Source organism: Arachis ipaensis, chromosome B8 (genome assembly GCF_059453495.1).
Source record: "Arachis ipaensis isolate K30076 ecotype BB chromosome B8, ASM5945349v1, whole genome shotgun sequence".
NCBI lineage: Eukaryota > Viridiplantae > Streptophyta > Magnoliopsida > Fabales > Fabaceae > Arachis > Arachis ipaensis.
In genome coordinates this window covers 107798333-107870421 of record NC_142443.1, presented here as the reverse complement: position 1 = coordinate 107870421, position 72089 = coordinate 107798333, and the positions used below count along the sequence as shown (strand labels likewise).

The window sequence follows — 72089 nt, the reverse complement described above, 5'->3', positions numbered from 1 at the left end:
GAATAATGCACACAAGAATGAAAATAAGTGGTTATATGATGCAACCACACAATTAGGCTCAAATCTCACATGCTTGTGTTCTTAGCTCAAAACATGATCCACAAAGTGTATTAATCAAGCAAGTTCTAAAAAAAATTTTCAACCAATTGGAGTGGTGCTCTAGAAATGGAATTCTTGAAAATTTTTCATCATATTGACTAAGCTTATTCTAATGCAATGTTGTGATTTAGAAAATTTTAAAAATTTTCCCTAGTTTACCCCCTTTTCAATTAAAATATAATTCTTATACAAAAAGGGTCAACTAGGTTTTAACAATCCAAAATATTTTTCTAATCACAATCAAAAGCCAAAATGCAATATATACATATATAATAAAGGTGCGCAACAACCAAAATAAGGGTATCCACAATAGCAAATATGTACAATAATCCCAAAATGATCTCAAAGATAAAGTATAAAATAAAATAAAGTAGTAGAACTAGAAGATAAATGTCTGAAAGTTCACCACACAAATGCTATCCACCGGTCACGAACGGTGACCTCCCCACACTTTAGGATGAAGCATCGTCCTCGATGCTACTGCTGAAGCTCGAGATAAGGGTCGACAATCGCGCCGGGCTATGGCTCAGGCTCAGGCTGTGGTACTGGCTGTGAGTCTTCAGGAGGCTGTTGAACCTCTGTGGTGGCCTGTGTCTCTGGTGGTGCCTCCTGCTGAGTCGGTTCCTCAACATGCTCCACCTCCTGATCCTGCTCATCGGAGGTAGGAGAGTCTGGGAGAGGAGGTAGCTCAATACCCTGTAATACGAACACTTGGTCTATGCAATCGAGACGTCCCATGATACAATGCTCGCTGCGCTCCATGAAGTGAAACAGACGCTGCACTAACAGGTATGTTGGCTCAAGTACTGGCGGTGGTGGCAAGGGTGCTGCGGCTGCTGAAGCAGAGGAGGGTCCTGCTGCTGCTGCTGATGATGAAGGCTGAGCTGCCTCCACCACTACTCTGGCTCGAGAACGGCGTCTGTGTGGAGGCTTTTCGTGGACCCACCCACCCCATAGAATAGTAACCTCCTTGTCGTCGTCATCTGGGGGTGGTGGTGTCACGTCGTCGTCCTCCCACGGGACATCAGCTAGCTCAATCATGCTAGTGACCAATGTAGAAAATGGCAACAGGCCACGGATATGCACGCGCCACATGCTTTGCCTGATCAACCGGGGAAAGTCTACCTCATTCCCCTCCATGACAAAGCTAATAAGAACTAGCATATCCATCGGAATCTCTGAAAAGTGAGTGGTGGGTAAGACATAATGGGCAAATATATGCTGTCAACTCTTAGTCTCTCTCAACAGATAAGTGAATAGCATCCCCTTGGGCTTCTTGTTGCCAGAATCCATCACCCAAGGGGCGTTTGGTGTGGCAATCACGCGCTTCAGCGCCTCATAATCAAAGGTCATGCAGTGGATAGCTACCTCTGCTGCTGATAGGCGCATGGGTCATCAGTACGAGGTCGGAAAAGCAATGCCTCCCCAATAGCTACCTCAGTAATCAAGATCTCCCTACCCCTCAGGTGGACTGAATCAAGAGTGGCACGAAAGAAGTTGCAGTAGAACTCCCTCACCCACGAAGTGTTTATCCTCCCCAAATCCCTATCAACAAAGTCCAAGCTCAATTCCAGAATACGGGTGTTTATGGCACGTCTCACATCATTGGGAAGGACCAGTTTCTTCTCGATGTTCAGATTCGTCTTCCGATATTTAGAGAAGCGAAGCTCACAGTAGAGGTTGGAAAACTTGATTGGGTCAGTGGATGGGAGTAGCTGATTCTCTTTGTCCACGTCATTCAGGGGATTCTTAGCATAGTTTGCATAAGGTGAAGGGGTAGAGGCTTTAGAGCACTTCCTCTTCTTTGAGGTGGTAGCTATGGCTTTTCCTTTATCTGACATCCTGAAAACAGGTGTGATACGATATAAGCAACTAGCTAAGTAGATGTATAGCACTCAAGGTAAGACATACTCATGAATTGAGTGAAGAAAAGAGAATTCTTGGAATACAAGTAACAAAATTCAGAATTCAAACCAAGTCACAAACCAAGAATTCAAACCACAATTGCACAATACTTGTTCGTTAAGCCTAAGAAATGCCATATCCAAAAAGAATGATCAAAAGAGTTAAGTTGAAAACCAAAAGAGAAGTTAGTTAGTTAAACAAGTTAGGAGTTAGAGAACTGGTTCAAAAGTTAGTGATATGACAATTACTGGCTCAATTAAAAGAAGTGCACAAAGTATGGAAGGTAAGCATACTCATAATCATGAGGAACACATAGTCATTGATGATGAAATATGAAAATTTTTGCACAAAAGCATATATATGGGTAGCAAATCATCAATCAGTGTCATGGTCACAAGGGTTTTGCAATAGTTGGTACTGAAAAAGTGAAGTACGCACTAATGCAACCAAAAGCACTCGGAAACAGTTTTGAGTCAAAAATGGTTATACTAGTGAGATCCACCACTATTGCAATTAAATGAACCTTATTGAGGAAAATCACAAGTTAAAGTCAGATTATAAGTTTAGCATGAATCAAAAGGCAGTTGACTTAACTTGAAGGGTGAGGACATAAAAAGGTTCAAGTTGATGAGTTAGGTAAGGGATTGTTTGTCACAGAAATCTGACAAGCAACTCCTTGAACTAATCAATCCATTGCATATCGCGGGAAATACAAGTAAGCACGGAAATGCCAACCATAGTAGCCTAGGAATTGAACTTGTTGAAGTCAGGCAAAACTCACTTCGAAAAGTGCCAAGTTCAAGTCTTAAGTTGCAGGTTAAGAACAAAACAATTTTCCAGAAATTTAGGCAGCATTCCGGCAATAAAACGGATGTTCCCGGATAGCAACAACAGCAAAATTCATATACAAATCCAAGAATGCAACAAAACACAGTAAGAGCATGGATCACATATGATTAAGCAGCATTAATCTAAATCATGCAAGGAAACTCAGTAGGGTAGCATGTAAGAACCAGAAACTTAGCACAGCCTTAACCAAAATCCAAAAATAGCAGCAACAACCATCATTCAACCAATCATGCACAATTAAGCAAATAAACACAAACGGAGCACTTATCAGGGCTAGAATCCTCTAACTACATCCTAACTACCTAACCGTAATTATTTCTATCTATCCTAACATGCAGCATTATCCAACTAACTAATTAAAACTAATTAACAAAACTAACAAAAGACAGTAAAGAAAGTAGAACAGTGGTTCAGGCTATGAAACCTGGAAGCAGAGCAGAGTTCAACGGCACTAGAGGAAGAAAAAAGGTGGAGGAGCGTTGCTCAGGAGTGGTGGCCCCAACAAATTCACGGCGGTAGGTGGCGGTGATCAGAGGGAACAGAGAGGAGACAGATCAGGGGCGAAGTGAGAAGGAGAAGGTGAGGAAAGGAGGAAGAGCGATGGAAGAAGAAAGAGGGAAGTGTGTGGTCGCGGGATGCTCGCCGGCGACAATGGTTGTCGCGGCGGTTGTAGATGGGTGCAGCAGAGAGTGAGAAAGGATGAGAGAGAGAACAGGGAAGTGAGAACGGTGAGAGAGAAGATGGGATGAAGACGGCCGGCAGTGACGAGGTGTTCGCCGGATGGTGGCGGCTATGGGTGGTTGGTGGTTGAGGAGCTCGAGGGTTGGAAATGGAAGGAGAAGAAGAGGGAGAGACGTTGGGTGGAGGGAGAAGGGGTGCGCAACTGCGTTAGGGCTCTCACGTCCCTGGGGTAAGTGAAATTTTGAATCCACGCGCGCACGCACCCTGCGCGTTCGCGTGGGTAAGAGAATAAGGAACTGGCGCGGAAGCGTCATATGCGTTGTCGCATAGATGGGTTGTGTAGGCATGGGCACAGACGCATACATCGCACGTCCGCGTGGGTCGAGCTGGGCCTGAGGCACAAAAGTGGCCCAGAGTTGGCACAACTCTCGGGTCTTTGGCCTGGGTGATGCAAAACTGCATCTACGCACGTGCGCACTGTGCGCTTGCGCGTGGATGGGTTGATTGACAAGCGGGGAGCGGGGGCGCCAGGTGCGCCTACGCGTGGGTAGGGAAATGTAAAAGGACGCGGATGCGTCATGCACGCATCCGCGTGAGTTGAGGCGCAGAGTTGGCCCAAAAGTGGCACAACTCTCTGGTCCTTGGCCCAGAAAGCTCAAATGCACAGCCGACGTGCGCGCGCACAATGCACTTGCGTGTGGCTCTTCTCTTTTTTTTTTTGGAAATTTTCAAACAAATCGAGGAAACTTGCAATCCAAGCAAAAACTCAAATTCAAAGAATCATCCCTCATTAAGGCATAGAATTTATAAACACCTTAGCAAGCAAAGCAAAATATACTAAGAAGTAAAGAAACTATATACAATGGAACCCAATTCATTCATTCATTATATCTACAAGAGAATGGAAAGAGTTTACCATAGTGGGGTGTCTCCCACCAAGCACTTTTGGTTTAAGTCCTTAAGTTGGACATTTGGAAAATTTCTTGTCAAGGTGGTTTATGCTGGTATTCATCCTTGAAACTCCAAGAGTGCTTGTCTTTTAATTGGTTGTCAGAAGTTCCAACCATTTTCACCAAGCTTTGGTGAGATTCTCTCCAAGATATGAGCTCCCAAAATTGGTTTTCATGGTGTGATCTAGGATCCCATATCTTATCTTCGTACCCATCTTCTAGTTGATCGCCTTGATTCTGTCCGGGTGACAAGAAAGCTGAATTCTCGTGAAGGCACCAAACTACCCTCCTAGACCCATTTAATTGAGCACGACACCAATCCATGCTCTTCAATTTTGAGCTTCCAACCATAATGAGTCTATATTTGCAACGCCAACCACTAAACATCCTCCTCTTCCGCTTAATTTCACAAAGCACCCTAAGTTGGCCATCCGTCTCAAGCAAACCATACTCAAATGGGATAATATAGCTAAGAGTTAGAAGTTTTACCCACTCAAATGAAACATTGGATGATAACTGGTGCACGAAATTGTAAATCACACTTTTTACAACTCGTACCACTAACCAGCAAGTGCACTGGGTCGTCCAAGTAATACCTTACGTGAGTAAGGGTCGAATCTCACGGAGATTGTTGGCTTGAAGCAAGTTATGGTTATCTTGTAACTCTTAGTCAGGATATCAATTATGATTATCAGTTTGAATTGCGAAAAATAAAAGAGCATGAAATAAATACTTGTTATGCAGTGATGGAGAATATGTTGGAGTTTTGGAGATGCTTTGTCTTCTGAATCTCTGCTTTCCTACTGTCATCTTCTTCACGCACGCAAAGCTCCTTCCATGGCAAGCTGTATATTGGTGGATCACCGTTGTCAATGGCTACCATCTGTCCTCTCAGTGAAAAAGGTCCATGTACATGGCTAATCATCTGTCGGTTCTCACTTGTGATGGAATAGGATCCATTGATCCTTTTGCGTCTGTCACTACGCCCAGCACTCGCGAGTTTGAAGCTCGTTACAGTCATCCCTTCCCGGATCCTACTCAGAATACCACAGACAAGGTTTAGATTTTCCGGATCTCAAGGATACTGCCAATGGATTCTAGAGACTCTAGTCTCACGGATCTGAAAGTTCTGTTGTCAGGAGAGGCGATCAGACTCATGAGCCAGGAACCCAAGAGATACTCGTTCAATCTAAGGTAGAACGGAGGTGGTTGTCAGGCACGCGTTCATAGGTTGAGAATGGTGATGAGTGTCACGGATCATCACATTCATCATATTGAAGTGCGAATGAATATCTTAGATACAAACAAGCGTGTTTGAATAGAAAACAGAAATAATTGCATTAATTCATCGAGACACAGCAGAGCTCCTCACCCCCAACAATGGAGTTTAGAGAGTCATACTGTCAAAGATACAAAGTTCAGATCTAAAAATGTCATGAGATACATAGTAAGTCTCTAAAAGTTATTTTTATACTAAACTAGTAGCTAAGGTTACAGAAAATAAGTAACTAAGTGCAGATAGTGAAGAAATCCACTTCCGGGGCCCACTTGGTGTGTGCTTGGACTTAGCATTGAGCTTTACACATGTAGAAGCTTCTCTTGGAGTTAAACGCCAGGTTGTAGCCTGTTTCTGACGTTTAACTCTGGTTTGCAACTTGTTTCTGGCGTTTAACGCCAGAATAGGGTAAAGACTTGGCGTTAAACGCCAATTTGCATCATCAAAACTTGGGCAAAGTATGGACTATTATATATTTCTGGAAAGCCCTGGATGTCTACTTTCCAACGCAATTGAGAGCGTGCCAATTGGTTATCTGTAGCTCCAGAAAATCTATTTCGAGTGCAGGGAGGTCAGAATCCAACAGCATCTGCAATCCTTTTTCAGCCTCTGAATCAGATTTTTGCTCAGGTCCCTCAATTTCAGCCAGAAAATATCTGAAATCACAGAAAAACACACAAACTCGTAGTAAAGTCCATAAATGTGAATTTTGAATAAAAACTAATAAAAATATACTAAAAAGTAATTAAAACATGCTGAAAACTACTTAAAAACAATGCCAAAAAGCGTATAAATTATCCACTCATCAATAACCTAGGTGGAAGAGTTCCCAATGATCTTGACAAAGCACGCTCCACTCCCGTCCATCCTCTTCTAGAGGCTTCCACCACTTGGCAAGGTTTTCCAAGCTTTACCTCTCGCCAAGCTTCTTCAAGTTCACCTTCTTCTCCACTAATTTCTTCTATCCCTTCCCCATCACTCTCATCATAGATAGGAGGTCTAGTGAAGTCTACCTCATCATAAATTCCAAGCATAGTGGGGAAGGACTCTTCAAGCTTGAAAGGGTCATATGTTGATGTAGAATCATCATATATAGGGGTGCTTGTTGCTTGGGACACTTTTTCCAATTCTTCATTCACAATATGCCTTGGAGGTTGCACGTCCTCCTCAACATTGCTTTCTAATTCACTGGAAGAAGGCTCAACAAGATCATCAAGGGGATTGATCAATGTGGACAAAAAATCACTAATGATGGAATCCACTTCTTGATCAATTTCCTTCGACTCTCTATCCACTTCCTCAACATCACTCTCCTCTTTAACATCCCTTCCAAACTTCGTGGAAGAGGGCTCTTCAACTTGAGATTCCTTTATGTGCTCAACATATCCTAAACATCCAACCACTACTTTCTTTTTTTCACTAATTTCTACCTCCTCCTCTTGTTGTACTTCTTATTTTAACTCCTCCTCTTCCTCACCATGGAGCTTCAAGTTCACTCCCTCACCAAGCTCCTTGGTTGCTTCTCCACATTCAACAATGGGAGCACCTTGATCACATAGGCTTAGGCGGGATGAGACCATGTTACCAATGGCTTCTACCATGATAGCCATTTTTGCTCTTAACTCTGCAAACTTCTTTTCATCCTCCTCTTGTCGCCTTAAGATATGAGATTCAAGATCTCTCAATTCCAACATGGGGACTTCATTAGAATGTGATGGTGGAAGAGAAGGTTCATTATTTGAGGGAAGGTTGTTATAATTGGAAGGTGGTTCATACTGGTGAAATCCTTGAGGTGGTGTGTATGGACCTTGTGGTTTATGGGATTATTGGTGTTGGAAAGGTGGTGGTTCTAGATGTGGTTCATATGGTGGTTGGTATGGTGGGTATGGGTTGGGGTCATATGGAGGTAAATGGTGGTAGAAGGCTTGTGAGTAAGGTGGTTCAAAATTATGTTGCGGAGGTGGTTCATAGGCATATGGTGGTGGTTGTTGACAATCACAATAAGGGTCATCACATACATTAGATTGGTATGCATTAGGATTAGAATTATACCCATAAGAATTCGGAGGTTGTTGTTGCCAAGAAAGTTGACTAATTCCTTGAGGCTCCTCCCATCTTTGATTGTTCCATCCTTGATGCACATCCTCATTGTAACTCCCATTTCCTACAACATAATTTGAACCAAACTCATAACCAAAAGGATGAGAATTCATAGTGTCAAGAGAAAATAAAAACAAATACTAATAAGAAGCAAAAAGAGCAAAATCCGACAACTAGCAAAAACTAACAGACAAGCCAAAAATTAAGCTATTCACAATATATACAATAGCCAATAAGATAGCACCATTGCTATCCCCGGCAACGGCGCCATTTTTGATGTGTGAACTTTTGTTGATATAGAATTTCCTCAATTGAATGAATTCTCGTTGCAAGTATAGTTCTACACCAACAAAGAATCCTCACATGCAAAAATTTTGGTTGTCACAAAGAACAAACCCCAAATAAGAATTAACCGAAGTATTTAGACTCTGGGTCATCTCACGAGGATTGCAATGAAGTGGTCAATTATTGGCTATGAGAATGCAAGGGGGTTTGATTGATAAGAGGGCAAGAAATTAAATGAGCAAGAATTTAAATGACAAACCGCGTAAATCAAGCAAGTAATTAAGGAAGCAAGATAAAAGACTCTTGGCTAAGACTTAGGTAATTGAGATCACTATCCTTGTCAACAATTCAAACATTGATAATTATGCGAAACCAAGCGCATTAGGTCTACTCCTAGGCTTGGAGTACGTCAAATGGCTTGATCAACATCAATCCATAAGTCCCAACCTAGCTACTAATCAACTTAGTAGTAAGGTGGGGTCAATGGTATCAAATTGATCCCCAAGGGTTCTAGAATTACCAATTCAATGAAGCCCAAGGACTCAAGATCACTCAATCCCCTTAGCCTAGGCCAAGGGTCAAGAGAACTATTCAAAAACTATAGGAAGCATTATATCAAACACCTAATGTGCAATAAAAATAAACATCACAAAATGCTAAAATTAAGGAAACCCATAACTATCATAAGCGAGAAATCAATAATAGCAAGCAAGATCAACATAAAAGAAACATAGAAACATGAAATTTCATTAAAAGGAAATTAGATCTAACAATGTTCACCAACATACAAGAGAGCAAAATGAGAAATTAACATTACAACTAAGGAAATCAAGATGTAGAATTGAGAAATTGTAAAAGAAACAAGATGAAATCAAGTACTTAATTCAAGATCCAAGACAATTTAACCTAATCCTAACTTAATTCTAGAGAAAAGAGGGAGCTTCTCTCTCTAGAAAACTAACTAAAGGCTCAAGTTGACTAACTAATTGCTTCCCCTTTGCTTGGACTTCAATTCTGCATGAAATACACTCAGAAACAAGTTGGATTTGGGCCTGGGCAGCTCAGAAATCGCCCCCAGCATTTTGCCTTTAAGTGGGTCACGTGAGAGTATCGGCGCGTACGCGCCATGTGCGTGTGCGCGTCGATTGGCTGTTTCTTCATCCGTGCGGACACGTCTTGGATGTGTGCGCGTCTCTATGCGAAATCAATTCAGCGCGTGCGCCTAATGCGCGTGCACTCCCATCAATGCATTCTCAATTCTTATTTCTTCATGCATTCTCCACTTTGTATGCTTTTCTCCTCATTTCTTCCATCCAATACTTGCCTTTTGAACCTGAAATCACTCAACAAACACATCAAGGCATCGAATGGAATTAAAGTGAATTAAAACCACCAATTTAAGTGCCTAAAAAGCATGTTTTTACACTTAAGCACAATTTAAGGGAGAATTACAAAATCATGTTATTTCATTGAATAAATGTGGGAAAAGGTGATAAAATCCCCTAAAATAAGCACAAGATAAAACACGAAATCGGGGTTTATCAGCTTCCATAGGAACTCAGAATTCAGATAGTGTTATTGATTCTCCTAGTTCAGTATGTTGATTCTTGAACACAGCTACCTTATGAGTCTTGGCTGTGACCCTAAGCATTTTGTTTTCTAGTATTACCACCGGATACATAAATGCCACAGACACATAACTGGGTGAACCTTTTTAGATTGTGACTCAGCTTTGCTAGAGTCCCCAGTTAGAGGTGTCCAGAGCTCTTAAGCACACTCTTTTTGCTTTGGACCATGACTTTAACCGCTCAGTCTCAAGCTTTTCACTTGACACCTTCACGCCACAAGCACATGGTTAGGGACAGCTTGATTTAGCCGCTTAGGCCAAGATTTTAATCCTTTGGGCCCTCCTATCCATTAATGCTCAAAGTCTTGGATCCTTTTTACCCTTGCATTTTAGTTTAAGGGATTATTGGTTTTTTCTGCTTGCTTTTTCTTTTTCTTTATTTTTCTTTATTTTTTTCCATTTTTTTCGCAAGCTTTGTGTATTTCACTGCTTTTTCTTGCTTTAAGAATTAACTTTATGATTTTTCAGATTATCAATAACATTTCTCTTTTTTCATTATTCTTTCAAGAGCCAACAATTTTAACATTCATAAACTTCGCTATCAAAAATATGCAATGTTCAAACATTCATTCAGGAAACAAAAAGTATTGCCACCACATCAAAATAATTAAGCTAATTTCAAGATAACTTTCGAAACCATGCACTTCTTGTTCTTTTGCAATTAAAAACATTTTTTATTTAAAAAAGGTGAGGGATTCATGGAATCATTCATAGCTTTAAGACATAGACTCTAAACTTTAATGATCATGTAATAAGAATAAGATATAAAATAAACATAAAATCAGACAAATAATAGAAGAAAGGAAATTAAACACATAAAAATAAATGACTTTAATAATAATGCTTATGTAACTTTTAAAATAGGTTTCTAATAATAAAAGTTATCACAGAGTTAGGACTCAACAACCTTCATTTTGAGAGGTAAGTGCTCCTTCAATTTGTGGGACGTCTGGCTCTTCAAGGGACAGCTTCTGGCGCTTTAGCTCCTGTATCTCGCGCCCTTGTTTCTCTTGTTCTATGAGCAGTTTACAGAGCATGCTGTTTTGATTCTGCTGCTCTTCTTTGAGTTGATTCATAGCTTCTTGCAGCTTGGTGACAGATGCTTCTAAGTGAGCCCAATAGTCAAATTGAGGAATTTCTGGAAGGAGCTCATGCGCCCCCCTCTTGATGAGGTTATCTTTAATTTGAGATCCATCCATCACTTTTTTGGTGATTGAGCGTTCAACTGGGATATATTCATCCACACCCATATGTACCCCCCGCATCTTTATATAATAGACTAATCAAGCTTGGGTAGGCCAATTTGGCCTCAGTGGATTCCTTGTTTGCAAACATGTAAATTTTAACAGGGATCAGCTGATGAATCTCTACCTCCTTCCCCAGCATAATACAGTGAATCATCACTGTCCTCTTGACAATGACTTCAGATCGGTTGCTGGTTGGGAGTATAGAATGTCCAATGAAATCTAGCCAACCCCTAGCAACTGGTTTGAGATCTCTCTTCAGCTGGTTTGGGACACCTTTTGAATTAGTAATCCACTTGGTTCCAGGGAGGCATATGTCCTCTAGAACTTGATCTAGCCTTTTATCCTTGGCCATTCTCCTGCTAAAGGACTCTGAATTATCTTGTAATTGAGGAAGTTTAAGAACTTCTCTCACTATGTCAAAATGGAAGTAAATAATATTCCCTCTGACCATAGTCCGAAAGGAGTAGAAAGCAGTTCCCTCTAATCTTTGCTTTTCTGTCATCCACAGATTTGCATAAAATTCCTGGACCATGTTTCTTCCAACATGTATCTCAGGATTAGCCAGGACTTCCCAGCCCCTGTTTTGAATCTGCTCTTGGATCTCCGGGTATTCATCTTCTTTCAGATTGAAGCTAACTTCCGGGATCATTGATCTTCTGCACACAATTTTGAAATAATGGTTTGCATGTTCTTTGGTGCAGAAATTCTCATGCATCCAACGTGGTTTTGGATTGCTTTCTTTCTTGTCTCTTGAAGCAGTTTGTCTTCCTTTGGGTGCCATGAGATTAGTTTGTTTTAGCTCAGGGATCACGAAAATCACACCAAACTTAGAGATTTGCTTGCCCTCAAGGAAAATAAAAAGAAAGAAGATGAATAGATGGAGAGAAGGATTTGAATGATGGATGAAGAGGGGCTGGCCGAATGTGTATTTAAAAGGGAGGGAGGGAATGGGTTTCGAATTATTTTTAAAAAAGATAAGATAGAAAGATATGATTGATAAAAGATACAATTTGTAAAATATGAGAGATTTGAAAAAGATATGAGGAAGTTAAATCTGAATTTTTGTTTATGCATCTAAGAAATAAAGATAATATGAATGAATTAAAAAGATTTGAAAAGAAATTGGAAAGATAAATGAGTTTTCAAAAACCTTTTGGAAAAGAATTGAAAAGAATCGCAAAAAAATTTATAAGATTATATAAATTTTTGGGTATGGAAATTAAAAAATGAATGTTTGTAATATTTTGATGCAGAAAATTAGGAATTAAAACATGAAAATTCGAAAAAATTTGAATTGGAAATGAAATTACCTCTCCCTTAGCTGTTCTGGCGTTAAACGCCCAGAATGATAGTCATTCTGGCGTTTGACGCCCATCTGGTAGCCATTTTGGGCGTTTAACACCAGAAATCCTTCTTTACTTGGCATTTTTCTGAATGCCCAGAATGCTGCCATTTCTGACGTTAAACGCCCAGAATGCTGTCTATTCTGGCATTTAACGCCCAGAATGCTAGCCATTCTGGCGTTTAACGCCCAAATTGCCTCTTTACTGGCGTTTTAATGCCAGTGAGCTCTTTTTCTCTGTGATTCCTCTGCTTTATGTTCTGAACCTTCATTTCCTTGACTTGTTCACTGAAAAGCATTAACAAGCATAAATAACAAAATTAAATAAACTTATATAATTGTTACAAACATCTAATTTATTTACTAATGGCTGGGTTGCCTCCCAGAAACGCTTCTTTACTGTCTTTAGCTGGGCTTTACTGAGCTTTAATTTAGTATCAGCTTTGAGCATTCTTGCTCAACATTGCCTTCAAGATAATGTTTGACTCTCTGTCTATTAACAATGAACTTTTTGTCAGAGTCCATATCCTAAAGCTCTACATATCCATATGGTGATACACTTGAAATCACATATGGTCCTTTCCACCGGGATTTCAATTTCCCAGGGAACAATCTGTGCCTAGAGTTAAACAGTAGAACTTTCTGTCCTGTCTCAAAGACTCTAGATGATAGCTTTCTGTCATGCCACCTTTTTTCTTTCTCTTTGTAAATTTTAGCATTTTCGAAAGCATTGAGTCTGAACTCCTCCAGCTCATTCAACTGGAGTAATCTTTTCTCTCCAGCTACCTTAGCATCAAAGTTTAGGAATCTAGTTGCCCAATAAGCCTTGTGTTCCAGTTCCACTGGCAGATGATAGGCTTTCCCATACACAAGCTGGTATGGAGATGTCCCTATAGGAGTCTTGAATGCGGTTCTGTATGCCCACAGAGCATCATCCAGACTTCTTTCCCAATCCTTTCTACGGGTACTTACAGTCCATTCTAAGATTCGTTTTAGTTCTCTATTTGAGACTTCAGCCTGTCCATTTGTCTGTAGATGATATGGAGTTGCCACTTTGTGGTTAATTCCATATCGGACCAGAGCAGAGTCAAGCTATTTATTGCAGAAATGAGTGCCTTCATCACTGATCAGTATCCTAGGGACACCGAACCTGCTGAAGATATACTTCTGGAGGAACTTCATCACTGTCTTAGTATCGTTAGTGGGTGTTGCAATTGCCTCTACCCATTTAGATACATAGTCTACTGCCACCAGAATATAAGTGTTTGAATATGATGGTGGGAAAGACCCCATGAAGTCAATACCCCGTACATCAAACAACTCAATCTCTAGGATCCCTTGCTGAGGCATGGCATAACCGTGAGGCAGATTACCAGCTCTCTGGTAACTGTCACAGTTACGTACAAACTCTCAGGAATCTCTATAGAGAGTAGGCCAGTAGAAACCACATTGGAGAACCTTTGTGGCTGTTCGCTCACCTCCAAAGTATCCTCCATATTGTGATCCATCGCAATGCCATAGGATCTTCTATGCCTCTCCCTAGGCACGTATCTACGAACTATTTCGTCTGCACACCTTTTAAAGAGATATGGTTCATCCCACAAGTAGTACTTTGCATCAGAAATTAATTTTTTCGTTTGTTGCTTACTGTACTCCTTGGATATGAATCTCACAGGTTTATAGTTTGCAATGTCTGCAAACCATGGTACTTCCTGAATGGCAAAAAGTTACTCATCCGGAAAGGTTTCAAAGATCTCAGTAGGAGGGAGGGACGCTCCTGCTACTGGTTCTATCCGGGACAGGTGATCTGCAACTTGGTTCTCTGTCCCTTTTCTGTCTCTTATTTCTATATCAAACTCTTGCAGAAGCAACATCCATCTTATCAGTCTGGGTTTTGAATCTTGCTTTGTGAGGAGATATTTTAGAGCAGCATGGTCAGTGTACACAATCACTTTTGATCCTACTAAATAAGATCTGAACTTATCAATTACATAAACCACTGCAAGAAACTCCTTTTCTGTGGTTGTGTAATTCTTCTGTGCGTCATTCAGAACACGGCTAGCATAATAAATGACAAGCAAAAGCTTGTCATGCCTCTGTCCTAATACTGCACCAATGGCATGGTCACTGGCATCACACATTAGTTCGAATGGTAATGTCCAGTCTGGTACAGAAATGACTGGTGCTGTGACCAGCTTGGCTTTCAGAGTCTCAAATGCCAACAGACACTCTGTGTCAAAGATAAATGGCGTGTTAGCAGCTAGCAGATTGCTCAGAGGTTTTGCAATTTTTGAAAAATCCTTTATAAACCTCCTATAGAACCCTGCATGCCCCAGAAAGCTTCTGATTGCCTTAACATTGGCAAGTGGTGGTAATTTTTCAATTACCTCTACCTTATCTTGATCCACCTCTATTCCCTTGTTTGAAATTTTGTGTCCAAGGACAATTTCTTCAGTCACCATAAAGTGATATTTTTCCCTGTTTAAAACCAGGTTAGTCTCTTGGCACCTTTTCAGAACAAGTGCTAAATGGTCAAGACAGGAGGTGAATGAGTCTCCAAATACTGAGAAGTCATCCATGAAGACTTCCAGAAATTTCTCTACCATATCAGAAAAGATAGAGAAGATGCACCTCTGAAAGGTTGCAGGTGCATTGCATAGACCAAATGGCATCCTTTTGTAGGCAAATACTCCAGAAGGACATGTGAATGCTGTTTTCTCTTGGTCCTGAGGATCTACTGCAATTTGGTTGTAACTTGAATAGCCATCCAAAAAGCAGTAGTATTCATGACCTGCTAGTTTCTCTAGCATCTGGTCTATGAATGATAAAGGAAAATGATCCTTTCTGGTGGCTGACGTTATGATTTTTGCCAGCAAAGAATGTCATAAAAATAGTCGCATTGTAGATATAGTCTCTAAACCAACAAAAATCCCTTCGTACAAATGTTTTGGTTGTCACAAGTAACAAACCCCTTTTAAAATTGATAACCGAGTATTTAAGCTCGGGCCGTCTTCTCAAGGAATTGCAGGGAGGTATGTTCATATTATTGGTTATGAAGATTGTAAATTGGGGGGTTTTGAGAAATTTGGAGTTTGGGCAATGTGCACAGGTATATTTTCAAGCAATAAAAATTAATAAATAACTGTAAAATAAACTCTTGGCAAGGTATGAAGAACTGGAGGTCCTATTCTAGTTATCCTTATCAATTGTGATGAGAATTGGATTCTTCCCCCACCTTATTAACCTCTAACTATGAAGGTAAGTTAAGTGGACAAATTAATTCCAATTTTCAATCAACAATGAGTTTGATAACACAAGAGTTACCAATGTCTCAACCAAAGCCAAAAGAGAGAAATTCTACTTGAATGGAAATAATTTGGATAAACACAGGGCATTAATAAATTAAAGAGAGCAATCATGAGTCTGAAATACCTCGAATTATATTAAATAAAATGTTCAAATCATAACATGGGAATTCATAAATTAAATTGGAAAAAGAAAAATAAATAAAAATAAAGAACCTGGGATTGAGTGTCACTCCTAAAACTAAGAGAAGTCGTAAATCCTAATCCTAAGAGAGAGGAGAGAACCTCTCTCTCTAAAAGCTACATCTACTCCTAAAATTGTGAATGTGAAAGCCTCCTTATGAATGGATGCAGTCTCCCACTTTATAGCCTCTAATCTGTGTTTTCTGGGCCGCAAACTGGGTCAGAAACAGTCCAGAATTCGCTGGTTTCGAATTTTGCCACGCTGGATTTTCGTCACTGCGATGTGGCCGCATGGATCACGCGGTCGTGTCGCCTAGCGTCAGAGAAACTATAGCATATTATATATCAAATTGAAGCCCCGGACGTTAGCTTTCCAATGCAACTGGAACCGCATCGTTTGGACCTCTGTAGCTAAAGTTATAGCCGTTTGAGTGCAGAGAGGTCAGGCTGGACAGCTTAGCAATTTCTCCAACTTCTTGCATTCTTTCCATTTTTGCATGCTTCCTTTTCATCCTCCAACACATTCCTGCCTTATAATCTCTGAAAGCACTTAACACACATATCAAGGCATCTAATGGTAATAAGAGAGGATTAATAATAAGCAAATATAAGATCAAATAAGCATGTTTTCAATCAAAACACATAATTAGGAAGGCAAATGTAAAACCATGCAAATAGTATGAATAAGTGGGTAAAGAGTTGATAAAAACCACTCAATTGAGCATAAGATAAACCATAAAATATGGGTTTATCAACCTCCCCACACTTAAACATTAGCATGTCCTCATGCTAAGCTCAAGAGAAACTATAAAGATGAAGAGGAATGATAGAGAGTATGCAATGCAACCTATGAATGTAACTACATGCTAAGATGTTTCTACCTACTTGGTTAAAAATAAACAAATCTCTCAAGAAGAAATATGAACTGGATTTCACTAATTCAAATCATGAAAATAAAGTACAAACAGACTTGCAAGAAGAAAATAGCTCATGAAAGCAGGAAACAAGGAATTGAGCATCGAACCCTCACTGGTAGTGTATACACTCTAATCACTCAAGTGTTTAAGGTTCGATTCTCTCAATTCTCTACTAACCTTGCTTTCTAAGGCTTGCTCTTCATCTAACAATCAACATAAATTTAGTGCACAAATACACATATCAAGAGGTCTTTTTAAGGGTTGTAATGGGATTAGGGTCAAGGTAGGATTGTATTTGGCCAAGTGGACTAAAATCTGAATCCTTAATTAACTTAAACTTTTCACCTAACTTGAACAATCCATGTAATCACAGTACAAAATCTAACTATCCACCAACCATGTTTTCCACATATTCATGCATTCTAATTTCAAGTGCAATTCATATCCATTGCTTTCACTACTTACTTTGGGGAATTTTGTCCCCTTTTTGCTTAATTGCTCTTTTTCTTTTCTTTTTCTCTTTTATTTTTCTCAATGCATATGATTAAGATATTGAATGCATGAATCATGTTCTAAACATTTCTTTCACATAAAGATATATAATACCCAATTTTTAAACCAAATATTTCCAAACCCACTTTTCCCACACTTAAATCATAAGCACTCTCACTAGTCTAAGCTAACCAAGGATTCAAATTAAGGACATTATTATTTTTCGCTTAGAGTTAATGATGTGCTAAAGTAAAGAACAAAGGGGTAAAATAGGCTCAAATTAGTTTGCAAAGGATAATGAAAGGTAAGGCCATATGGGTATGTAAGCTTAGTGAAACAAAGGCCTCAATCATATAAGTGCATGCATACATCAAACCATGGAAATATAGAATTAAGCAAGACAAAGATCACAATTTTAGAGAGAATAACACACACCAAAAATAAAATATTGGTTGATAAAATGCAACCAATTCAAATAGGCTCAAAGATCTCACAGGTTTTGTGTTCAAGCTGAAACCATGTTCCAATATAATATTTCTTCAAACAAGTGTAACAAAAATTTATTCAAATTAGTGAAATACTATGAAAGGTTTCTTGAAAAAGAAAATATTACTTCAACCAAGTGATAAAATATGCAAAAATCAAACAAACATGCAAATGCAAGAACTAATCTACAAAGAAAATTTAAATATTGGTGTTTGAGACAAGAAAGTACTAACCCATGGAAATCGGTATCGACCTCCCCACACTTAAAGATTGCACCGTCCTCGGTGCATGCTGAGATGTGCAAGTGGATGGGTTGTTCCAACTGATGCTTTTCTTTAAGGATTGTGCAGATGGACTTGTTTGTCTCCCCATGTAAAATGTCTTCCGCTTCCCTTTCGGGTGGCCATCCTGAAAGAAAAAAGGAAGAAGAGTAACCCAGAAATAGAGATAAGAAAATAAAAGAAGTATGGGTGGGTTAATGCCAAATGATAAGGGTCTCATTTACATGGAAGCTTCAACATGTAAGTGAGAAAATAATAGAAGCCATGGCATACCAATGGTGCAAAATTTGCAACAATGGGGAAAAGAGTGGGGGGGAAGAGAGATAATATAAATTCATATCAATGCAAAAGTAATACAAATATAAAAGATTGGTATTGATTTAAATAATATTACTCAATCAGAATTAAACAAGTCACTAAGCATCAAGAAAATACCAGAAAAGATGTAACAGTTGAATAGGAATATTTGAACACCAATAATAATTTTAGAAAAATAAAAATATGCAAATAAATTAAATAAACTAGAATGGGAGTGAGAGAAAATAAGAAAGGAAGAAGAAAGAAATAAGAAAAGATAAGAAGAATAAGGATTCGGAGAAGAAAAGATAAGAAAATTGGCACTAATCTGGATAGGTTGTGCGATGCTGGCGACGCGGTCGCATGGGTGACACGGTCGCGTGGTGCGCGATAAGGTTGGGTGACGCGGACGCGTGGGGCACGCGATCGCGTGACTCGATTTGTGCTAGTGGCGTGAGTGCAGCCTCGCGGTCGCACAACTCTCTGTTCGAAACTTTGTATTGCCAAAATCCAGGGTGACGCGGTCGCGTGGTCGATGCGATCGCGTGAGTGGCCATCTTCTTAAAATGACGCGGCCGCGTGGGGCACGTGGTCGCGTGGTAGGGCTTGGGCTACCAGCACGAGTCCAGCCCAACTCCAGCTCAACTTTCGGCCATACACCCTTTTTACGCCGATTTCAAGTCACGCGGCCGCGTGGTTGACGCGGTCGCGTGGGAGGCCATTATTCCCATATGACGCGGTCGTGTGGGGTGATTTGTGCCATTGGCACGCCTCTAGCGCTGCTCCTGCGTAACCTTTTGTTCAATTTATTATTCTCTCATCTCCTTGCGACGCGGACGCGTCGCTGATGCGGTCGCGTTGCGTGCTCGCTTTTTTTTTTTTAGTCTGAAAAGAAAATACAGAATGAAGTGTTAATATGGATGTGATGCAAAACTCCAGGTTCAATAAAATAAAATAAAACTCAAAAACAAATAAAACTAAAAAATGAAAAAGGAACGATTATACCATGGTGGGTTGTCTCCCACCTAGCACTTTTAGTTAAAGTCCTTAAGTTGGACATTTGATGAGCTTCCTGTTATGGTGGCTTATGCTTGAACTCATCCAGGAATCTTCACCAGTGTTTGTGATTCCAGTAACCTTCGGGATCCCAAACTAGGCGCAGAAAGCCTTCAAGTAAGTTAAAGCAAGTGACCAGGCCCCAAGAGTGGTGATTGATAGAATGGATTCCGGGGTTTCAGACCTTGCCTTTGCACCCGTCTTTTGATTGAGCAATATTGTTCCCTCCGGGTGGCAAGCAGTCTGAATTCTCACGTAGGCGGCCAAACAACTTCCTAGACCCATTCAGTTGAGCCCTATACCAACCTTCACGTTTAAACTTAAAGCTTCCAACCATGATAAACCTTGCAGGACAATTCTTACCACTGGCCCTTTTCCTCTTACTCTTAATGCCACAAAGAGCTCTAAGTTGACCATCCGTCTCCAGTAGCCCATATTCAAGTGGAATTAGAAAGTTAAGGGATATGAATTTTACCCACTTGAATGTTGTGAAGGATGATGGCAACTTAGGGGGAGGTATTTTTAATGAAATTGCAAGCTCCACTCCCTTGTGCTCTTCTCTGACAACTTCCACCTCCTTGTAAGCTTCTTCAATTTCAGCCTCTTCCAAGTCTTCAACCAGGGTATGCCTTGGAGGTTGTACACCCTCCTCAACATCAAATGCAACCGTCTTGGAAGGAGGCTCTATGTCTTGACTTTCCCATGGAGGTTCAGCATCTCGCAAGTCTTCAACCACTTTTTCCTCTTTAATAATTACTGCTATGTCTAGTAGTTTTAATATAAAATCGTACTCATCCTTGATGATTTGCTTTCCATGACAACTCCTTTCAATTGTTCTTTCATCTTCAAGGGTATTTACTACCTTCACCTTTAGGGCCTCCTCTAGCTCCTTATGAAATATGGATTCGCGAAGATGATTCCTTCTTTCCTATTCCATATCAATAGCATAATTGGGATCATCTTGCTCTTGGATTGATGGATGTGGGTGCTCTTCCATGGATGGTGGTGATGGGATGGAGAGATTATTCTGTGGTTGACAAGGAAGTGCACTAGAGCTTGAGGGTTGATTGTTGAAGGTATTCGGTGGTCTGATTTGGGTGAAGAGAGCTTGTATAGTAGAGTTTAGATCGGCAAGTGCTTTCTCCATGGAGGTTTGGGGTGGATCTATGTATGGTTCATTTGGTTCATAAGGTGGTTGGTATGGTGGATGTGGGTTAGGGTCATATGGAGGTGAACGGTGGAAAGGGGCTTGTGAGTATGGCGGTCCAAAGTCATGTTGAGGAAAGGGTTCATAGGCATATGGTGGTGGTTGTTGATAGTCCACTGGAGGTGGTTGTTGCCATGAGGGTTGATCAAATCCTTGTGGCTCCTCTCATCTTTGATTGCTCCAACCTTGATGCCTGTTCTCATTGTAATTTCTTATTCCTACAACATAATTGTAACCAGACTCATAACCAAAGGGGTGAGAGTTCATAGTAGTAAATAAAAAAAATAAAAACAAATTGAAATTAAAAGGTTATTTAAATTTTGAATTTAAAAATTAAATTTTGAAATTTGAAAATTTTGAAATTTTGAAATTTGAATTTTAAATTTTTGAAATTTGAATTTTTGAAATTTGAAATTTGAATTTTTGAAAATTTTTAAATTTGAATTTTTGAAATTTGATTTTTGAAATAAGATAAGATAAGATAAAAATTTTAAAAATAAAAATCTGAAATTTTTTTTCGAAAAAATTAATTAAAAATATATTTTAATTTAATGAAAAAAGAGAAAAACAATAAATTGACACCGAATTTCAAATTTTTAGATCAAAACGAAGAAAACAACTAAGACCAGCTTGAAGGTCAAGATGAACGTGAAGAACAGCTTGAAGATCAAGATGAACACTAAGAACAAATTTTTGAAAAAAAAATTTTAATAACTAAATAAAAACAAATAACCTCTTAATTTATGGAAAAGCAAAAATAAAAACAAAAATAAAAACAAATAAACAAGCAAAAAATAAAAATAGAAAAAAATATTTACAATAACCAATAATAAGGCATACGTTTGCAATTCCCCGGCAACGGCGCCATTTTTGACGTTAGGATTTTTGCCAGTAAAGAATGTCATAAAAACAGTCGCGTTGTAGATATAGTCTCTAAACCAACAAAAATCCCTTCGTACAAATGTTTTGGTTGTCACAAGTAACAAACCCCTTTTAAAATTGATAACCGAGTATTTAACCTCGGGTCGTCTTCTCAAGGAATTGCAGGGAGGTATGTTCTTATTATTGGTTATGAAGATTGTAAATTGGGGGGTTTTGAGAAATTTGGAGTTTGGGCAATGTGCACAGGTATATTTTCAAGCAATAAAAATTAATAAATAACTGTAAAATAAACTCTTGGCAAGGTATGAAGAACTGGAGGTCCTATCCTAGTTATCTTTATCAATTGTGATGAGTTTTGGATTCTTCTCCCACCTTATTAACCTCTAACTATGAAGGTAAGTTAAGTGGACAAATTAATTCCAATTTTCAATCAACAATGAGTTTGATAACTCAAGAGTTACCAATGTCTCAACCAAAGCCAAAAGAGAGAAATTCTACTTGAATGGAAATAATTTGGATAAACACAGGGCATTAATAAATTAAAGAGAGCAATCATGAGTCTGAAATACCTCGAATTATATTAAATAAAATGTTCAAATCATAACATGGGAATTGATAAATTAAATTGGAAAAAGAAAAATAAATAAAAATAAAGAACCTGGGATTGAGTGTCACTCCTAAAACTAAGAGAAGTCGTAAATCCTAATCCTAAGAGAGAGGAGAGAACCTCTCTCTCTAAAAGCTACATCTACTCCTAAAATTGTGAATGTGAAAGCCTCCTTATGAATGGATGCAGTCCCCCACTTTATAGCCTCTAATCTGTGTTTTCTTGGTCACAAACTGGGTCAGAAACAGTCCAGAATTCGCTGGTTTCGATTTTTGCCACGTTGGATTTTCGTCACTGCGACGCGGCCGCATGGATCACGTGGTCGCGTCGCTTAGCGTCAGGGAAACTATAGCATATTATATATCAAATCGAAGCCCCAGACGTTAGCTTTCCAACGCAACTGGAATCGCATCATTTGGACCTCTGCAGCTAAAGTTATAGCCGTTTGAGTGTAGAGAGGTCAGGCTGGACAGCTTAGCAATTTCTCCAACTTCTTGCATTCCTTCCATTTTTGCATGCTTCCTTTCCATCCTCCAACACATTCCTGCCTTATAATCTCTGAAAGCACTTAACACACATATCAAGGCATCTAATGGTAATAAGAGAGGATTAATAATAAGCAAATATAAGATCAAATAAGCATGTTTTCAATCAAAACACATAATTAGGAAGGCAAATGTAAAACCATGCAAATAGTATGAATAAGTGGGTAAAGAGTTGATAAAAACCACTCAATTGAGCATAAGATAAACCATAAAATATGGGTTTATCAACCTCCCCACACTTAAACATTAGCATGTCCTCATGCTAAGCTCAAGAGAAACTATAAAGATGAAGAGGAATGATAGAGAGTATGCAATGCAACCTATGAATGTAACTACATGCTAAGATGTTTCTACCTACTTGGTTAAAAATAAACAAATCTCTCAAGAATAAATATGAACTGGATTTCACTAATTCAAATCATGAAAATGAAGTACAAACAGACTTACAAGAAGAAAATAGCTCATGAAAGCAGGGAACAAGGAATTGAGCATCGAACCCTCACTGGTAGTGTAAACACTCTAATCACTCAAGTGTTTAAGGTTCGATTCTCTCAATTCTCTACTAACCTTGCTTTCTAAGGCTTGCTCTTCATCTAACAATCAACATAAATTTAGTGCACAAATACACATATCAAGAGGTCTTTTTAAGGGTTGTAATGGGGTTAGGGTCAAGGTAGGATTGTATTTGGCCAAGTGGACTAAAATCTGAATCCTTAATTAACTTAAACTTTCCACCTAACTTGAACAATCCATGTAATCACAGTACAAAATCTAACTATCCACCAACCATATTTTCCACATATTCATGCATTCTAATTTCAAGTACAATTCATATGCATTGCTTTCACTACTTACTTTGGGGAATTTTGTCCCCTTTTTGCTTAATTGCTCTTTTTCTTTTCTTTTTCTCCTTTATTTTTCTTTTTCTTTTATATATATATATATATATATATATATATATATATATTTTTTTTTTTTTCTCAATGCATATGATTAAGATATTGAATGCATGAATCATGTTCTAAACATTTCTTTCACATAAAGATATATAATACCCAATTCTTAAACCAAATATTTCCAAACCCACTTTTCCCACACTTAAATCATAAGCACTCTCACTAGTCTAAACTAGCCAAGGATTCAATTTAAGGACATTATTGTTTTTCGCTTAGAGTTAATGATGTGCTAAAGTAAAGAACAAAGGGGTAAAATAGGCTCAAATTAGTTTGCAAAGGATAATGAAAGGTAAGGCCATATAGGTATGTAAGCTTAGTGAAACAAAAGCCTCAATCATATAAGTGCATGCATACATCAAACCATGGAAATATAGAATTAAGCAAGACAAAGATTACAATTTTAGAGAGAATAACACACACCAATTCAAATAGGCTCAAAGATCTCACAGGTTTTGTGTGTTCAAGCTCTAAACGATGTTCCAATATAATATTTCTTCAAACAAGTGTAACAAAAATTTTATTCAAATTAGTGAAATACTATGAAAGGTTTCTTGAAAAAGAAAATATTACTTTAACCAAGTGGTAAAATATGCAAAAATCAAACAAACATGCAAATGCAACAACTAATCTACAAAGAAAATTTAAACATTGGTGTTTGAGACAAGAAAGTACTAACCCATGGAGATCGGTATCGACCTCCCCACACTTAAAGATTGCACCGTCCTCGGTGCATGCTGAGATGTGCAGGTGGATGGGTTGTTCCAACTGATGCTTTTCTTTAAGGATTGTGCAGATGGACTTGTCTGTCTTGTGTGTCCTTAGCACCTGAATTAGTGCTTTCTCTTCCTATGGTTCTAAAGTAGAGCTTATGATCACAGAAAAAGTGTCATCTTCCCTCAGAAATGCATATTTCAGGGATGGTGGTAGTGGTTTGAGCTCGGGTCTAGGAGGCTTCTCCTCTTCCTGAGGAGTTTTCAGAGGTTCTTCTGTTTTCTCTAGTTCTTCCATATCAGGCTGAACATCTTTAAAAATGTCCTCTAGCTCTGATTCGAGACTCTCAGTCATATTGACCTCTTCCACCAGGGAGTCAATAATGTCAGTGCTCATGCAATCTTTTGATGTGTCTGGATGCTGATAGCTTTGACAGCATTCAACTTGAACTCATCCTCATTGACTCTCAGGATTATCCTCCTTTTTGGACGTCAATGAGGGTTCGTCCAGTTGCTAGGAAAGGTCTTCCTAGAATAAGAGTTGCACTCTTGTGCTCCTCCATTTCCAGCACTACAAAGTCAGTGGGAAGGACAAATGGCCCAACCTTGACAATCATGTCGTCAATTACGCCTGATGGAAGCTTAATGGAGCCATAAGCAAGTTGGAGGCATATCTTGGTTGGTTTAACTTCATCAGTCAAACCAAACTTTTTGATAGTGGATGCAGGTATTAGGTTGATACTTGCCCCAAGATCACATAGAGCTGTCTTGGTACAGGCATCCTCTAATGTGCATGGTATCATAAAGCTTTCGGGATCCTTAAGCTTCTCTGGTAAGCTTTTCAGAATGACTGCACTGCATTCTTCAGTGAGGAAAACTTTTTCAGTTTCTCTCCAATCCTTCTTATGACTTAAGATCTCTTTCATGAACTTAGCATAAGAGGGTATTTGCTCAAGTGCCTCTGCAAACAGAATCTTTATTTCAAGAGTCCTGAGATAGTCTGCAAAGCGGGCAAGTTATTTATCATGTTCCGCTTGGTGGAGTTTTTGAGCATAGGGCATCTTGGCTCTATATTCTTCAACCTTAGTTGCTGCAGGTTTATTTCCTACAGAAGGGGTTGGAGAAGCCTGCTTAAGGGGGTTGTTATCAGCACTTGTAGGTGTCTGACCCCTCACTAGCGTTTGAACGCCATAATTGGAAGCTGCATGGGAGTTTAACACCATTTTCACCATTTTCTGGCGTTTGAACGCCAGAATTGGACATCCACTGGGCGTTTAACGCCACTTTTTCACCCTAACGCCAGAATTATTCCTCTCTGGGCTCTTACTGTCCTCAGAGGGATTTTGGGTAATGGGTTGGTCATCCTCTGTCAGTTGTTCCTTTCTTGGCTTTCTGCTGCCTTGAGTTGAGACATTCAGGGTCTTCCCACTTCTTAAATGAACAGCTTGGCACTCTTCTATTATCTGTTTAGATAGCTGTTGTCTTGTCTGATCCAATTGTACTTCCATATTCTTATTGGCATTCTTAGTGTCTTGTAACATCTCTTTGAATTCTGCTAACTGTTTTGTTATAAGAAGCAATTGCTTATTGAATTCAACAACTTGTTCTGGAGGACTAAGTTCAGTGGATAGTGCTTTAGCCTCTTCTTTCATGGAGGACTCACTACTTAAGTACAGATGCTGATTTCTAGCAATTGTATCAATGAGCTCTTGAGCCTCTTCAATTGTCTTTCTCATGTGTATAGATCCACCAGCTGAGTGGTCTAGAGACATCTGGGCTTTTTCTGTAAGTCCATAGTAAAAGATATCTAACTGCACCCATTCTGAAAATATTTCAGAAGGGCATTTTCTTAGTATCTCTTTGTACCTCTCCCAGGCATTATAAAGAGATTCATTATCCTCTTGTTTAAAGTCTTGGATGTCCAGCCTTATCTGTGTCATCCTTTTTGGAGGGAAATATTGATTCAGAAATTTGTCTGATAACTGTTTCCATGTTCTTATACTTACTGTAGGTTGGTTATTTAACCACCTCTTAGCTTGATCTTTTACAGCAAATGGAAACAGTAATAATCTGTAGACATCCTGATCTACTTCTTTATCACGTACTGTATCAGCAATTTGTAAGAACTGTACCAGAATTTCAGTAGGTTCTTCCTGTGGAAGACTGGAATACTGGTAATTGTTGCACCATGATAATGAGCTGAGGGTTTAGCTCAAAACTGCTGGCTCTAATAGGGGGTATACAAATACTACTCCCATATGAAGCAGTAGTGGCGTTAGCATATGACCCCAGAGTCTTTCTGAACTGTTTAGTTCCACTTGAGTCCATAATAGAGAAAGGAAAGTGATATGGATTGTAAATAAAACACAAGATAAAATAAAATATTTTTGTTTTTATTTTATTTAATTAAAGATAAACCGAATTCAAAAGAAAATAAAATAAAATAATTGGAAAATAGAATAAATGTTTCGAAAACTAAAAAGAAAAGAAATAAAAGGAATTCGAATACTAAAATGATTAGTTAATTAAGAAGATTTGAAAAATTTTGGATGTGATTTTCGAAAACTAAAGAGAGAGAAAGTAGTTAGGAAGTTTTGAAAAAGATGTCTTAAAATTAAAGATACTTGTAAGAAAATAAATAAATAAAAGAGAAGATTTGAAAAAGATATGATTTTAAAATTTTAAGACTTGAAACTTTCTTAACAAGAAAACACCAAACTTAAAATTTTTCAATCAAAATAATAAAATAAGGCAAGTAATTCAAAAATTATATATAAAAAGAGAAAAGGATTTTGAAAAAGTTTATAAAAGATTTTCGAAAAAAAAAAAAAAAGAGAAAATTGAAAAAGATTAAAAAAATATTTTTTTTTAAAATTGAAATTTTAACTTAACTAATAAGAAACTACCAAATTTAAAAAAAATTGACTAAGTCAACCTAAGGAATTCGAAAATGATGAGTAAATAAATGAAAAGATATTTATTTTTTTTTGAATTTAATGAGGAAAGAGAAAAACAATAAAATGACACCAAACTTAGAATTTTTAGATCAAAACAAAGAAAACAAACAAGAAAACTTTGAATGTCAAGATGAATACCAAGAATACTTTTGAAAATTTTTAAGGAAATAAGGACACAAATGACACCAAACTTAAAAATTTTTATACTTTGGACACTAATAATTCGAAATTGCACAAGAAAAATAAGGAAAGACACAAAACAAGAAAAATTAAAGATCAAACAAGAAAAATAAATAAGAACAACTTGAAGATTAAGAAAGAACAAGGAACATATAATTAAAAATATGAAGAACAATAAAAACATGCAATTGACACCAAACTTAAAACATGAAACTAAACTCAAACAAAAGACTCAATTTTAATTTATTGATTTTTATTTATTTATATAGAAAATTTCGAAAAAAATTCTAGAAAGAGGAAAACAAGGATTTTAAAATTTTAACCAAAAACAATAATAGAAGACGCAATCTTAGTGACTCTAAACCAAAAATATAAATTTTTCCTAATCTAAGCAACAAGATGAACCGTCAGTTGTCCAAACTCGAACAATCCCCGGCAACGGTGCCATAAACTTGGTGCACAAAATTGTGATTACACTTTTCACAACTCCGCACAACTAACCAGCAAGTGCACTGGGTCGTCCATGTAATACCTTATGTGAGTAAGGGTCGATCCCACGGAGATTGTCGGCTTGAAGCAAGCTATGGTTATCTTGTAAATCTTAGTTAGGAGATTAATGATAAAAATGATTTTGTTTATGAAAAGTAAATAACATGAAATAAATGGTACTTGTGATTCAGTAATGAGGAACAGGTTGAGGTTTCGGAGATGCTCTGTCATCTGGATCTCTGCTTTCTTACTGTCTTTTTCTCCAAACACGCATGGCTTCCTTCAATGGCAAGCTGTATGATCCTCTCGGATGAAAAATACCAGGTAAAGCTATCGCACGGCTAATCATCTGTCGGTTCTCACTAGCGTCGGAATAGGATCTCTCTATCCTTTTACACACTGTCATTGCGCCCAACATTCGTGAGTTTGAAGCTCGTCACAGTCATCCCTTCCCAGATCCTACTCGGAATACCACAGACAAGGTTTAGACTTTCGGATCCCAGGAATGCTGCCAATTGGTTCTAGCCTTTACCATGAAGGTTCTGATCTCACGGACTCGGTCCGTGAGTCAGAGACCCAAGAGATACGCACTCAAGCTATCGCCCAATGACTACGTTGAGCTCAGATAGAACGGGAGTAGTTGTCAGGCACACGTTCATAAATGTGAGAATGATGATGAGTGTAACAGATCATCACAAGTGAATATCTTAGAACAGAATCAAGCGTGATTGAATAGAAAAACAATAGTAATTGCATTAATCCATTGAGACACAGCAGAGCTCCTCACCCCCACCTATGGAGTTTAGAGACTCATGCTGTATAAGATACAATATCCAATGTAAAATGTCATGAGTTACTCAAATGAATCTCTAAAAGTAGTTTTTATACTAACTAGTAACTTAGGTTTACAGAAAATGAGTAACTAAGTACAGATAGTGCAGAAATCTACTTTTGGGACCCACTTGATGAGTGTTTGGCCCGAGCTTTCAAGCTTTCACGTGCATATGCCTAAAGTTGGAGTTAAACGCCACCTTGGGAGCCAAAATGGGCATTTAACGCCAAGAATTGTGCCAGTTCTAGCGTAAAACGCTAGAAAGTTTTTGGCTAGGTTTTAATGCCAGTTTGGGCCATCAAATCTCGGGCAAAGTATAAACTATTATATATTGCTGGAAAGCCCAAGATGTCTAATTTCCAACGCAATTAAGAGCACGCCAATTGGGCTTCTGTAACTCCAGAAAATCTACTTTGAGTGCAGGAGGGTCAGAATCCAACAGCATCTGCAGTCCTTTCTCAGTCTCTGAATCAGATTTTTGCTCAGATCCCTCAATTTCAGCCAGAAAATACCTAAAATTACAGAAAAACACACAAACTCATAGTAAAGTCCAGAAATGTGATTTTTGCATAAAAACTAATAAAAATATAATAAAAAGTAACTAAAACATGCTAAAAACTATGTAAAAATAATGCCAAGAGGGTATAAATTATCCGCTCATCAGTACGCGAGCTAGCAGATTTTTAACCCTTGCGTATGCAACACAGTGCACGCGATGCGACCAAACAATTCGGGTTGGCCATCTCGCGTACGCGAGGCACTGCATGCGTACACGAGCTATCAAAAATGCAACATTTGCATACGCGAACTTTAACACGCGGCGCGAGCAACTCATTCGGGTTGGACATCTTGCGTACATGAGCAGGGGGTTGTGTACGCGACCACCCTTTTTCAACAGCATACGTACGCGAGACCCCTGTTTTGTTGAAAAATGATTTTCTTCGTTTTTAAAGGTTTTCTAACTTTTTAAACTTCCTTCAAATGCTGTTTAAGAGTAATATTTAATAAATAGGTTATAATATTGCTAAAGATTAGTTAATGACTTAATTTGGTGAAAATTCTATATGAATTTAGAAGACGGAGACTTAGGTTTCTGGAGTACTGAGGATGGATAGTTGAGTGAGATGGTAGAGTATTGTAATGACGACTGAGATGATGAATTTGGAAATTTTGGATTAATGATGATGTTGAGATGAGTCTAGGACTCGGAGTGGATTGTGTACTGAAAATGATTTTTGAGAACCACTGATACACTATTTTATATTGAGATTGTTGAAATGCTATGCGCCTGGCAGGGACAGTAGGTTAATCCCGCCTGTCGAGGTCGCGGCGGCGGCGTAAGGGCGGTGGTTAGTCCTGCTTACGTTGAGATGTGAGGTCTGTGGCGAAGTATCCAGCTCGCATCCTTTCGAGTCACAAGAGTGTGTCGAGTACTATATCTCTGGAAAAGTGAGCCGGGCACTATATCCCTGGGGAGGGTACCCCTTTTTATTCATGACCGAAAGACGACATTCCCATAAAAATATGTCGGGTTGGCAGTTGAACCGACAATGTGATATCACAGCCAAATAGGACAGGCATTCATCATGTGCATCTTCTATCTGTTTGTTTGCTTTGCCGACTTGAAATCGCTTGCCTAATTGTATAACATGATTATTTGCTTCTTGAATTTCTTGATATACATGCTATACTTGTGCTTTACTTACATTGCTATTACTTGTATTTTCTGCTGGGATTGAGGAGGTTCAGAAGGCGGTGGCGATGAGATCGCATGGTGGTTAGGCTAGCGAAGGCTGTGGGACAGCGATGTATATGTTAGATTAGAAAATCCTTAAGATAGAATACCCTATTTCATTATGGTTTTTAAAGTAATGGTTTTAGTTTTAGTATGCTTTAAGTTGAATCTCATGATTGATATGAAGCTCTAGGATTGCGTCTGGTGTCCCGGAATCTTATATCTTATATTACTTGGTACTATTACCATACTGAGAACCTCCGGGTCTCATTCCATACTTTGTTGTTGCTTTTCAGATGCAAGTCGCAACTTACCTCGGTGATTTGCTTGATGGTGGCAGAGCGGAGGACCTTATTCCATTTTGTTGTCATTTTGGTTATTTTGACTAGTTTCTCTCACTTTGCATTTATATTTGCCTTGGAGGCTTACTTTGAGAGAGATATTTTGTATATGCTGTTTTAACTTTTAAAACTCTGTATGCCTGTATATAATTAGTCAGCCTAAACTCCACGGATTGAGGCTAGTTCCTTATATCTATTATACTCTCTTATATACTTATATCTTGTTATCTTGTATCTATACCTTGTATCTTATGCTTTTAGCTTCGTGTGAACGTTTTGCGCTTTTGAAACTCCGTTTTTGAGCTTATTTCTTCATCGGGTTTCTAGTATTATCATTTCTTTCTATATATATTTATGTATAAGTCTTAAAATTGTCGTAACATTTGATTAACCTTTACTTTACGGCATGAGGTAAGTTTTAGGGTAATTAAGGTATTATAAAAGCATAAGCATTGGTCTTCCAAGAATCAAACATCTCTAAAGCCTTTAACATTCTCATCAATTGATTTTCTCTCAACTTCAAGCATTCTCCCAATTCTCTTCTTCTATTCTTCAAGATCCACAATCCAAAATCCAAGGTTTGATCAATCTAATTAGATGTTTAATTAGACGTTACTTGTCTCAATCCATTAATCCTCGTGAAAATGATATTTAGTTGGGTCGTGGTATTACTTGAACTATCCAATGCACTTGCCAATATGTGTAAAATTTAATTTCACTCATCAATAGTCCTCCAAAAGGTCTGAGGCACGTGTTGTGGTGCATGCTGTAGGCAATCGGGAGGTAGAACATGTTACAAATCGGCATCCGGACGAAGCAGGAACATACTATGGCAAATACAGGCCCACCAAGTGAAATACTCAACAAATGGTTGCATATTCGTCGTATGCCACACAATTACCTAACGATCATGCTCAAAGAAGGCTCTCCATTCACCGTACCAATCAGTAAGCTCCGTCGGCCACCACTTGTCCTCCAGCTTCACGCTTACACAAAGCAATTCGGTGGCTCCAATATATGTTGTTGTCCTCAAAACTGACGCATCAATCAGTCATCATGATGGAACTCCGCATACTAGAAGCATATAGAGGGTATCACTGTAGTCCAAGTGAGCCACTCACTGTCAGTTTCAATTCCACGGTGGTGTAGAAGCACGCAACTAAGGTGAATTGTAAACAGTCCATCAAAACTACAACGACATGTGTACCGTGTCATATACATGAGACTCCTTGTGAACAATAAAATTACACAAATTAAACAATACACGAAAAATCAATGAACATACACGAAAAATAAAGTGAATGCATTTATGCATCAATGAAGGAAAAGGGTGCATTTATATCGACAGATTGGCTCCATTTTCGCTGACAAAGGTTGCTATAGTGAAATTCAAATTTGGTTCTATTTTCATAGGCTTTAATCCCATAATGGATTTGAGTTTTGTTACATGTTTTCGTTTTTTTTTTCTCCTTAGTTTTTCGCAGTCTAGTGCAAAAATGTAAAGTAATTTTACCTCGTTTTCACTAGGGGTGTTCATGGATCGGATCCGATCCGCATATCCGCAGTATTTATCCGAATCCGATCCGAAAATTGCGGATATGGATCGGATCCGCACACTAATCGGATCGGATTGCGGATTTTGTGTTGGTATCCGCATATTCGATCCGCATATCCGCGTATCCGCAAAAATAAAGAAATAAATAAATAAATATTCTTTTTATATTTTATTTCAACTAATAATTATCATATATGTTGTATTATTTTAATTTATTATTTAAAAAAAGTATGTTTAATATTATTTAAGACTAAACATATTTAAAAGAATAGAAAAAATGGATCTCATTGATATTTTTTTAATAAAAATAAGCTTTTAAAAATATTTTTGTGTTTTGCGGATATATCCGATATCCGATCCGATCCGATCCGCAAATGTGCGAATCGGATCCTACCTTAAAAGCTGCGAATATTGGATCCGATCTGATCCGATGATTTTAGTGCGGATCAGATTGAAATTTTGGCCATATCCGATCCGATCCGATCCGCGTGCAGCCCTAGTTTTCACGTGCCTTATTTGCGAAAATGCAATATTCTACTTTTGTTTTTCTTATCCACAGAATCACAACTAAATACACAAAATGGTATATTTTTTATATCCGTGTTTAAAGGGTAAATAATGAATTTTTTATATAAAAGAAGTCGATTGAAACACCAACTTTAGTTGCAAAATCAACATTTGGATATTATGGATAAGATACTGCCAAAGTATTTATCAAATCTTCTTAATTCTATCGGGTAGGAGTGACAAACAAAAAAGTCTATTTTGCTCTGCTACTGAGGCGGTCCTAAATTTTGGATATTTAATTTTGGGATACCCTGTCTTCAGAGTATGCTAAGGCTATAGAAGTTGATGAAAAGCCAAGAAAACTAAAGAAGCTAACGAGTAAGAAAACTGGTGTAATACACATTATTATCACAGAAAGCAAAGGACACAAAAGAGGCTATTAATTAAGTTTTAATATTGTTTTTTAAATTTTAGTAGGAGCATTGGATTATATTAGGCATATGAACATATTGTAAAAGCAATTATGTGAATGAAATTAGGATTGGCTGGTTTTGCTGAACATTGTATTGTTAAACATCTTTATTTTTAAATAAAATATTGTGATGGGTTTAGTGAATGATATATTGGCTAATTTACTTGAAATTAGACAAGTATATGATTGTGCAAAATTTTGTCTGAATTGAATGAAATTAGATTGGCTGTTTTGGAGATTCATGCTTGCACAAATAAATTGAATGAAAGGACTGCAAGATAAGTGTGTCCATGCATGCTTTTTGCAAAATAAATTCAACTACATTGGATATTAATTCTTATTGCTAATAAATAAATTCAGTGTAACAGGACATTATTGTAGCTAATTAATTCTTATTGCTAATGCATTAGATCAGAGGAAGCTATGCTCAGAACAAAGTACATCAGCATCATACAATTTTATTGCCAATACATAAAATCATAAATTCACAAAGCGTTAAACTAGATGGCTGCAAAATAGTGTAACATGGTAGGAAACTATGAGATTGACATATTGAGTACTTCAACATTATAAATTCGCAAATAACAGTAAGTTTCACCTAATAATAACAGCTTGGACATGCTTAACAAGTTATAAAATGTTTCAAAAGTTCCTAATAATTAAGTTCCAAAAGTTTCTGGTCTGAATTGTTCACAATCAACTTTCAGACCGTTAACAACAAACTCCTCTTTGAAACCAACAAATGCTTCAGTTTCTTCCTCAGTCCACATGCGTTTGTCCATTCTCACCTAACAAGAAGTGTAACATGAATAACTTGTAAAATTCAATAACATCAATACCAAAATAAATAAGTTTCAATACAATTAACAACTTGTACTATCATCTATAGCTACTAATGCTTCTACTTCTACTTCTAATGCAATAACAATAACAAATAACATGCCCTTGAGTACCACTCCCCCCACAACTATATTAAAATCAAGATGATGCTGTATGGCTCAGAAAATCAAGCTTCAACTCACAACTAAAATCCAAGTGTTAGGAATTTCAAGTGTGAATTGTGAATAGAAAATGTCTCATGAAAAAAAAACACAGCACCCTCATTCCTTAAAACAAGATACTGATGTTTCAATCATGTATCCTCAGAAAATCAAGCTTCAACTCACAGCTTAAAACCAAGTGTTAGGAATTTTGAGTGTGAACTGTGAACAGAAAATGGCACTCATTAAAAAAACAGTACCCTTAATTCCTTAAAACAAGACATTGATGTTTTTAAAATAAAATAGAATTAAACATCAATTATGAAAGAAAGTAACATAGTATGTGTAGCAATCATTTTGATGAATTATTCCTAGCAACAGCAAAGCACATCAAAACAAATTTGTCCTGTATCAACAATGAAATAAATTTGGATCATCAATGCATTTTAAATTCGTTTCCATCACTGCATCTCACTCTTTGGTAACAAATTGATATCATTTTGAAGTTATAACAAATCCAGAATGAGTAACACCGAAAAATATAATGAATCACAAAATTGAATACCGAAACACACTCTACATACAAGTAAATAAACAAACCGATAGTAAAAATTAGGAACAGGATAAACTTGAACAGAGAAGCAGAATTTTTCAAATACAAATTCATATAACTGCATACAAAATTCAGGAAAAACAGCAACAAAAACAAAAACACCAAGAGAAGACAAGCTGCAAAAGAGCACTCATATACCTGGGGAGAAGAGAACCCATTAATGACAACAAAAACACGAACAGAGAAGAGAAGAGAAGACAAGACAAGCTAACAAAGGGGAATGCAGAGGATAACACGTACTGAAAAACGACACGAACACAGTGGCTACGAAGATGAATGTGTGACGGAGACTAGCTTAGCTCACGCTGGGTCCGACGACGGTGACGCGGTGGTGGTACTGGCGGTGGCGACAGGGGCTTGGCTTCAACTAGGACTCTTCGATGGTGAACTGCGTTTGAGAAGAGAAGGAGAAGAGAAGAACTGAGGAAGCCGTAATTAGAAATAGCACAGGGTAATCTTGGAATTATCAATTTGGTTTGAGGGTATTTTTGGAAGAAATTATTAGTTAAATTTCAGTTTCCGTCTCCAAAAATTTCAGTCTCTTGTGTCCCTACTTTCTGGGGGTACTACTGAAGGGACTAAAATTTTGTTTTCCGAGATTAGTTCTAACCTCGGCCCAACAAACATAATACAGAGTCTCATTTTCTTAGTCTCGGTACTTTGAAACAAATGCTACCTAATAGTGAGACTAAAGCACATGATGTCAAGGTATGGGATTGATAATAAGAAAGGAACAATAGGTTGACGGCTTTTCCTAACAATAATTTTATAAACGCAAGTGTAATTTAGGAAAAGACTAAAACACGATTAGAAAACGATACTATATATATGAATGAAAAAAGATTATGTGAAAGATATATCTGCAAGAAGATTTTAAGTTCACGGTGAAGATTCGGATGAGTTCTAAAAATAGTTTAAAGGAGCACTAGCAATTTAATGAGACTTTAGAACCGCAGGAGGTAATTAATCACTGCCAGGCATATAAAAGAAAGCATTCTATCAGAAATAAAATGTATTAGATTAATTCATTAGGAACTCAATTTTAAGGCATATGAAAGGTAAATGAAATAACATAAGAGAATGTAGGCTCACTCTTCTATCTGACAATAAAGAAAGCATCATCTCCACTCCTTTCCCTAAATAACACATTGACGTCTCCATTCCCTTACCAAATAAGGACACAACAGAAAATTAAAAATGAATACATGACAATTCTTTAAAAAAAATTGAAGTTGCAAACAACAAAAACATCAAAGACCTTTCTAAGCACAACACAACAAATGAGTTACACTGACACACTCAAGCCAATTTGTGAAATTAATTAATTTTTTTCCCTTCCATTTTGGAACTAGAATCTCAAAACATAAACATAAATAAAAGGAAGAATCATAATTTTACGTCCAATTTATTCCCTTCAATCAACAATGTCATCTTAAAAGAAAAAAACATAAATAATAATCTTGAGGCAAACAATAATATCAAGATCCAAAGAAAAAGTCTCATTTTCGTTTACCCTCCAATAAACAACTCCATCTAAAACGTAACCTAATGATCCTAATAGCAAATAAAATGGCGCACATTCAAATCACACACCACACACTGAAGCCAAAATTGTACAAATAATTAAACTGAAATAAATTTTTGAAAATACAAGAAAAGAATTGACATGATCTTTTATTCATCTTCTTTTAGGCCATCTAATTCCACACAACTCAGATTCAATGAACTTAAAGAGAATCCAAGAGTTTTAAGTTTAAACCTTTTCCTGCGCGCAAACGGTTGAGGCTATCCTGCCCTTCGCAACCAGAGGGTGACCGAGACTAGGGTGCTGCAAGTGTGCTGCAGCTGCCTGATTGTCATATGCAATGCTTGATTGATGTATTCCAAATGAGGGGCCATAGCGCGCACGCCATGGGAGTACACAAGTGCAGGTTGCTGCACCCCTTAGGTAGAAACCCTCCACCTCCACCTCTGTCGTAAATCGTAATACATAAACGGTGAGTGAGATGGACCATGGGGTTTGGATGAGTGAGGAGTAGTGGAAGAGATGAAAACGCTTGTTGTTGTGGGAAACAGAATGGTTGTTGTCGTTGTTGAGGTAAGGAGTAACGAGGGTGTGGATTGGGAAGTTGAGATGTAAGTTTTTTATGCAATTACGGTGGCGGTGGCGGTGGCGGTGGCGACGGCTGCTGCTTAGGTTGCAAACAGTGGAGTTCGAGGGACATGGTATATTGGTGTGTGTGTTTTCTTATTTAAATTTTTTTTTCTTGGGGGGAGGGGGGATTATGAGATTTCTGAAGGGCGTTGGAATGAAAAGGAAAAGGGGTTGTGTTAATTCCAATTTTAACCCTTAAGTTAACCTAGCCCTCTTGGCCTCTTCTGCCCTCTCTCCTTCCTCGGTCCCTCTTCTTCCTTTCCCTCTCTGTTGCTCCTCCCTCCCTTCCTCCGTCACTGCCCTCTTCCTCCACCACTGCCGCCATCCTAACCTCCTCCTCCACCTCTGCTGCCTCTGCCTCCCTCTCACCTCCACCTGTCTCCTCTGCTTCTGCTTCTGTCACTTGCTCCCTCCTCCGTCCGCATCTGCCAGCCTCCACTACTCCTCTGTCTCTTCCCCTACGTCTCCAACCTCTTCTCTTTGCCGCCGTTGCCTTCCGTAGATTCGCGTGGTGCTCCGTTGCGTCTTTGCCTCCCGCCGCCGAGATCTGCTCCGCCCCGCCGTAGATCTATCATTCTCTTCCCTTTCTGTTTTTGTTCTTTTTTACCAAAAAATAAAATGAATTGGTGATTGTGGGCTTGGTGGCTGTAGTGGTGGTGGTGGTGGCAGCGGCGAAGGTGGTGGCGGCGATGATGATCGTGGTAGAGGATGATGATGAATCTGTGTTTTTCTTCTTAATTTAATTTTAGAGGGGTAATTTAGACTCTCTAGAGTTTTGTTGTGTAGCAAATTTGAGGAGGACTTAGTGATGGAGGACATAGGGTTGTTTAAGCAAGGTTGGCAATGGCTTCGTTTGCAGAAGGACGCGTGCTGGCGTGTTAGGACTGCGGTGACTTGTGGCAGAGACAAGACTGCTATTTTTGTCGAGCGGCATTGGCCTTTGGTGTGCAGTGGATGCTCCAGATTTTGGAGCTTATTTAAATTATCATTGATATTTTGGAAAGACTCTGCCCTTAGGGGGTTTCAGTCGTTTGTTAAGTTCGGATCGGTGATTCTTCTGCTTATAATGTGGAGCTGCTTCCTTAGTTTGACTTCGATGCATTGCTTAGTTTATGTTCTTATTAGTATGGTATGTGTTCATCTCAACTTATTTATATCACTTTTGCTTGCAGTTCTGGGCCATGATTGTGTTTGTCGTTAATTTGTTTGTTTGTTTGGTTCTTTATGTTTTAAGCTGTTCTGTGAATAGTTATTGTTATCTACTTAAATTTGTAGCAGTTTTAGTATAGTTATGAAGTGACAGTCATCTTATCATTCAGTGCTGTGAGGGCTTTTATAATGCGTTACTATTATAATCCTGATACATGAAGAAAGTACTAATTGATAAGTAAATGCAACTAATTTTTAGAACCTAAAATGCATTTAATACTTTATTCATTTAGTGATAACTCATGGAACATTATTGGAGGATTTAAGATTAATGTATTGCCTTATTAGTCATTTTAAACATTAGCTGGGTACCTCAAATGCAATATTCGATTTCAATAGTTATAGATGTTGAAGTGTTAAACATATATGAATGTTGTAGTTAAGCCTACAAGAATGGTGCTAATTTTATTATACCTTGTCTTTTATAATTTTGGAGTATGTTATAACACTTAGGGTGGTGTGCAAAATGTGCACTTGACAATGGTTTCCAGCAAAGTTACTTACCTTTGGGTCTTCGTGCCTGTCTAGATGTCAATGCCATTATATTTAAAATTTATTTGATGCCATTGGCTTTAATATCTCTGTCATGAAACCCCTCATTCCAAAAGTTTAAGCTAATAAAAGGAGACACGAGAATGGTTATTTCTAACATGTCCCCTCTTTCAAAAACTTCTTTTAGGCTTCGACACGTGAATTGTGCATAGACCTTTTTCTTTTCTTAGTCCTTTTTATGCTAAATTTCTTTCTTTGGGGGGTAATAAAGATCTATGAAGAGATGAGATGCTTGCAGCACGAGGAGAACGACTCAAAATCGTTGAGATTTGAGAAGAATTGAAAAGCCTCATTCAGATAAGGTGTGCCCGATCCTATGACACTTAGTTGGAACAATTATTCATTGTGTCTACTTCACCAGGTCGAACAACTTATCCATCTTGGCTATTGCGATGCAAATTGGCCCACTGACCTAGATGATCATCGATCAATCTCTGGTGGCTGGGTTTTCTTTGGCAAAATTCTCCTATCTTGGTGTTCAAGAAAACAGGAAGCAGTAGCGCACTCTATTATTGAGGCAAAGTATCGAAGCCTTGCATTGGTTACTACGGAAAGCATTTGGCTTCAATTGCTCCTCATTGAATTTGGCGTGTATTGTCCAACACCTATAGTGTAGTGTGAAAATCTTAGTGCAGTCCACCTATCTAAGAATATAGTCTTGGATGCTCACACCAAGTATATAGAGCTAATATGCACGTTCTTTTTTATAAGAGTCATTTCAAGACAACTCAGGACAACTCAAAGTGCAACATCTCCCAGCTCAAACTCATGTCGTTGATGGACTCACGCAGCTGCTACCCGTCACTGCATTTAATTCATTTCGAGACAAACATCATGTGGTAGATGTGCACTCTACCCCATGGGTTTGAGGGGGGCTGTGAAGAGATGCGATGCATGCAGCACGTGTAGAATGAGTCAGAAGCTTCGAGAAGAGTTGAGAAGTTTCATTTAGTTAAGGTTGCAAGAAATTCAGTTAGAGGAGAGAGAGAAAGTTAGCTATAGTTTGAATCATGCATAGCACTATAAATAGCTTGTGATGAGTTTGATTCAGTTAATGAAGTTAAATATAGCTTTCAAGTTATTAGAAATAATCTTATTTTTTCCTCTCTCTCTCTCTCTCTCTCTCCTGTAAGCTTTCAACGAGAACAAACACCTACTCTACATCACTCTCTGTTTATCAATGATGAATGTCCATTTTAATAGAATCAAACTCTAGGCTTTTTGGTCATAGAAGTTCTAATACCATGTTATGAAATCATTTGTTCCAAAAGCTTAAGCTGATAGGAGGATATCTTTAACAATTTCTTTAGGGAAAGATATGTGCGTCCTTTAGTGTTGTGTCTAATGATTATTATTATTATTATTATTATTATTATTATTATTATTTTGTTTAATTGCTTTGCTATGGATTAACTTCTATTTATTCATAAGTTAACCTAGTTTGAGTTAAAACTAAAAAACCTATGTAATTCTTTAACTTATGTTTTTATATGAACTAGATTAGTTGGCCTAACTAACAAATGCCCATTGGTGGCATTACCTTTTCCTAATAAATTGTTGTCTATCTTCCCAAGTTCATGGTTTCAAGTACTGTACTATTTATTCTTTTCTTGGATCAGACAGAAAGAGTTACTATGTTAGATATGGAGAATTGGAGATTGTGAAGTTTACTAATGTCTTAAGTAGCTACCACAATATTCACTCATTGTTATATTCATTTTCGTGATTACCAACTCTTGCACCCTTAAATTTGAGTGCATTATATAACCATATTAGTGTACAAACAAATGGCTTTGCATTGTAAACGGGAATTACACTCTTCAGCTTCTCGGTTTCTTCTGGTAATTGTACATTGCTTTACTTCTTGCTTAAGAGGTAGGCTACACTGCAGTGATGATTGTATTGATATTGAATTACATGAATGTAAACCTATTTTCATATGCATGCTTTCTGTTTGCTTTAGTATATTTGTTACAAATGATTTTGCACAGGGAACTTTTGTACATTGTTTATCATAGTTCAGTTGAATTTCTCAGGGTGTTGCTGGAGTTGCTGTTCAATACTTGGGCTATACTCCCGGGCTTTTTATCGTAGGCCTCTTTGCCATCCTTATTTTGTGGATGTATGCTAACATCTGGATAACAGGAACATTACTTGTAGTTGGAGGTATGATTTTCTTGTGTTGGTTTCTGATGTGTTGTACTTTTATCATGCATAAAAGAGGATTTTAGGCATGCTACATGGTTCCTACTTCTATATTGTATTTGTAGTGCATGTATACTTGTTATTTGTATACTAATTTCAAGGCTTGTTTTCCAATTTTGCTGTCTCTACACAGTTGTATTACTTGTTGACATTTCCTCTGTTTGCATGTCTGTTTTTGGTTATCTTTGGCATCAATTGTAGTTCAGTTGTTCTTCTATGATGAACTTTTACTTTTGTTGACCTGATTGGATATTTTCTCCTTTAATCCTGAAATTGTTTTAATTATACATATGCAGGTTATTTATTCTCCCTAAATCATGCACGTTTGGTGGTATTAATTGGAGCTATATATGCTCTATATAGTGTTCAAGTTCGAGTGGGATGGTTGGGTGTTTTTCTCTCAATAAACCTTGCCTTCCTCTCTAATGACATGTTGAATTTTTTGCTCCAATGGTTTGATAATCTGAGTGAAAGTTCACATACTGAAGAGCAGAAGCAATCAGAAACAGTTGTGGAAGATGACTTCTCTGAAGAGTGTGAATACTCTATTCCTACAGAGGAATCCGAGGATTTGCATTCATGTAAATCATCAAGTAAACCTGCTATTACCGCAGCAGTTGTTGATAAGCAGAAAGAGCTTTCAACTAACAAAGTTGCCAAAGAGCAAACAGTAAGCTCAGCTGATGAAATGAAAAGGATATTGAAGAGTTTGGATCATTATGAAGCCCTTGGATTCCCCCGGCATAAGAAGATTGACGGAGCGATTCTGAAAAAGGAATACCGGAGAAAGGTATCTGTGTAGTATTTGTTATCCTTTCTCTATTTTACTTGTCAATATATTAAATGAGAGTATAAGACTTCGGATGCGTTTGAATATTAGCAAGATATGATGCATGTGGAATTGGAATCACAATTTGGCTTAAGTTCTGTTATGTTTACTACGTTACAAATATTTCTGATTTGTTAATTGGAATATTCCATTTCACTTTTATGTTTTCAATGACATAGGCTATGCTTGTGCACCCTGATAAAAATATGGGTAGTCCATTGGCAAGTGAATCGTTTAAGAAGCTTCAATGCGCATATGAGGTAAGTTCAGGGTTCCTTCTCCTCTTAGATAGATGATCAAATAATGCATGTTTGATATAAAACGTAAATGATTTCCATCAAAGTGGTTTCTCCAATTAACTATTTATATGAACCTTTCAGGTTCTTTCTGATACTGTGAAGAAGAGAGACTATGATGAGCAATTGAGAAAAGAAGAATCCATGGCAAAAAGTGTCTGCCAGAAGTCTCATGGTAGTTCACACCAGGTAAATCGGATGTTGATCAAATGACTTACAGATACTTTCTATTGAAAAAAAAAATAGAATTTGATGTATTGCACTTGAATTCTGTGTATATTTAGTCTTAAAATCTTATTAGTTGTTAGCTTTGGTTGTGGAAATCAGGAATGTTTGGTAGATTTATTTATTTATTATTTGTGTATTTCGTTTAATAAAAAACAATTCAGGGACATTGAATACGAATGCTGAGAACTTTTTTATTAGTTTGTCAATTAGTATTATGAACAGTTTGTCAAGCTGCTCCTTTATTTATTCCGATATAGTACACTTACATTCATAAGATTCATAGATCCCAGTAAAAATGAATTCCTCTCTTAGGTTACAGACAGCACAACCAAAGAAAATTGGATATCATTATCATATAGTCTGGTGGGTTAAAGAAGTGCTGCTGTATACAATTGAGAAACAGATGTCTCCAAGTCGAATCATATAAATTTATAATGTCTGTTATTACTAATAGCGTAAGTGGATTTGTATTATTATGAAAAACTCACCTGTCTCGTATAGCACGCTTTTAGAACAAAACCAATTCAATTGATCATACAAGCTCCAGAGTTGTTTAGCTATAATGATGTTATATGTATTCTTGACAGGATAATTCTGATTATCGCTCTGAAGAATCCAGACGTATACAGTGCACCAAATGTGGGAATTCACATATTTGGGTATGCACCAGCAGGAGTAAAGCCAAAGCAAGATGGTGTCAGGTTTGATTTTTCCCCCTTCTACATCCTTATACGTTATAGTGCTTGGCTCTGATTTTTACTACTTCATTGGAGCCAGGATTGTTGCCAGTTTCACCAAGCCAAGGATGGAGATGGATGGGTTGAATATAAAGGGTCTTTGGTATTTGACAGGGCTCAAAAGGTAGTTCCTTAAAGCTGATAGTTTGATCCTCTTCATTTTATACTGCCACAACATTGCGTTTAGTTTCTAAGTTTGGTTGTCTTTGTAGATGGAGATTCCACGTGCTTTTGTGTGTGCGGAGAGCAAAATTTTTGATGTGTCAGAATGGGCTATATGTCAGGTCTGTCTACTTTTACCAAATATTTACCGATGTCAAGTAGTGCGTCTTTACCTGTTTTGGTGCTTTATCTGAAGTTGCTAGAATAGAGAGGAAATAAAAACAATACGGCAATGGAATTGATGGAATTTGTACTTGTATGGTTTGCTTGGCTGGACAATACTGTTGAGTGACAATCATTGAATGAGCTAATAGGAGATTGAACCGACAAATCGAATGTGAATGGGGATGGCTACCATTTACAGTCCATCTTTTTGTAAAATATTTTTGTAGGATTTGTGTCGTTTCAATTCAATGATTGTGTGATAATATAGTCTTGCACAAAGAAACTTCTGTGTGTTCCACTTGATTGGATTTGCATTGATATAACATTTTGGTTATTGTTATTTTTTTAGCAATGGAAGTACACGTCATCTGAGGAAGAGTGTAACATGTGAATTCCCTCGTGTTAAAATTGAAACAATATGTACAAATTTTCTACATGGTGTCCACCTGTCCGCTAGGCTTAAAAGAAAACCAAAAGAAAAAAAAGGGTTGAAAAGGGACCTTGAGACGGATATTTGTTTTCAACACCACTCAATATACCTTACATCTTATTCATTTTATGCAGGGAATGGCTTGTAGGCCCAACACTCATCGGCCGAGCTTCCATGTAAACATGGTTGGCCTGGAGAAAAGCCAACGCAGCAACTCAAGCAGATTCCCATGGGACTTGGATGCTGAGATGATGACAGATGAAGACGAAGAGGCATTTGACCTGTGGCTTCAGCAAGCTCTAGCATCCGGTCTCTTCTGTGAAACCTCCAAGCGCAGGAAGAGTTGGAGTCCGTTCAAGTTGCCTCAGAAGAAGGGGAAAAAGCAATGGCGAAGAACATCTTGCTGATGCTGCAAACACATCCTGCAAGGGAACTCAATAGGCTTTTGTTGCCTATCCCCAAGGGAATTGATGCGGTTGACAACACTCAGTAAAGACCATGGTGCCTTGTTGAAGATTGATGATAGCCTTTGGTTAGAATTGTCAGGGTCAGGGTTGAGAACCACACAACTCAAATCCCTGTATACTAAGGGTACATTAAAAAGGTGGGGTTGACCATGGTTTCTTTGGTGGTTTCCCTCTTTTGTTGATCTGGTCCTTCATGTGTTGCAAAACAGCTTAATGTTGTGCCTTGTTCCATTATGGTTTTGGAAGATGTGGTCTTAAGAGGGTAACCAGGGACCTAACTTTTCGGTCCTTTTTGTACATACATGTTAATAAAAAATTTCACATTTGACTCTTGACCAGCATTCATATTTTAGTTATAACCTGTAATGACTAATGAGTTATGAAGCATCAACTAACCAATCACTCTTTAATTATTGACTATTACTTTTTTTCTGTATTCACATTAGGGAGATAAGATTTCTATTTGTTATTTTCAGATGAATATTTACAATTTTTGTAAAGTATTGTGGGAGATAAATTATTGCACATGCATTTAATGCATACAAAAGAAATTTGGATTATTACTGTTAAACAGTTTTGAATTGTGATAAGATGATACATGTTTGAATTTCATACTGGATTTTTTAATGGATAGTACGTAGTGTCCTAAAATAATATCGTTAGAGATCGAGTTGTCCTTTTTGTTATTTTCTAGCAGTCGTTTAACCTTTCAAAAATTGGATAGGGGTTGGGTTGGGCCTTTACTTTTTTTTTTAAAGTACATCTTTCAATTACATTATATCTTTTATTAGCTATTTGTAAGAAAAAGAGAATAAATAAATAATTTGGTGTACAACTACAATGAATGGAACCATATACATAAACATTAAAATTTAGCTGTCATGTTCACCAAAAAAAATTTAGCTGTTATAATTTCGTTTACGCAGTATCCGACAAGAATTAACTCTTATTTTATTTATGGTGATAACAAAATACATGTTTACACTCCAAACAAAAAATATAAAAATACTATTTTGAACGAATTTCATTTGCAAATAAGATATGCTATAGTTTTTTAATGCAGCGACATAAATAATGATATACAAAATATAAATAACTTTAAAAATACATACATCAGTAAATTATTTATTTTAAAAAATACTAGAGAAGAATGTTTTATTCTGAATTTGTTTAAAACAAAAATCATAGTAAGATAGACGAAATTAAAAAAAGAAAAACTCTTGAGAGTCAGTGATTTTTAATATTTTTGGCCATTATTTGATCATTACAAACACTAAATTGTTTTTATCAAATAAATTATACTAATTTATGTGTGCAAATTCTAAAAAATATGAGTGCAAACCATATTAATTTATGTGTACAAATTCTGATAAATATAAGTGTAAACTATATGCTTCTTGTATATAAAATTCTAGTAAATATGAGTGCAAATTATTGTTGATCGAGTGCTGGCAAAAAATGATAATATTCTTTGGTGACTAAACAAACCTAAACAGCAAACAAAAAGACTAAAAAAAAGAGACTTGCTCATCTGCAACAATCTTGCCTAAATCTGACCTAGGCATCAATCACTCCATATGCAGGAGAGCATGTGGTGCAGCATGCTTTACTATAAAATCAGCAGCAGCGTTAGTAGTACGATGAATTAAACCCAGACTCACTTTCCAAGTCCTATTATGAAGGTGTATGATCTTCTCAATGATGTCAAGGTTATTACACTCTAAATTCTGATCAATTACCTAGAACATCTCAAAATAATCTATCTCACAAATTATTTCTCTAAACCCATAGTCCCAAGCCAAATGAAGGCCATAAAAAATACCAAACAACTCACACTGAACAATGGTACCCATAGGAATAGCACCTGAACAACCGTTAATTCAGTTGCCCAAATTGTCTCAAAGAATACAACCAAACCTAGCCTTTTTTTTATAGACCAAAATACTACCATCACAATTTAATTTGACGATAAAAAGAGGAGGACGAATCCAAGAGAAAGAAATAGTGTTATGATTTATACTTACGTCAAAATCAAAAGCTTCTCCAAAACCCTTGGCTGCTTGCTTAATTAAATATATAACCTTAAAAGTGTTCCAAATTATATCCCCGTTGAACATATCATTATTATGATCCCGCAAATCCACCAAAGCGCAGCCAAGAAGAGGTATTCATAAGCATTAGTATTACGCCGGATCCAGTTATGGAAGTTCATGGTGATATCATCTCTAGTTCAGCCAATGCCCAGGTGATTCCACACATCTTAAGCTTTAACGGAGACCTTAAGGCAATGGAAAATATCCTCCTCCATCAGATTACACGGAAGACAAATAATGCTTGAGCATCTTTTCTATATTTTCTTACTATTTTAGATGTGAATTTATTGAGTTTTAATGAGATCTTAGTGCTTGAAGCCTATTTAGATGCTACTTTGAGGCTCATTATAGTTTTAATTATTTTAGAAAAAATTTGGACAAGTTTGACAGAATTCGTGTAGAAGAAAAAAGAAGAAATTTGATGCTGCCACGTTGGCGCTAAACGCCACGACTTGGCGTTTAGCGCGGAAGACCTCGTAAAACGCGCCTAGAATCTCACGCTATCGGCGCTCAATGCCGAACCTGGCGTTTAGCGCCAGTAGCGCGAATATATGATTTTTAAAGAAGGCTCCGTTTTTTTTAATTAGTAATTAGTTTTATTTTATTTTCTTTTGGTTATTATTATTTCAAAACACAATCTTTTAGGTTTTGAATTTATTATTCTATTTTATTTTCAAATCAAATTAGGTTAGATATAAAAGGGAAAAGATTTAGCCCTTCGAGCTCTCTTCTCTTCTACCTCATTCTACACTCTACACACTTTTGAACCTTAGTTTTTTTTTCTGAGTCATGAGCAACTAAACCTCCATTGTTAAGGTTAAGAGCTCTGTTTATTCTATAGATTAATACTATTGTCACTCTATTTTAATTATTGTATTGATTTAAATTCGAGGATTACTTTCGTTCTTCATCTTATGAATTTGAGTGTATTGGAAACTAACTCTTGTTCTACATAAATTCATGTTGATTCTTGGAAAAGTTAACTCACTTGAATACTAGCTTGAAAGTAATTCCTCCTAAATCATAAATTACTTGGACTTAACAGGATATGTGACATAGAATCTTTTTATATTTGGGTAATTAGGGTTTTTGTGGCTAATAAACTGGAATTGGATTTAACCCCTTAATCTATATTAAGTGACCAAGGAATTTGCAGTTGATTAGGTTAGAGGAGACTAAATTACTAAGGAATTAAGGTTTAGTCAATTAGACTTTGCCATGAATTGGATCTTGCATGATTAAAATAGTTGGTAAGAAATATTACTCCGAAAAAATAAATAACTCTGAAACCTTAATTGTTCTCTCACAAAACTTTCACATCCAATTTACTGCTTGCTTTCTAAATTCCTTATTTACTGTTTAATGCAATTGGAACCCCGAAACACACTTTTCTGCTTGTCTGACTAAGTGAATCATTCAACCATTGTTGCTTGGTCCATCAATCCTCGCAGGATCGACCCTCACTTACCTGAGATATTACTTGGTACGACCCGGTGCACTTATCGGTTCAGTTGATGTATTCTAATTTCGCACTAAATTTTTGGCGCCGTTACCGGAGATTGACTATGATTGATAACTACCCGTTGTTTGATTACTTAGATTAGACGTTCTTTGTTTTAATTTTAATTACTTATGATCTTTAAATTTTTGAAAATTTAGTTTTAATTTGTTTAAAAGTTTTCTCTTAATTTCTAAAATTAAGTTTGGTGTTTCCTTAATTATTTTAACTTTCTTGCTTATTTCCCTTAGTAGTTTCGAAATTTTTTAGTTATTTTCCTTGTTAATTTCAAAATTCTTAGTCTATATTATTTAATTTATTTTCAAAAATTTCAACTTTAAGTATTTAGTTTATTCCGTTTTATTTCTTTTATGCAGGATACCTCACTAGAAGTTCTCTTCACTCTGACGTAGAGATTTTCGCTTTTTCTTGTTTTCTGTTTGTTTATTTATGAGTAGGAACAGGAATTAAGAACCTCTTCTTGACTTTGATCCTGAGACTGAGAGAACCTTGAGAAGGCGTTTATAGTAGGATAGAGCTTATAAAGCCGCTGAAAATCTCAAGGATAATTTTGAGAAGAAAGCTGAAGGAACTACTATGGATCCAAACAACAACAACAACAATGTTGTTAATCCTCATGTTCTCAATGCTCCTAATGCTCTTGAGCAACGAAGAAGGACACTGGGCTCATACACTGCTCCTAAGCTCAACTTCTATGGCAATAGCATAGTTGTACCTACTATAGCTGCTAATAATTTTGAGTTGAAGTCTCAGCTCATCTCTTTAGTGCAATAGAATTGCCAGTTTCATGGACTTCCGCAGGAAGACGCAAACTTGTTTATCTCTATTTTCCTACAAATCTGTGGCACTGTGAAGACCAATAGAGTTCATCCGGATGTTTATAGGTTACTTCTCTTTCTGTTTGCTGTATGGGACAAAGCCAAGCAATGGCTTGATACACAGCCCAAGGAGAGCTTGGATACTTAGGATAAATTAGTTAATAGATTCTTAACCAAGTTCTTTCCACATCAAAAGCTGATTAAGCTGAAGACTGATGTTCAAACTTTCAAACAGGGAAATGGTGAGTCTCTTTATGAATCTTGGGAGAGGTACAAGATGATGCTCAGAAAATATCCTTCAGACATGTTTTTAGACTAGATTCAGTTACAGATTTTCTATGATGGAGTTACTGAGGCTGCCAAAATGTCTCTGGATAATTCTACAGGCGAGTTTCTTCACATGAAAAAGACTCCTGAGGAAGCTCTTGACTTGATTGAGATGGTTACTAACAACCAATATGTATATTCTTCTGAGAAGACCTCTGTGAGAAAAGGAGTCATGGAATTGATGCTTTGGATGCTATTCTTTCTCAGAACAAGGCCATGTCTTAACAGATTAATGCAATTACTCAATATTTGAGTGGAATGTAAGTCTCAGCCGTCAATACTCAAGATACATCCTATGACATGAGTGGTGGCTTCTCTCAAGGTGAGAGTTATGATTATAGCCAATTTTCTCCGGAACATGTCAATTACATGGGCAATTCCTCTAGACCCCCAATAATGATCCTTTCTCTAAGACTTATAATCCATGGTGGAGGAATCATCCTAATTTTGGTTGGGAAAATCAAGCACAGAGGTAACAGAATTTTGGCAATAATTTTCAGGGCAATTTCAATCAGAACAACTTCAGCAACCGTCAGTTCTGGCCCTCTCAACCACAACAAGCACCTTCTTAGCCTCAAAAATCATCTGACTTGGAATCTATAGTTGTAGAACTCTCCAAGAACACTCATAGTTTTATGCAGGAGACCATAGCTTCACTCAGAAACTTGGAGATTCAAGTGGGTCAGTTGAGTAAGCAAGCACCTGAGAGGCCTTCTAATACTCTTCCTAGTGACACAGTGCCTAATTTAAAGGAAGAATGTAAGGCTCTTGACCTGAGAAGTGGTAAGATAACAAGTTCGGAAGCAAAGGTTAGTGAGGAGCCAATTGATAAAGAAGCTCTGGAGGAGGACAAGACTAAAGAGGAGCACGCCCCCTCTAGACACCCGGACTACCCCTTTCCAGTTAGTCTTGAGACACATTCGGCATTGCCTAAAGCACCTGAGTACATGCCTAAAATGCCATATCCTCAAAGACTTCAGAAGGCCTCCAAAGACAAGCAATTTTCTAGATTTTTAGAGGTATTCAAGAAGGTTCAGATCAACATTCCTTTTGCAGAGGCCCTTGAGCAAATTCTTCTTTATGCCAAGTTCATGAAGGAGTTGTTGACTAACAAGAGGAATTGGAAAGAGAGTAAGACAATGGTGCTTACTAAGAAATATAGTGCCATTATTCAGCAGGATCTTCATGAGAAAATACAGGACTTGGGAAGCTTTTTGATTCCTTGCACCATTGGAAAAATCACCATTCAAAGAGCTTTATGTAACCTTGGAGCTGGTGCGAATTTTTGGAGTTTCCACAACTAAACCGGAAAGTGCATCGGGTCATACCAAGTAATATCTCAGGTGAGTGAGGGTCGATCCCACAAGGATTAACGGATTAAGCAACAACGGTTGAGTGATTTACTTAGTCAGACAATCATAATCAAGGGTTTTCAATAGCAAATAACATAAAAATAGAGAACTAAATAAGAGCAAACTAAAATTGGTTAAGAAAGAAATATGATAAACATAGTTAAGGTGTCAGAGATATTTAAATTTCTAAATTTACAATTCTTGTCTTCTACCTTAATCATGCAAAGATTCAATTCATAGCAAAATTTAAGTGATTAGACTCCAATTCCTTGATAATTTAATCCTCCTCTAACTCAATCAACTGCCAATTCCTTGGTTGCTTAATCTAATTAGATGGTTTAAGTTCAAATCCTAGTTTATAAACCACACAAAACCCTAAGAACCTAAAATTAAGACGATTATATGTCATGTATCACATTAAATCTAGATAATTAGAGAATTATGAGGAATTGATTTCAAGCTATAATTCCAGTGATATAACTTTTTCAAGATTCAAAAGGAATTCAAATAGAAAAAAAGTTATCTTCCAATATACTCTAATCCCTAAGATGAAGAACGAAATCAATCTTTGAATATAAATCATTGTATTAATAAAAGAGTAAAAGAACAAATAATATTAATCCATCAAGATAAATAGAGCTCCTAACCTTAACAATGGAGGTTTAATTCCTCATAGTGAAAATAAACCCTAGCAGAGAAATGTTGTAAAAAGTGCGTAAGAGAGAAGAGTGAGCCCAAAGGGCTGAATCTTTTCTCTTTTATATCTAACCTAATTAATGTAAAATATATTTTTTTAGAACTAAATAATATCTTTTCCTATTTGTAAATAAAATAAAGTTTTAATCAAAATAAAATAAAATCTTCGAATAGCGCTTGGAGGACGAAGGGGACCACTTGATTCTTCAAGGTTGGCGCCTAACTTGGGATGAGTGGTGCATGAAATTGTGATCATCAACAATGGCGCCAAAGACTTGTAGCTCTCAAACGTGAATCACACTTTGTCACAATTCCGCACAACTAACCAGCAAGTGCACTGGGTCGTCCAAGTAATACCTTATGTGAGTAAGGGTCGATCCCACGGAGATTGTCGGCTTGAAGCAAGCTATGGTTATCTTGTAACTCTTAGTCAGGATATCAATAATTCTCAGATTTAATTGTAAAAAGTAAAAGAACATGAAATAAATACTTGTTATGCAGTAATGAAGAACAGGTTGAGGCTTTGGAGATGCTTTGTCTTCTGAATCTCTGCTTTCCTACTATCTTCTTCTTCATGCACGCAAGGCTCCTTCCATGGCAAGCTTTATGTTAGGCATCACCGTTGTCAATGGCTACTTCCCGTCCTCTCAGTGAAAATGTTCCAAATGCGCTGTCACCGCACGGCTAATCATCTGTCGGTTCTCGATCATGTCGGAATAGAATCCATTGATCCTTTTGCGTCTGTCACTACGCCCAACACTCGCGAGTTTGAAGCTCGTCACAGTCATCCCTTCCCAGATCCTACTCAGAATACCACAGACAAGGTTTAGACGTTCCGGATCTCAGGAATGGCTGCCAATAATTCTAGCTTATACCACGAAGACTCTGATCTGAATCATGAGGCTAAGAGATATGCATTCAATCTAAGGTAGAACGGAGGTGGTTGTCAGGCACGCATTTATAGGTGAGAATGATGATGAGTGTCACGGATCATCACATTCATCAGGTTGAACTGCGAATGAATATCTTAGAATAGAAGCAAGCGTGATAGAATGGAAAACAGTAGTAATTGCATTAATTCATGAAGAACAGCAGAGCTCCTCACCCCCCAACAATGGGGTTTAGAGACTCATTCCATAGAGAATACAATATGAAACGTGTAAAGTGTCATGAGGTACAAGATGAATCACTAAAAGTAGTTTTTATAGTAAACTGGTGACCTAGGGTTACAGAAAATGAGTAAGCTAGGGTGTTTAGTGTAAAAATCCACTTCCGGGGCCCACTTGGTGTGTGCTTGGGCTGAGCATTGAAGCTTTCATGTGTAGAGAATTTTCTTGGAGTTAAACGTCAGCTTTTGTGCCAGTTCTGGAGTTAAACGCCAGAATTCTTGAGCTGACTTGGAACGCCTGTTTGGGCCATCAAATCTCAAGCAAAGTATGAACTATTATATATTTCTGGAAATCCCAGGATGTCTACTTTCCAACGCAATTGAGAGAGCGCCAATTGGGCTTCTGTAGCTCCTGAAAATCCACTTTGAGTGTAGGGAGGTCAGAATCCAATAGCATCTGCAGTCCTTTTTCAGCCTCTGAATCAGATTTTTGCTCAGGTCCCTCAATTTCAGCCAAAAAATACCTAAAATCACAGAAAAACACACAAACTCATAGTAAAGTCCAGAAAAGTGATTTTTATTTAAAAACTAATAAAAACATAATAAAAACTAACTAAAATATACTAAAAACATACTAAAAACAATGCCAAAAAGCGTATAAATTATCCGCTCATCACAACACCAAACTTAAATTGTTGCTTGTCCCCAAGCAACTAAAAATCAAATAGGATAAAAAGAAGAGAATATACAATAAATTCCAAAAATATCTATGAAGATCAGTATTAATTAGATGAGCGGGTCTTTTAGCTTTTTGCCTCTGAATAGTTTTGGCATCTCACTTTATCCTTTGAAGTTCAGAATGATTGGCTTCTATAGGAACTCAAAATCCAGATAGTGTTATTGATTCTCCTAGTTAAGTATGTTGATTCTTGAACACAGCTACTTTATGAGTCTTGGCCGTGACCCTAAGTATTTTGTTTTCCAGTATTACCACCGGATACATGAATGCCACAGACACATAACTGGGTGAACCTTTTCAGATTGTGACTCAGCTTTGCTAGAGTCCCCAATTAGAGGTGTCCAGAGCTCTTAAGCACACTCTTTTTGCTTTGGACCACGACTTTAACCACTCATTCTCAAGTTTTCACTTGACACCTTCACGCCACAAGCACATGGTTATGGACAGCTTGGTTTAGCCGCTTAGGCCAGGATTTTATTCATGTGGGCCCTCCTATCCACTGATGCTCAAAGCCTTGGATCCTTTTTATTACCCTTGCCTTTTGGTTTAAAGGGCTATTGGCTTTTTCTGCTTGCTCTCTTTTTTTTTTTCTTTCTTTTTTTCGTATTTTTTTTTGCAAGCTTTCTATTCACTGCTTTTTCTTGCTTCAAGAATCAATTTTATGATTTTTCATATCATCAAATAACATTTCTCCTTTTTCATCATTCTTTCAAGAGCCAACAATTTTAACATTCATAAACAACAAATTCAAAAATATGCACTGTTCAAGCATTCATTCAAAAAACAAGAGTGTTACCACCACATCAAAATAATTAAACTGTTTTAAAATTCGAAATTCATGTACTTCTTTTTCTTTTTTTTTTCATTTAAGAAAGGTGATGGATTCATGGGACATTCATAGCTTTAAGACATAAACTTTAAATTTTATTGATTATAGACTAAAAAATAAATATAATTGAAAATCAGATGGAGTTGTCTTGCACTTGTCCTTCCATTGACTTCTTGGTGATTGGGTGTTCGATTGGGATGAATTCATCTACTCCCATCCTCACTCTAGCATCTTTACATAGCAGAGAAATTAAGCTTGGGTAGGCCAGTTTGGCTTCAGTGGAGTTCTTGTTTGCAATTGTGTAAATCTCACAAGAAATCAGATGATGAATCTCCACTTCTTTTCCCAGCATAATACAATGAATCATCACTGCTCTTTTGACAGTAACCTCAGAGCAGTTGCTAGTGGACAATATAGAATGCCCAATGAAATCCAACCAGCCTCTTGCAACTGGTTTGAGATCTCCCCTCTTGAGTTGGTTTGGGACAGCTTTTGAATTGGTTATCCACTTAGTTTCAGGGAGGCATATGTCCTCTAGAACTTGATCCAACCCCTTATCTACTCTCACCATTCTCCTATTAAAGGATTCTGGATCATCTTGTAGTTGAGGCAGTTTGAAGACCTCTCTTATTTTGCCCAGATGGAAGTAAATAAGCCTCCCTCTAACCATAGTCGGTAGGTGTGAAAGGCGGTTCCAGTTATTCTCTGCTTATCTGTTAGCCACATATTTGAGTAGAATTCCTGAACCATGTTTCTTCCAACCTTTGTCTCAGGATTGGCTAGAATTTCCCATCCTCTGTTTCGAATTTGCTCTTGGATCTCCGGATATTCATCTTCTTTCAAATTGAATTTAACTTTCGGGATCACTGACCTCAGACCCATTATTTTGTGGTAATAGTCTGCATGCTCTTTGGTTAAGAACCTCGATTCCAAAGACTCTTTGGAGTATTCTCTTTCTTGCCTCTTGAATTGGTTTGTTTTCTCTTAGGTGCCATGATCTTGATGAGTCTTAGCTCAGTGATCACGGAAAAACACACCAAACTTAGAGGTTTGCTTGCCCTCAAGCAAAAGAAAGGAAAGGGGAGAGAGAAGATAAGATCCAAATTCGAATGGTGGAGAGCAGGGGATGGCCGAATGTATATTTATAGGAGGAGGGGAGGGATTTCGAAAAATTGGAAAGAGATATGACATAGAGATATGATTGATGGAAGAAAATAAAATCATGAAATGAAAAAGATGAGATTTGTAATTGAAAAAGATATAAAGATGTTAAATCTGAAATTTTGGTTATGCATCTAAGAAATAAGAGATGATATGATGAGTTGAAAAAGATTTGGAAAGAAATTAAGAGGATAATTGAGTTTTTGAAAAGATTTGGGAAGGATTTGAAAGAAAATTGAAAAGAGATTTAGAAAATTGTTGAATTTTGGAAAATTGAGGGTGAATGATGAAAGTTTGAAACATGTTTATGCAGAAAATTATGAGTCAAAACATGAAAATTTGAAAAAAATTGAAGTTGGGAACAAAATCTCCTCCCCCTGCCTTTCTGGCGTTAAACGCCTAGAATGGTATCCATTCTGGCATTTAACGCCCAATTGTTGGCCATTATGGGCGTTTAACGCCCAGCCAGGTACCCTGGCGTTAAATGCCAGAAACCGCTATGAAGAAAAATATATATCAAACTTCTACAAGTATTAATTAAAACAAATAACTTGCTAATGGCTGGGTTGCCTCCCAGCAAGCGCTTCTTTATTGTCTTTAGCTGGACCTTTACTGAGCTTCATTCAAGCCTCAGTTTTGAGCATTCTTGCTCAAAATTGCTTTCAAGATAATGTTTGATTCTCTGTCCATTAACAATGAACTTTTTGTCAGAATCAATATCTTGAAGCTCAACATATCCATATGGTGACACTCCTGTAAACACATATGGTCCCCTCCACCGAATTTTAATTTCCCGGGGAATAATCTGAGCCTAGAGTTCAACAGAAGAACTTTTTGTTCTGGCTCAAAGACTCTGGATGACAATTTCTTGTCATGCCACTTTTTTGCTTTTTCCTTATAAATTTTTGCATTTTCAAAAGCATTGAGTCTGAACTCCTCTAGCTCATTTAGCTGGAGCAATCTTTTCTCACCAGCTAACTTAGCATCCAGGTTTAGGAATCTGGTTGCCCAGTAGGCTTTATGTTCCAATTCCACGGGCAGATGACAGGCCTTGCCATACACAAGCTGGTATGGAGAGGTTCCTATAGGAGTCTTGAATGCTGTTCTGTATGCCCACAGAGCATCATCCAAGCTCTTTGCCCAATCCTTTCTACAGGCAATTACAGTCCGTTCCAAGATTCTCTTTAGTTCTCTATTAGAGACTTCAGCCTGCCCATTTGTCTGTGGATGATACGGAGTTACTACTTTGTGGCTAATTCCATATCGAACCATAGCAGAGTAAAGCTGTTTATTGCAGAAATGGGTGCCCCCATCACTGATTAGTACTCTGGGAACACTAAATCTGCTAAAAATATGTTTCTGGAGGAACTTCAGCACAGTCTTGGTATCATTAGTGGGTGTAGTAATTGCCTCCACCCATTTTGATACGTAGTCTACTGCCACCAGAATGTAAGTGTTTGAGTATGATGGTGGGAAAGGACCCATGAAGTCAATACCCCATACATCAAATAACTCAATCTCTAAGATCCCTTATTGAGGCATGGCATAACCATGAGGCAAGTTACCAGCTCTTTGGCAACTGTCACAGTTACACACAAACTCTCGGGCATCTCTATAGAGAGTAGGCCAATAGAAGCCACATTGGAGGACTTTAGTGGCTGTTCGCTCACTTTCGAAATGTCCTCCATTCTGTGATCCATGGCAATGCCACAGAATCTTCTGTGCCTCCTCTCTAGGGACGTATCTGCGGATCATTCCGTCTGCGCATCTCTTAAAGAGATATGGTTCATCCCATAAGTAGTACTTTGCATCAGAAATTAGTTTTTTCTTTTGCAACTTGCTGTACTCCTGGGGTATGAACCTTACAGCTTTATAATTTGCAATGTCTGCAAACTATGGTGCTTCCTGAATGGCAAAAAGTTGCTCATCCGTAAAGGTCTCAAAGATCTCAGTAGGAGGGTGGAACTCCCCTGCTACTGGTTCTATCCGGGACAGGTGATCAGCTACCTGGTTCTCTGTCCCTTTTCTGTCTCTTATTTCTATATCAAACTCTTGCAGAAGCAACACCCATCTTATGAGCCTGGGTTTTGAATCCTACTTTGTGAGTAGATATTTAAGAGCAGCATGGTTAGTATACACAATCACTTTTGAACCTACTAAATAGGATCTAAACTTGTCAATGGCATAAACCACTGCAAGTAACTCCTTTTCTGTGGTTGTGTAATTCTTCTGTGCGTCATTTAGAACACGACTGGCATAGTAAATGACGTGTAGAAGCTTGTTATGCCTTTGTCCCAACACTGCACCAATGGCATGGTCACTGGCATCACAAATTAATTTGAATGGTAATGTCCAGTCAGGTGCAGAGATGACTGGTGCTGTGACCAGCTTGGCTTTCAGGGTCTCAAACGCCTGCAGACATTCTGTGTCAAACACAAATGGCATGTCAGCAGCTAGCAGGTTGCTTAGAAGTTTTGCAATTTTTGAAAAATCCTTTATGAACCTCCTATAGAATCCCGCATGCCCCAGAAAGCTTCTGATTGCCTTAACATTGGCAGGTGGTGGTAATTTCTCAATTACCTCTACCTTCACTTGATCCACCTCTATCTCCTTGCTTGAAATTTTGTGCCCAAAGACAATTCCTTCAGTCACCATAAAATGACATTTTTCCCAGATTAAGACCAGGTTAGTCTCTTGGCACCTTTTCAGGATAAGTGCTAGATGATCAAGACAGAAGCTGAATGAGTCTCCAAATACTGAGAAGTCATCCATGAAGACTTTCAGGAACTTCTCTACCATATCAGAGAAGATAGAGAGCATGCACCTCTGAAAGGTTGCAGGTGCATTGCACAGACCAAAAGGCATTCTTCTGTAAGCAAATACTCCAGATGGACATGTGAATGCTGTTTTCTCTTGGTCTTAAGGATCCACTGTAATTTGGTTATAGCCTGAATAGCCATCCAAAAAGCAGTAGTATTCACGGCCTGCTAGTCTCTCTAGCATCTGGTCTATGAATGGTAAAGGAAAATGATCCTTTCTGGTGGCTGTATTGAGCCTTCTATAGTCAATACACATACGCCACCCTGTAACTGTTCTTGTGGGAACCAGTTCATTCTTTTTATTATGAACCACTGTCATGCCTCCCTTCTTGGGGATAACTTGGACAGGGCTCACCCAGGGGCTATCAAAAATAGGATAAATAATCCCAGCCTCTAGTAACTTAGTGACCTCTTTCTGCACCACTTCCTTCATGGCTGGATTTAGCCGCCTCTGTGGTTGAACCACTGGCTTAGCATCATCCTCCAATAGGATCTTGTGCATGTATCTTGCTGGGCTAATGCCCTTAAGATCACTTATGGACCACCCAAGAGCTGTCTTGTGTGTCCTTAGCACTTGAATTAGTGCTTTCTCTTCATGTGGATTTAAAGCAGAGCTTATGATCACTGGAAAAGTGTCACCCTCTCCCAGAAATGCATATTTCAGGGATGGTGGTAGTGGTTTGAGCTCTGGTTTAGGAGGTTTCTCCTCTTCCTGAGGGATTTTTAGAGGTTCTTTTATTTCCTCTGGTTCCTCCAAATCAAGCTGAACATCTTTAAAGATGTCCTCTAGTTCTGATTCAAGACTCTCAGTCATATTGATCTTTTCCACCAAAGAGTCAATAATATCAGTGCTCATGCAGTCATTTGATGTGTCTGGATGCTGCATAGCTTTGACAGCATTTAACTTGAACTCATCCTCATTGACTCTCAGGGTCACTTCCCCTTTTTGTACATCAATAAGAGTTCGTCCAGTTGCTAGGAAAGGTCTTCCTAGAATGAGAGTTGCACTCTTATGTTCCTCCATTTTCAGCACTACAAAGTCAGTGGGAAAGGCAAATGGCCCAACCTTAACAATCATGTCCTCAATGATGCCTGATGGATATTTAATGGAGCCATCAGCAAGTTGAAGACATATCCGGGTTGGTTTGACTTCTTCAGTCAACCCAAGCTTTCTGATAGTGGATGCAGGTATTAGGTTGATACTTGCTCCAAGGTCACATAGAGCTGTCTTGGTACAAGCACCCTCTAATGTGCATGGTATCATAAAGCTTCCTGGATCTTGAAGCTTTTCTGGTAAGCTTTTCAGAATGACTGCACTGCATTCTTCAGTGAGAAACACTCTTTCAGTTTCTCTCCAATCCTTCTTATGACTTAAGATCTCTTTCATGAACTTAGCATAAGAGGGTATTTGCTCAAGTGCCTCTGCAAACGGGATCTTTATTTCAAGAGTCCTGAGATAGTCTACAAAGCAGGCAAATTGTTTATCCTGTTTCGCTTGGCGGAGCTTCTGAGGATAAGGCATCTTGGCTTTATATTCTTCAACCTTAGTTGCTGCAGGTTTATTCCCTACAGAAGTGGTTGGAGAAGCCTTCTTAGAGGGGTTACTATCAGCACTTGCAGGTGTCTGATTCCTCATTGGCGTTTGAACGCCAGGATTGGGTGCTGGATGGGCGTTTAACGCCAGCTTCCCACCCTTTTCTAGCGTTTGAATGCCAGAACTGGACAAGGAATGGGCGTTTAACGCCAACTTTTCCCCCTTTTCTGGCGTTTGAACGCCAGAGTTATTCCTCTCTGGGCTCTTGATGTCCTCAGAGGGATTTTGGGTAGTGGTTTCGTCATCCTCTGTCATTTGTTCCTTTCTTGACTTTTTGCTACTTTGAGCTGAGTTATTCAATGTCTTCCCACTCCTTAGTTGGACAGCTTGGCATTCTTATGTTATATGTTTAGATAGCTGCTGTCTTGTCTGATTCAATTGTGCTTCTATATTCTTGTTATCATTTTTAGTGTCTTGGAGCATCTCTTTGAATTCTGCTAATTGATTTGTCATAAGGAGTAATTGCTGATTAAGTTCAACAATCTGTTCTTGAGGATTAGGATCAGTAGTTACTGCCATAGCCTCTTCTTTTATGGAGGACTCACTGTTTGAGTACAGATGTTGATTTCTAGCAACTGTATCTATGAGTTCTTAAGTCTCTTCAATTGTTTTTCTCATGTGTATAGATTCACCAACTGAGTGGTCTAGAGACATTTGAGCTCTTTCTGTAAGCCCATAGTAAAAGATGTCTAACTGTACCCACTCTGAAAATATTTCAGAGGGGCATTTCCTTAGCATCCCTCTATACCTCTCCCAGGCATTATAAAGGGATTCATGATCCTCTTGTTTAAAGTCTTGGATATCCAGCCTTAGCTGTGTCATCCTTTTTGGATGGTAAAATTGATTCAGGAATTTGTCTGATAACTGTCTCCATGTTTTTATGCTTGCTGTGGGTTGGTTATTTAACTACCTCTTAGCTTGATCTTTTACAGCAAATGGAAATAGTAATAATCTGTAGACATCCTGATCCACTTCTTTATCACGTACTGTGTCAGCAATTTGTAAGAACTGTGCCAGAAACTCAGTAGGTTCTTCCTGTGGAAGACCGGAATACTGGCAATTTTGTTGCACCATGATAATGAGCTGAGGATTTAGCTCAAAACTGCTTGCTTTGATGGGAGGTATTGACAAACCCCAATTTGACGGTTTGTTTTGCATTGAATTTAGAACATCTTGATAACCTTTTGTCACATTTAGCCTAAGAATTAGCATGGTTTTGTTATCTCTTCCATAATTGTGCTTAAGTGTAAAAACATGCTTTTTAAGCCTTATTTTGGTGAATTCTAGTTTCTGTTTGATTCCATAAGATGCCTTGATGTGTTTGCTAGTAACCTCAGGTTGAAATAGGCTAGGCATGGATCAGAGGAAGCAAGGAAGGAAGCATACAAGTAGAGAGAAGCATAAAAAGTCAAAGAAGCAAAGTCAGCCATGCACGCGCACGCGCACAAGGCGCTCGCGCGCACATTGCAGAATCGACCAGGGACGCGCACGCGTACCATGCGCGCACGCGCCGATGCTGGCACATGACCTCATTAATGCAACACGTGCCTGGCGATTTGAGAGGGTTTTTGAACCCATTTTTGGCGCCAAATTGCTAGGGGAAAGGGATAAAAGGATGAAGGATTAAGGGGAAATCATCATTCATTAATATAACATCACTTCCAACTAACTAATCACTTTAGTTTAGAGAGAGAAGCTCTCACTTCTCTCTAGAATTAGGATTAGGATTAGGTTTAGTTCTTAGGTCTAGATTTAGATTCATGTTATTCTACTTCTACATCTCAATTCCTTGTAATGACATTGATTCTGCTTCCATTCTTTTATTGCAATTTCCTTCATGTTGTTCTTATACTTTGTTGTAGATCTACTATTGTTCATTCCATTTTCTTTCAATTCAATAAGAGGTAATTCATAATAAATGTGCTTTCTTTGCTTTTCTATTGTTGATCTCTTGCTTTTGTAGTTGTAGATTCCTTTAATTCTTGCAATTAATAATGTTTACTTCTATTGCACTCTATGTGTTTGTTGAAATGCTTCTTTTAGTTTTAGTGTAGATTTTGTTCCTCTTGGCCTAGGTAGAGTAATTAGTGACTCTTGAGTTATCTAATTCCTTTGATTGATTGATAATTAGAAGTTGCTAATTGATTTGAATGCCTCTAAAACTAGCCATTCCTTAGGAGTTGATTAGGACTTGAGGAATCAAATTGATTCATCCACTTGACTCTCCTTTAATTAGTAAGGGTTAACTAAGTGGTAGCAATGAACAATTCTCATCACAATTGAGAAGGATAACTAGGATAGGACTTCTAGTTCTCATATCTTGCCAAGAGCTTTTATAGTTGTTAGTTTATTTTCATTGCCATTTACTTTTCATGCTTCTTATCCAAAACCCCAAAATAACTCACAACCAATAACAAGACACTTCATTGCAATTCCTAGGGAGAACGACCCGAGGTCCAATACTTCGGTTTATAAATTTTAGGGGTTTGTACTAGTGACAAACAACTTTTTGTATGAAAGGATTATTGCTTGGTTTAGAAACTATACTTTACAACGAGAATTCATTAGTGAATTTCTAAACCGTCAAAAATCCATTCGTCAAAATGGCGCCGTTGCCGGGGATGAGCAATGGTGTTATGTTATTGGTTATTGTACATATGTGAATAGTGTAAATAGCTTATCTTTTGCTTGTTTACTAGATTTTGTTAGCTTTATTTTTGTTTTTCCATTATGAATTCTCACTTTGGCTATGAGTTTGGCTCTAATTGTGTTGTAGGGAATGTGAACTTCAATGCTAACATGTACCAAGGCTGGAACACTCCAAGATGGGAGGAGCCTCAAGGAATTGATCACTCCTATTGGCATCAACCTCCGGACACTTATAGGTATAATTTCCATCCTAATGCATGCCAATTTAATGGCTATGGTGGCTCCTTTTATGACAACCAACCATCACCATATGCCTATGACGCGTACCCACAACATGAACCTCAACCATTCTCACAAGCCTTTCATCACCAAACACCACCCTATGATCCATATCCATCATATAACCAATCATCCACACCATATCCTTATGGCCATTATGAGCAAGAACCCTTAGAACCACCACCCTATCAAGATCACTACCAAGAACCACCTCAAATCTCACCATCTCCATACCTTTACCAAGAAGAACCACCTTCCTACTATGAATCCTCTCTTCAAAATAATGAACCTCCATATTCACCCCAAGCCCCAATAGACGAGCCTCTCACTTTGTTACTCCAAGGACAAGAAGCCATGAAGCGGGATACACTTGAGTTTGTGACCAATTTGACCAAGGTGGTGCACACTTTAGCCCACCAATGCTTGAATACTCAAGGTACTTCCGTGACCACATGTGAAAAGTCAAAAGAAGAGCAAAGTGTGAAGGAGAAATTGGAAAATTCGGTGGAGAAGGAGGAGTCAAATTTTGTGTTGGAACAATTGGAGGAGCCTATGATCATTGAAGAAAAGGAAGAGGTGGTTGAAGATTTAGGAGATGTTGAAAGTCCAAGGGAATGTAGCATCATGGAGAACTCTTCCAAGAAGCTTGATATTGATGTTGAGGAGGGTGCGCAATCTCCAAGGCATATCATCGTTGGAGACTTGGAAGAAGTTTATCAAGAAATGGATTCAATCATAGATGAATTGCTCTCTACAATGGAATCCTCACCCGTTGGACATGGAGTTGAAATTATAGAAGAGTGTGCACAACCTCCCAAGGAAGATGAGAAGGGCATGGTGTATATTGAAATTGAAGGATATGAAGAGGTTGATCAAGAGATGACCTCATTCATCAATGAATTTCTATCCAAAATTGAATCGTCTCTCATTAAACAAGATGAAGTTCTTGAAGATAACACCAAGCCAAGAAAAAGGGAAAAGGTTGAAATTGAAGAAATTTGTCAAGAGGTGGAAATACACAAAGAAGAGCACAAGGAAGTAGACCTTGCATTGTCTAAGTGTGGGGAAGCCCCTCTTCCCAAGTCACCATTCAATACAACATTCAAGTGGGTAAAACTCTTATCCCTTAGCTTCAATTTCTCACTTGAATATGGTTTAATTGAAAATGATGGTCAACTTAGAGCTCTTTGTGGAGTTAAAAGTATAAGAGAGTTGTGCAGTGGTTGGAAACATCATTCTAAGCTCATGATGGTTGTAAGCTCAACATTCAAGAACAATGGTTGGTGTAGAACCAAATTGCATGGGTCTAGGAAGTTGTTTGGAAGCTTCTTTGAGAATTTTACATGTCAACCACCCGGAAAGAAAATGTATGAAGATCGAATCGAAGATGGGTGTGAAGATAAGATATGGGATCCCGGTTCGCTATGTAAAGACCAACTATGGGGACTCATATCTTGGGTGGAACTTTGCCCAAGTTTGATGAATATGGTTGGAAATTCTGTCAACCAATTGAGGAGCAAAGATCCTTGGAGATTCAAGGATGAGTACAAACATAAGCCACCATGACAATAAGCATCTCAAAATGTCCAACTTAAGGACTTAAACTAAAAGTGCTAGGTGGGAGACACCCCACCATGGTAAACCCTTTCCATTCCCTTTTAAATTTGCCTAATAAGTGATTTGAGTTACCATTGTAGGTAGATGTTTCATACAAATTTGTTTGTACAATTTAATTGTTAGCTTAGTCACATGCATATTGTGTTTAGTAGTAGATGAATAATATCAAAAATTGCATTTTTTTGTGAATTCTATGATGGTTGAGTGAATAAGAGTTGTGAACACTAAGGGGAGCACCCAGCAAAAAAAAAAAAAAAAAAAAAGAGAAGAGGGGGAGCGCAGACGCGCACTACGTGCGGGCGCGCCGACTGTTAGATCCTGGAAGTTCGCGCGGACGCGCACCTGCCGCGTCCGCGCCGATTTGCTGCTACAAATGATTGGGCCAAACCCCAGAGAGTTAAGCCATTTCTGGGCTAGCTCTAGGCCCCAGGCCCAACCCCATCTGCGCGAGCGCACGCATCGCGCCAGCGCGCCATTTCACAAATTCGTCAATGTACGCGGACACTTGCCGCGTGCGCGTCCTTGCACGGTGCCACCAAACTAGGCCATGGACCAGAGAGTTGGGCGTGCCTCAAGCCCATTCTAAGCCTAAGGCCCAATCTCATGTACGCGTGCGCGCATGGTACGCGCACGCGCCCCTGCCTCATATGCCACCCCACGTTAGCGCGCACTGTACGCTCACGCGTGGATCTCCATCCCCCTCAATTCACGCGGACGCGTACATGCCGCGTGCGCGCAAACCTCGTGGCGCGACTCCCAGGCCATTCTCTAGAGAGTTAGGCCTGAGTTGGGCCAACTCTAAGCCCCTGGCCCAACTCCATGCACGCGTGCGCGCACGGTACGCGCACGCGTCCTTTCCTCTTTCTGCTCATCCCCGCTTAAGCGCGTTGTACGCGCACGCGTCGGGTCCACATTCTCTCAATGGGCGCGGACGCGCAAGGTGCGTGCGTGCGCCAATTCAAAAATCGGGATAACCCTAGCTCGCGAAGCACACTGCGCAGTCGCGCAACCCATCCCCCCAACCTCCATCTTCTTCTTCTCCTCGCCCCAACTGTCATCGCAGCAGCAACACCGGCCGCCGCCGCGCCATCTTCACCGCCGGCGACTCGCCCTCCCTCATCATCACCTTCTCTTCCCCCTCTCACCACCACCCATTCTCTCTCTCTCTCACTCCTCTCTTCCTCCTCCCGGCCGAACTCCCACCGCGCCACCGCCTCCGCCTCCGCGCCACCCTCACCGCCTTCCTCTCTCTCTCTTCCCTTCTCTCTTACTCCTCTGACTGACTCACCCTCTCACCATCGTCGTCCCTCCGCCCTTCAGTTTCTCAAACCACCGCGCCACCGTTCACGGCGGTGCCAATCTGTCTCTGCTGCCCTATCGTCGTTTCCCCCCTTTTCCATTTTCAGTTTTTCCCGGCTCCCAGGTTCCTGCTCCATTTCTGTTAATTCTTTTCTATTTTTCCTTTTTATTTGTTCATTCATGTTCGTTCCTAGAATTGCATGTTAGTTAGCTAAATTCAAATGTTGTATGTTAGGATTAGTTAGAAATACTTGCGGTTAGGTAGCTAGGACTGGATAGAGGATTCTAGGCCTGATAAGTGCTCTGTATGTGCTTACTTGCTGTTTGTCTGTTTGAATGTTGTATGCTGATTTTGGACTGCTTTTTATGCACTTCTTGTTGCCTGAATGCTGTACCACTGCTGCTGTGCTTAATTGATGCTGCTTTTTTACTGTTTGTGCTATTCTGCTATCCGGGAACGTCCAATTTTAAGCCGGAATGCTGCCCGATTTTCAAGGAAATTAGTTTCATTTTGACCTTTATTTCAGTTTTGGGCAAATTTTCGTTTCCTTTTTGACTTCCCGGATTTGCACAATCATCGTGAACATGAACCGCAATTTCTCATTCAATTGGGCCTATATATCATCATATCGCTAATCCACTTTTCTAACTCACTAATTTCTTTCACCATTTTACTTACACTCACTTTTAACCCTCTTTAACAATTCTTTCATGAATATGATGATATTAGTGCCTTTTGCATATGAGGTGTTACCTTTAATGAGGATTACGGTTTTGGTTCATTCACTTATGCCTACTTGTTCACTTTTACATATTCAGTGCAACATCATGATTGCTCTTTGATAATTGTATCCTGAACATGCTTTCTCGTTACATGCTACATGTTTTATATATTCTATCACATTTTTTTCAGGATGTCGGTTAAAGGCAAAGCCATAGCCACCGCCTCTAAAAAGATAAAACACTCTACCCCCTCCATTCCTTCCATCTACAAGAACTATGCTAGGAATCCATTGCAGGACGAGGATAAAGAGAATCAGCAGTTGCCTTCTACCAATCCTGGCAAATTCCCCAATCTCTACTGTGAGCTTCGGTTCTCTAGATATCGAACCACGAAGCTAAATATTGAGAAGAAGTTGCTCCTACCTAATGATGTGAGACGGCGCATTAATGGTCGGATCCTTGAGTTAGGTATTGACTTTGTTGACCGGGATTTGGGTGACATTAATATATCTTGGGTGAGGGAATTCTACTGCAACTTCTTCCGTCCGACCTTGGATTCAGTTCAGCTGAGGGGTAGAGAGATTATGCTCACCGAGGCCGCCATTGGGGAGGCATTACATTGCCGATACATTCCGCATGACCAGTGTGCCCATCATCAGGCTGAGATAGCCATCCATACCATGACTTTTGATTATGAGGCGCTTCGGCGCGTGATTGGGATACCGGAGGCTTCATGGGTTATGGATGCGGGCAACACCAAGCCAAAGGGGATGTTATTCACTCATTTGACTAGGGAGGCCAGGACTTGGCAGATGATCTTCGCCCACTACGTCCTGCCTACCACCCACTTTTCTGAGGTCCCCATGGAGATGCTTCTGCTGATCGGGTGTGTTATGGAAGGGAAGGATGTCTCCTTCCCTAGACTTATCCGACAGTGCATGTGGCGGGCGCATATTCGTGGCCTACTTCCGTTTCCTACATTGGTCACAAGTATGGCAGCCCTGGCTGATGTCCCGTGGTCAGATGATGATGTGCAACCACCACCAGCTGATGCAGATGACAGGGAGATTACTATCCCCTGGGGTGTTTGGGTGCACGAGAAGCCACCTGCTAGCCGCCGCTCTCGGGCTAGGGCTGTCATAGGGACACCTTCACCACCAGCCCCTGCAGCTGGCCCATCCTCTTCTACAGCCGCAGCTCCTTCACCATCTACAGACCCTCCAGCAGCACCTGAGCCTACCTATCTCCTGGTCCAGCGTCTCTTCCGGTTCTTAGAGCGAGAGCAACACCATGTCAGACGCCGTTTGGATCAGATGGACCAGGCCCTTATCTCTCTGGGCGCTGAGCTACCTCCGCTTCCCGATTCTCCGGCCTCCGATGAGCAGGATCATCAGGAGGAGGACGCGGAGGCACCAGCTCAGCAGGATGCCCCTGACACTACAGAGCCAGCACACATGGAGGCACCACCTCAGACACAGGAGACTCAGCCGGTCCCACAGCCACAGTTAGAGCCAGAGCCTATCGTTGTACCTCCCACTGATCCTCCGGTTTAGCATCGAGGACGATGCTTGGTTTTAAGTGTGGGGAGGGCACCGGTAGCATTATTTGGGAACCGGTGAACTTTTTTTCGGCCTAGTTATCTCATTTTGCACATCCTTGTATATATTTTGATGCATTTGCATTTCTAGTTTGCTTTGGATACTTTTATTGCTTATTTTGGATTTTAGACATTTTGATGCTTCTAGATATTATTGGATGCTTTTGGATATTTTTAGATCTTTTGGATGATAGATTCCGTACTTTTAGTGGATTCTTCTTTATACATTTTGTTTATCTTTGTTTTTAGTTTGCGGTTGTGATTAGAAATCATGTTTTAAGTAAAACTTAGGCACCCTTTTTGCATATTATATTGATTCTAAGTGAAAAAGAAAAGGGTGAACTAAGAAAATTTTTGAACTTTTCAATCACAACAATGCTTAGTCAAACATTGAGGTTTTTCAAGGAGTTAAATATAGGGCATTAACCCAATTGATTGAAAAAAGAATTTTTGAACTTGCTTGAATTTCATACCTTGTGAAGCATGTATTGAATTGAGAACACAAGCTTGTGAGACTTGAGCCTATTGATGTGGTTACATTTTATAACCACCTATTTTCCATTCTTGTGTGAAATTGTTCTCTTTCCATGATTGTGACCCTTAATTTGCTTGATTCTATATATCCGTTTAATTCTTGTGTTTGTGCATTTATATGATTGAGGCCATTATTTCATTTGCCACTTACCCAAATAGCCAACCTTTTACTCTCCATTGTAGCCAATTTTGAGCCTATGCTTAACCAACTTATTCTTATTTTAGCACACTACAAGCCCAAGGCGGAAAACCAATGAAAAGTCCTTGTTTGGATCCTTGATTGGCTTAGGCTAGTGAGAGTGTTTTATTATTCAAAGTTGGTGAGGCTTGGGAACATTGGATGGGATAAAAAGGGGCAATACACTTTTATGTTTAGGAATTGGGCACATGTTCATGTATTGATTAAATGTAGAGACCTTATGCATTGATGTTCTCGTATTTAGTTTGAAAGAAGAAAAAGAAAAAAAAATCATATATATAAAGAAAAAAAAATGATGATGAAAAGAAAAGAAAAAAAATGTGTATAGAAAAAAAAAAGAGAAAAGCAATAAAGGGGACAAAATGCCCCAAAGTGAAGCTCACTAAGAATCAATGCATAAGTATTGAGAAATGAAAAGAAAATGCATGAGTATGTAAGAAAAAGTGAAGAATGGGTAGTTAGAATAGCTCGCATTTGTATAGGTCATTAGATAGGTTGGGTGGGAAAGTCTATGCTAATCAAAGATTCAAATCCTAGCCCACTTGACCATAAATGATCCTACCTTGACCCTAACCCCATTACAACCTAAATGAAAGACCTCATGATGAATGTATGCATGCATTGAATAAATGTTGATTGTTAGAAGAAAATCAAATTTTGGAAAACATGATTAGAAGAGAATTGAGTGAATTAACCCTTAAACACTTGAGTGAATAGAGCGGATACACATCCGGTGAGGGTTCAAAAGTTCAATCACATGTGTTCACCCACATTATCTATATTCTTGCAAGTTTGAACTCTTTTTAACAATTCAATACAATTGTGGTTTGGACTTGGTCCTTATTACTTAGCTCTTATACTTACACATGCTCTCTTGGGAATTGATTTGTTTGAACTAAGAATTTCCAATTGATTTAGATAGTTGCATTTAGATAGGACTCATATAGTTTAGTTGCATTCAATAAATGCCATACCCCTTAGTTCCTTCTTATTTTAGCATGAGGACATGCTAAGGCTTAAGTGTGGGGAGGTTGACAAACCCCAATTTGACGGTTTGTTTTGCATTGAATTTAGAACATCTTGATAACCTTTTGTCACATTTAGCCTAAGAATTAGCATGGTTTTGTTATCTCTTCCATAATTGTGCTTAAGTGTAAAAACATGCTTTTTAAGCCTTATTTTGGTGAATTCTAGTTTCTGTTTGATTCCATAAGATGCCTTGATGTGTTTGCTAGTAACCTCAGGTTGAAATAGGCTAGGCATGGATCAGAGGAAGCAAGGAAGGAAGCATACAAGTGGAGAGAAGCATAAAAAGTCAAAGAAGCAAAGTCAGCCATGCACGCGCACGCGCACAAGGCGCTCGCGCGCACATTGCAGAATCGACCAGGGACGCGCACGCGTACCATGCGCGCACGCGCCGATGCTGGCACATGACCTCATTAATGCAACACGTGCCTGGCGATTTGAGAGGGTTTTTGAACCCATTTTTGGCGCCAAATTGCTAGGGGAAAGGGATAAAAGGATGAAGGATTAAGGGGAAATCATCATTCATTAATATAACATCACTTCCAACTAACTAATCACTTTAGTTTAGAGAGAGAAGCTCTCACTTCTCTCTAGAATTAGGATTAGGATTAGGTTTAGTTCTTAGGTCTAGATTTAGATTCATGTTATTCTACTTCTACATCTCAATTCCTTGTAATGACATTGATTCTGCTTCCATTCTTTTATTGCAATTTCCTTCATGTTGTTCTTATACTTTGTTGTAGATCTACTATTGTTCATTCCATTTTCTTTCAATTCAATAAGAGGTAATTCATAATAAATGTGCTTTCTTTGCTTTTCTATTGTTGATCTCTTGCTTTTGTAGTTGTAGATTCCTTTAATTCTTGCAATTAATAATGTTTACTTCTATTGCACTCTATGTGTTTGTTGAAATGCTTCTTTTAGTTTTAGTGTAGATTTTGTTCCTCTTGGCCTAGGTAGAGTAATTAGTGACTCTTGAGTTATCTAATTCCTTTGATTGATTGATAATTAGAAGTTGCTAATTGATTTGAATGCCTCTAAAACTAGCCATTCCTTAGGAGTTGATTAGGACTTGAGGAATCAAATTGATTCATCCACTTGACTTTCCTTTAATTAGTAAGGGCTAACTAAGTGGTAGCAATGAACAATTCTCATCACAATTGAGAAGGATAACTAGGATAGGACTTCTAGTTCTCATATCTTGCCAAGAGCTTTTATAGTTGTTAGTTTATTTTCATTGCCATTTACTTTTCATGCTTCTTATCCAAAACCCCAAAATAACTCACAACCAATAACGAGACACTTCATTGCAATTCCTAGGGAGAACGACCCGAGGTCCAATACTTCGGTTTATAAATTTTAGGGGTTTGTACTAGTGACAAACAACTTTTTGTATGAAAGGATTATTGCTTGGTTTAGAAACTATACTTTACAACGAGAATTCATTAGTGAATTTCTAAAACGTCAAAAATCCATTCGTCAGGTATACAGATGCTACTCCCAAATGCAGCTGTAATGGGGTTAGCATATGACCCCAGAGTCCTTCTGGACTGTTCATTTCTACTTATGTCCATGATGGAGAAAAGGGAATTGATATGAATTCCAAATAAATTATATTTTTTATTTTTTTATTTATTTAATTAAAAGTGACCGAAATTAAAATAGAATAAAATAAAATAAATGGAAAATAAAATAAAATAAAATTTCAAAAAAAAAAAAAGCAAATTGAAGACTAAATTAATTAATTAATTAAAAAGATTTTGAAATTAGCAATCAAAAAGATATGATTGAAAATTATTTTGAAAAAGATTTGATTGAGAAGATATGATTGCAATAAATTAAAAAGATTTAATTTTTGAAAAAGATTTGAAAAGATCAATTTTTGAAATTAGAATTTTGACTTGACTAAAAAGAAAAGATATGATTTTGAAAATCTTTGACTACTTTAATGCCAAATTTCGAAAATTATGAGTAAAATAAGGAAAAGATATTTTTTTATTTTTGAATTTTAATGAGGAAAGAGAAAAACAACAAAATGAAACTAAACTTAGAAATTTTAGATCAAAACAGAGAGGACAAACAAGAAAACTTTGAATGTCAAGGTGAACACCAAGAACACTTTGAAGATCAAGATGAACACCAAGAACAAATTTTTGAAAAATTTTTAAGTAAATAAAAGCACAAAAACACACCAAACTTAAAATTTTTAGAAAATCAAACACAAATTTTCGAAAAATTAAAGGAAAACACAAAAAAGACACCAAATTTAGAAATTTTTTTTTAAAAAATCAAGAAAGAACTAAGGACATGGAATTTCGAAAAATTAAAAGAAAATAAAAGCATGCAATTGACACCAAACTTAAAATATGAAACTAAACTCAAATAAAAGACTCTAAACCAACAAAAATAAAATATTCCTAATCTAAGCAACAAGATAAACCGTCAGTTGTCCAGACTCGAACAATCCCCGGCAACGGCGCCAAAAACTTGGTGCACGAAATTGTGATCATCAACAATGGTGCCAAAGACTTGTAGCTCTCAAACATGAATCACACTTTGTCACAATTCCGCACAACTAACCAGCAAGTGCACTGGGTCGTCCAAGTAATACCTTACGTGAGTAAGGGTCGATCCCACGGAGATTGTCGGCTTGAAGCAAGATATGGTTATCTTGTAACTCTTAGTCAGGATATCAATAATTCTCAGATTTAATTGTAAAAAGTAAAAGAA

The 72089-nt window shown here is 38.2% G+C and overlaps 2 protein-coding genes across 2 annotated transcripts; one reads left to right on the top strand and one right to left on the bottom strand.

Annotated features, from left to right (window-relative positions):
• Positions 1-33728: 33728 nt before the first annotated feature.
• On the bottom strand, positions 33729-37676 carry LOC148549175 (uncharacterized). The gene is made up of 4 exons (XM_088495694.1): positions 37595-37676; positions 36706-37193; positions 36039-36110; positions 33729-34141 (listed from the first exon to the last, which is right to left on the bottom strand). The coding sequence occupies exons 1-4, from the start codon at positions 37674-37676 to the stop codon at positions 34013-34015; spliced, it is 771 nt and encodes a 256-aa protein (XP_088351820.1). The 3' UTR covers positions 33729-34012.
• Positions 37181-44712, top strand: LOC107612885 (uncharacterized). Its single transcript, XM_016314659.3, has 9 exons — positions 37181-38230; positions 40899-41028; positions 41364-41857; positions 42076-42156; positions 42277-42381; positions 43008-43121; positions 43198-43281; positions 43370-43441; positions 44049-44712. The coding sequence occupies exons 1-9, from the start codon at positions 37910-37912 to the stop codon at positions 44319-44321; spliced, it is 1674 nt and encodes a 557-aa protein (XP_016170145.1). The 5' UTR covers positions 37181-37909; the 3' UTR covers positions 44322-44712.
• Positions 44713-72089: the final 27377 nt, after the last annotated feature.

Coding starts and splice junctions, on each gene's coding strand:
- LOC107612885 (XM_016314659.3), top strand. CDS start 37,910: ATGGAGGACATAGGGTTGTTTAAGCAAGGTTGGCAATGGCTTCGTTTG. Junction 41,029..41,363: donor AACATTACTTGTAGTTGGAG/GTATGATTTTCT, acceptor ATACATATGCAG/GTTATTTATTCTCCCTAAAT. Junction 43,282..43,369: donor TATTTGACAGGGCTCAAAAG/GTAGTTCCTTAA, acceptor TTGTCTTTGTAG/ATGGAGATTCCACGTGCTTT.
- LOC148549175 (XM_088495694.1), bottom strand. CDS start 37,676: ATGATAGATCTACGGCGGGGCGGAGCAGATCTCGGCGGCGGGAGGCAA. Junction 37,194..37,594: donor ACCACGCGAATCTACGGAAG/GCAACGGCGGCA, acceptor AATTTAAATAAG/AAAACACACACACCAATATA. Junction 36,111..36,705: donor CCGTTTGCGCGCAGGAAAAG/GTTTAAACTTAA, acceptor TTATTTGGTAAG/GGAATGGAGACGTCAATGTG.